The 72,089-nt window shown below is 33.7% G+C and overlaps 4 protein-coding genes and 1 pseudogene across 4 annotated transcripts; 3 read left to right on the top strand and 2 right to left on the bottom strand.

Moving 5' to 3' along the window:
* The first annotated feature begins 1,157 nt into the window (after positions 1–1,157).
* LOC139842307 (probable hexosyltransferase MUCI70) lies at positions 1,158–36,363 on the top strand (annotated as a pseudogene).
* Positions 36,364–40,183: 3,820 nt separating this feature from the next.
* Positions 40,184–42,363, bottom strand: LOC139844533 (xyloglucan endotransglucosylase protein 2-like). Its single transcript, XM_071834752.1, has 4 exons — positions 42,337–42,363; positions 41,840–42,168; positions 40,746–40,939; positions 40,184–40,652 (listed from the first exon to the last, which is right to left on the bottom strand). Exons 2-4 carry the CDS (start codon positions 42,143–42,145, stop codon positions 40,253–40,255), a joined length of 900 nt encoding a protein of 299 aa, XP_071690853.1. The 5' UTR covers positions 42,146–42,168; positions 42,337–42,363; the 3' UTR covers positions 40,184–40,252.
* Positions 42,364–48,880: 6,517 nt separating this feature from the next.
* On the top strand, positions 48,881–49,906 carry LOC139842308 (uncharacterized). The gene has a single exon (XM_071832460.1). The coding sequence runs from the start codon at positions 48,881–48,883 to the stop codon at positions 49,904–49,906; it is 1,026 nt and encodes a 341-aa protein (XP_071688561.1).
* Positions 49,907–52,218: 2,312 nt separating this feature from the next.
* On the bottom strand, positions 52,219–53,394 carry LOC139844534 (small ribosomal subunit protein eS27y-like). The gene is made up of 4 exons (XM_071834753.1): positions 53,353–53,394; positions 53,061–53,162; positions 52,912–52,940; positions 52,219–52,516 (listed from the first exon to the last, which is right to left on the bottom strand). Exons 1-4 carry the CDS (start codon positions 53,353–53,355, stop codon positions 52,390–52,392), a joined length of 261 nt encoding a protein of 86 aa, XP_071690854.1. The 5' UTR covers positions 53,356–53,394; the 3' UTR covers positions 52,219–52,389.
* Positions 53,395–55,134: 1,740 nt separating this feature from the next.
* Positions 55,135–56,754, top strand: LOC139844565 (uncharacterized protein At4g14100-like). Its single transcript, XM_071834790.1, has 2 exons — positions 55,135–55,471; positions 55,674–56,754. The coding sequence occupies exons 1-2, from the start codon at positions 55,222–55,224 to the stop codon at positions 55,859–55,861; spliced, it is 438 nt and encodes a 145-aa protein (XP_071690891.1). The 5' UTR covers positions 55,135–55,221; the 3' UTR covers positions 55,862–56,754.
* Positions 56,755–72,089: the final 15,335 nt, after the last annotated feature.

Below are 72,089 nucleotides of genomic sequence, written 5' to 3' on the forward strand. Positions count from 1 at the left end.
TTTTCTCTACCCGTTGTAACAATTTTTTTTTTCTTTTTTCTTTTTTGGTTTCCTTTATATTTTTCTCCACCCGCAGAGATGCACCTATATTGTTAATTTAAAATAACATTTAAATCTTTGACGGGTTATGCCTTTTAGTTCGACTCGAGTTGCGCTTCAACGACATCATCGTTAAACTAAACGTAATAAAATACATTAAAAACCGAACCCCCGGCGCGAAGCGAGGGTAAACAACTAGTTAAAGAAGAAATGAGAAAATGACAGTTCTGCTATCATGTGCACAGCATATGGGAAAACTTAACAGAATGTTTAACGTTCGTTAGTAAAATGGACTTCTAGTGAAACATCTGTATACCACAACGATTTCCCGTATCAAAAGAATTGTTTTGGACTCCAATTATATTTTTTAACATACCAGAGGGACCCATGTTGTACTTTTGTCATAATATGGATGAGAAAAGTAGTTGCTAAAAGAAGTACGGAGTAGTTTACAATTTGAACAGTGTTTTACGGAAAAGGCGCTTTCATCTACTAACTACATCTTGCTTCCACATACGACCGACATTGAACGACAATTCTCCCATTTTCCTCTCGATTATTCCACTCGTCTAATTTAAATCTCTAATTCCCTTTCCCTTTATTATTATTAAAACCACAAATCGACTCGCAAAAACCAAAATTAGGGCTCTGAAACAAGATCCGGTCCATTTTCTGTACGGAATAACTCCTCTATAACTTTATTTTGGTATATTGTATATTATATTATATAAATATAAATAAATTCTGTATCTGGTTACTTCGTAGTTAAGTTATTATGATTAATTCGATGTATGATATGGCTATAAATGTTTTGAATTAGAAGACTAATGATAATTAACTCGTAGATTGTTACTTTTATGTAAATTATGTTTCTATTTGAATGTGTATATATAATATAATATAATGTAATGTGTATATACAATGTAATGTTAAGTGATGTATGGTTTCTCAATAGATCTAATGAATATGTAAAAATTGATAATGTTATTTCTAGCATGTAAGCTTAGGTGAATCACTTTGCTATTTGAATGTGTCTGTTTATTTTGTAGTTAGTGTAATGTTATTTGATGCATGATATGTTTAAAGATGTGTTGAATTTGAAGAATAATGGTGATGCATTGCAGATGAACCGGCAGTAGGTTAGGTTTAGGGGATCCTGAAATGTTACCGGAGAGGAGGGGAGGTGTGGTTGGTTCAGATATGAGTAAAGTTTCCGATCATAATATCGAGTATGGATTACGGACTGTTCGTCGAAGCAGGAGGTCAGGGCGGAGGAGATTGCTGTTTTGGTTGTTATCATTTGCTACATTGTTCTCGATATGTATTGCCACTTTCGGATTTAAGATGTTCTTCCATGGTAATTCGTTGTACGTTGCTTATAGTTTTTAATGTAGGAATAAGCATGAAGGTGTGTGATTGTTTACTTCTTCACTTAACAGGAATATCTATTTTCTTTACATATAACAGACGAGAACTAGCATCTGAGCATAGTGGAAAAGTTCTATACAGCACTTAGAAAATGTAACCACATAGCAGTCCACTGGGTAGGTAAATCCTTTGAAAGCACAAATCAATAGACCTGCTAACCATATTAAGGATTGTTTGCTTAACATTAATGAACCGAACCATTAAAAGGTGCAGTCACTTATTGATTTAGACTTCTTGCTTCACCTTTCAAATGATTCTTAATAATGGTTAAAGTTTCTCTCAACGAACCAGACTGCTACCTAATTATTTGAGAATTTCAATTGAAGGAAATTTATCCATTTAGTTATCAAACACATCTTTATCAGGATAATTGGTGCTTATGAAAGGGTGTGAAACCTGGCAAGTGGTAATAGTCACCATCTTCATGCCATCAAGTGGGTAGTATAAGGGAAATGTGATACTATTCTTAACATTTGTTGAAGTTAATTGGTATTCTGCGCTTAGAAATTCCTTTCTTTATACTATATCTATGTTTTAGGCTTGTTGGACGCCAACATCATGGAACTTTTGATATAATGTAGGCATTATTAGCCACACGTCTACAGAAGTTAAATATCCCTTCATTAGATTTCCAGTTGTGTTACATGGCCAATTATATTGCTTTGTCATATATGTTGGATCTTGCAGTCTCGGTATTACTAAAATATACTGGCATGTAGATTGCATATACCTATTCTTATATTCTTGTACATTCTCTGCAGTGGTAGAAGAGCCTCAACGTAATTCTTTACCGACAAATGCAAAAAATGTATCAGTAGAATCAGAGGCTGCTGAGCAAACAAAAAAGAAGCCTCGTAGACCACGTAAGAGTTTTTATGTTGTATACTATACTGTTGTTAAAATGACCATAAGTTTGTTACAAGCAATTTCAATTTTATTGCTACTAGGAGAATTTTACTGGACACCTCATAATTCATTATGAAATTAAAGCATTTAGCATGATCAATTTTTTTTGCATTCATTCATTGGATTAGGATTCTATTAACTGGTGAATGTGGTCCAAAATAATGTTTAGAGAATAAGTATGTTAGTCACTCACTAGAACATTTTAGGATAATTTAGTTCCTGACATCACTCAAGGTAGCATGTATATTTAAGAAACTTCCTGTGTGATATCAACTTTTAACTACAGTTTTGTGTTTTTCGATTTGTGGATTTTTATGCAGATTGGACGGATTGGGTATTGCAATTATAGGATGCACCGTAAAGTGTAATCTCGGTACTTGCATGATGTATGTTGCTTTTACCAGACACAACTACCGGTAGTTTGCCTTTACTTTTGGACGACATTATATCTCTCGTTTAGTGTGGCCGTGTTATCTATAGTATCTATTAAATTCCTAACTTGATGATGTCATAAAAAAACAATTTTCAAGGTTAAAAATAATTCAAAAATAAAAAGAAAAATTCTAAGACATTCATGATGATGTCATTATTAATAAAAATATAAATATTTAATTATTAAGCAAACTTTATTATTATTATTATTATTGTTATTATTATTATTATATTATTATTATTATTATTATTATTATTATTATTATTATTATTATTATTATTATTATTATTAATTTTATTAAAAATATAAATATTGTGTTCTTAAGTAAGTATAGGTTCGTTTTACGGAATTCATTATGTTACATATGTATGTTAAGATAGTTCATTTATTCTGTCCAAGTTAAGTACATCAATATGTTTGTAGTTTATCTTAAAAAAAATTCGGATGCATATGTTCCACATAAATAGGGACTTGGAGACGAAATTGAGTGCGGAGCAATACAGAAGCAATAGAGACGAATTGAGAGTTGTTTGTTTTTTTTAAAGAAATAGTGATGCTTCTGCAGGGTTGTAAAAAACGGGCCAGACGGCCGTCTAGACGGATTTTTGAATGATCCGTTCCGTTTGTACCTGAAACCTTTGAACAACGGAAATCAACCAAAAAACGGTTAAACGACGGTCAAACACGGGTTAAAACGGGTTTTTGCTTTTTCCCCAATTTTTCACGTTTTGTTTTTTTTTTTTTTCAAAATTAAAACTGGCGGTACGGTATTACATAGGGTTTCTTTTCCTTTTATCACGACCTTAGTACTCGACTCTTCACAAAACTTAGGGTTTTTTCTCTACACCGATTTAGCACGACGACTTGGGGTTTATCTTCTACACCAATTTAGCAGCAACAAAACAAGTGATATTAACAACTAATTCTTCTCAATTTCATTTTATTTCACTATTTCTCACTTACAAAGGTATGATTTCTTCTCGATTTTTACTTTATCTCACTTACAAGTTTCTTAGTCGGAATTCGTGATTCCACAGGTCATTAAATAAAATGACTATAACCTTTACATTCACTTAATACCTAAAACATTTTATTAAACTGTTTCGTGTAAACAAACCCGTGATTTCACGGGTCATTTCACTAGTCAACATATATTTTTCTTCTCTTCTTCATATTGTTGCATTTAGAATATTAATATTTATGTGTTTGTTCCATATAACAGTTTCATTAAGTTCTTATTTTGTTCCATAATATTTCATATTATAGGTTTTAACCCTTGCAAAGTAGAATTAAGGGACCCGGATGGTACACTTGTTGAGCCCACAACTTTTTCAAATTTTGTTAACTTTTCACTTCACTATGTTGAGAGGGAAAACGTACCTTTAAGTGAAAATTCAGTTACTCCCAGATTTGGAGGTCATCAGTCACTCGAAGAAAGAGAACAATCCTTTTGTGCAGTTGATCAAACAATTCACTGTGGATTTGTAGAAGGATCCGAAGGGTCTCCAAGTACCGGGTTCGATTTGGAGAACAAAGACAGGATGTACATGAATACTTGTACTGTTGTTGTATCATCCTGTATTTTTGGAAGCTCAGACTTTTTGCGCAGGCCAACTAGCAAAATGGTAAATGATTTTGGTCATTTTGGGTCCTTGTGTTCAGGAAATCTATCAATTTTTATATCTTTTATTATTAGCTTTAACAGAATAACGATTGGTGCTTGTAACTAGGGCTTCTTGATCCCCACACAAATCCATTGAAATTGAAATTATCCTTAATGATGTCATTTTCCTAGAGTCCGAGACAGCAGTATCCACCCTTAATAATGCAAGTGGGTCATGTATTGCTTTATCTCTTAAAATAGGTCAAAAGTGTTACAGTTTTAGTTGTAAAGGGAAGGGGTCAAATGGGGTGAAGGTCATTCGAAGTGTATACAAATGCATATAACTATCTAAATTGCCTAATTGGAAAGTGTAGATTGTTATTGTGATAATATAGTTCTATAATCATATCAATACATTAATTATTAATAAAATTTAAGAAGTTTTTACGGGTTTACCTACCCAACAAGAATTAAACATTTTGTTTTCTTTTCTTTCACAAATTTGTTTTACCTGTTACCCAACCTATGCATTTTGGTTCCCTTACATAGAGTCCATTATTTTAGGATTCGTAGTTGTATACAGTTACTGTGATTATATGGTGCTTCCTTGTTTATCATACCATCTTGACTAGTGGATGATCACAAATTTTTTATGTAATGTTGCATATCAGTGAATACTCAAAGAAGAATGTTTGTTTCGTTATGTTTGTTGACAAGGAGACCCTCGTAAAACTATCAACTGAAGGAAGTGTTCCCGATGAGAGAGGGTTTATTGGGTTGTGGAGAATAGTTGTTGTAAGCAACTTACCATATGACGACATGCGAAAAACGGGAAAAGTCCCAAAAATTTTATCACATCTGTCTCTTCCCATCAGCTAGGTATAATTCTCAAACTATGAACTTACCTTCATATATTCTGTACGTCTCTGTTACATTCTACAGACGTGGTGATATGGGTGGGTTGGGTGTTTGATTCGCTTCGTTCATAAGTAAATGGGTCAAGAAAGCCACCCCTAATTTCTACTACTGGTGAAGTCCTTACATGTTTAATCCCACTTCATGAGCGCATGTTTTATGCTTTCAGATATTCCATTTGGCTCGATAGCAAATTAAGGCTTCATACAGACCCGATGCTGCTCATTGAATATTTTCTATGGAGAAAAAAATCAGAATACGCGATTTCCAATCATTATACTCGTCACTGTGTTTGGGACGAAGTACAACAAAATAAACGTTTAAATAAGTACAATCACTCAGCAATCGATCAACAGTTTCTGTTTTACCAATCTGATGGTCTTCCTAATTTTGATCCTTCAGATCCTAATAGGCCACTTCCAAGTTGTGCGTACCACTGGTATTTTATTTTCTACAATGTAGGCGGCCTTTTAAAAGCTTGATCTAACACACTAATTCTCCTTATTTTCTGCATCTGTTATTGCAGATGTTGATGTTATGCGAGGGGTATATGAAATAGTATTAATTTTACAAGGAAAATACTATTAAATACGATACAATTTTACACAATTTATTTATTTATTTATAGAGTGGATATACCTAAATCTTGCTACAACACTTATAGGCAGTGTACCTAATCGTACAGTAGTGTAGTTTTTAGCAAGTCCGGTTCGTTCCACAAGGATCTCGCCAAGTTTAACGCTATATTTTTAAAACTATATTTGTAAATAAATATATATATTACAATTATTATTATAAAAGGGGGTTTTTACCGTTTAATGACCGGTTTGTCGATTTTAAAACTTTAGTCGCAGTTAAAACCTAATGTAAAATATTAAAAATAAATATAACTTAAATTTAAAGCGTAAAGTAAATAACGATAATGAAATTGCGATAAATAAAAGTGCGATAAAATAGAATTACAATAATTAAAGAGTGTGATAATTAAAAGTGCAATTAAATACAATGACAGTAAATAAAAGTGCGATAATTAAAAATGCAATTAAATATGAAAATAAAGGAATTATGCTTATTTAAACTTCCGTAATCATGATGTTTGACGTGTTGATTTTAATTTATTTCCATGGGTTAATTGTCCTTTGTCCTGGATTATTTAATATGTCCGTCTGGTTTTTGTCCATAACAGTCCATCAGTCATAAATATAAAGTGCGAGTGTCCTCGTCAAATTATCCTTATATCCGAAGTCAAATATTCCAACTAATTGGGGACTTAAACTGTAATAAGGTCTTAATACTTTGTTTAATAATTACACCAGGATATCGACTGCGTGTAACTCAAGGTTTTAATACTTTGTTAACAATTATGCCAAGTGTCCTTGTACATAATTCACCCCTGTTTTAATAAGTCTATTAACTATTAATCCATTCCCGTGTCCGGTTAAATGAACGATTATTCGTACATATAAATATCCCGCCCATCGTGTCCGATCGAGTGTATATGGTTATTTATAGGTACGTCCAATTGTAAATCTTTATATTAAATTAACAAACTATCATTTAATTAAACAAATATAAAGCCCATTAATAGCCCATAGTCTAATTTTCACAAGTGTCGTTCTTTTGTCCAAAGCTCAATTATGGTACAAAGCCCAATTACCCCGTTTTAATATTTTAGCCCAACATCATGATTACTTCGATCTAAATAAGCATAATAATAACTTAGCTACGAGACATTAATGAAAATAATATAAGCATAACTTATAGTGGGTATTAATAGCGTAGTGATACACAGACAGAGTTCCGACTTACAAAACCTTAAAACATTCGACTAACCCAACTTTATTATTATCACTAACTTAAAATTAAAATTACAAATTGAGATTACGACTTGGATTGATAATTGATACATATATTATGTATATAGAGTAAAAAATAGAAAAAGGTGTAAAAAATTCGATCAGAATGCGCGACTTTTATAGCCCCACAATTCACTGTAGACCTCCGCGAGTGCGGATATTTTGTTCACAAAAGTTCCGCGAGTGCGGAGGTATGGAATACATCTCTTGATTTAAACGTGGGCTGCTGTATTTTTTAATATATATATATATATATATATATATATATATATATATATATATATATATATATATATATATAATTTATATAATTATATATATATTATATTATATTCTTGTGCATAGTTGACTTGTAATTTTTGGTCCGTTGCGTCGCGCACTGAAAGTTGGTTCATGTCTCGGTTCCGGATTTTCGAACGTCCTTGCGTACTATTTAATATTTTGTACTTTGCGTTTTGCGTCTTGCGTCTTGTACTCTTGTAATTTTGAGACGTTTCTCATCAATAATTCGAACCACTTTGATTGTACTTTGTACTTTTTAGCTTTTTGGTCGTTTGCGTCTTCAAATCGTCGAATCTGTCTTTTATATTCACCTTTTATTATTTAAACGAATATCACTTGTAAATAGAACAACCTCAACTAAAAGCTTGTCTTTCTTGAGAGATAATGCTATGAAATATATGTTCGTTTTTAGCATTATCAAATATTCCCACACTTGAGCGTTGCTTGTCCTCAAGCAATATAGTCTTGAAATAAAAATACTAGAATCACTTCTTTATTCTTCACACTTTGTACATCTGTGAATTTGATTTGGCGGTATGAACAATGGTAGTAGCTATGTGGTTTACAGTCCCACATGACTTATGAAAATTTAGATCCTTAAGGAAATTGGATCTTTATGAAAACATTTGATCTTTTGAAAATTCAATCCAGCTTTTACCCTAGATAAGTTTTCCGGAATAACCCTTCACCGGTGTTGCAAAATATTTTTGTGGGTTTGGTGGGTTTTAGATTTGAAAATTTTAGCTCAAAACTTACGGTTTTGTGTCACCCACTTGCTAACCTTGTATTGGGAAAGCAACACGTCTAGTATACTTACTCCGTATACCCCCTTTCGGTAAACTACCGTCCGGTTGTAAAGGAAAGCGTTGAACAAGCAACTGTTAAGGCAATGTCCCCTGACATGCTTTTAATTATGGTCTATAACGTGTCGGATGCAATTACTATCCTTTGTAGGAGCAATAGTAAAGCTCACCCTATAGTTTTTCGGTCTGGCACAAGGTCCTGACTTTGACCATATTATGCAACCACCGTTCTTACGGTTGACACCCGATTTGGTTCAGGTGACCTAATGAATTCCAGGTGAATTCCTAGGATTTTACGTTCAATGGTAATGAACGCATTGAAAATGGGTTTTTCAGAAAACAAATCGGTTTGTAATTTTGATTAAAATATTTTCTCGTTCAAGCTCGAGTTTAGATATCATCGAATTCCATGAGTTTGTAATTCTCAATCTTTAAGGTCAATCTCAAGGATTGAGTAATATCAGTCTTAAAAGCTGATTTTTGATCTTTTAAGGAGATTATCCTTTCTGGGGATCTGATTCATTAGTCTTATCAAGCTAATTTGCACGGTGCCCTCCCCATTTTACGAGACAAATCATCTCATGGTTAGGATAAGTCTGACCACTTGGCGACCCTGTTTGATGCTGAGGTCCGTGGATTTCCAGCTGATTTTCGAGATGACTTTTCTAGATTTTTCGTCAACCTACAGCTGGTCTGGACGACAACTTCCTGACCTAAATCAAGAAGCGCGTGTCTTTTTCGGAAGACTTTACTTCCTTTTAATGATGGAATTGATTCATCGTGTAGATCCATCTTTCTTTCAAATATATTACAGTTTTCCGGGTAAAACGGTTAATTTTGTCCAAAACAAAAGTATCTTTGTACAAAATATGTGATATATGTTTTAAAGAACTTGGTAAATTTTTCCCACACTTGGCTTTTATTTTCCTTTCTTTGCCTTTTTATTGTCCTCTATTCCATTTTAAATGAATTCTAACATTTTAGGCTGTTTCTCAATTTATGTCCTTTCTGAGGTAACAATAATTTCGGTGTTAACACCTAGTTTTATCGTTCATAAATATGTATAAACATGATTTTGAGTTCATTTAATTAAAAATTTTGAAAAATTTTATTAGAATTGGGTAGTCAGTATATAAGACTAGAGCTTTTCTTTATTATTAGAGAGCACTAGATTCTAATACAACTACTGCGTTACTAGCATTTTAATGGTAACCAAGTGTTTAAATTAAAAATTTTAAAAATCCGAAAGAATTTAACCTCTTCCCACACTTAAGATCTTGCAATGTCCTCATTTGCAAAAATCAGTAACAATTTAAATTATTGAGGGTGATTAGCGTAGAAAAATGATTAAATTTTACCAAAGTTTCCAAATATATTGGCGTTTGTTTGTTGAATGATAAATGGTGCACATCATTTGTTCATTCCGTCTTGTTGTTACATCACATTTGTTTTTCGTTTTGTCATCATAATTAGTAGCTTTTGCTGAACTTAATGTCAGTATTTGAAAATGCGTTGTTTTACCCTGTTGTGTACAATTGACAATATACATACATACAAATATAAACATGCATGGTAATTTGAAATGGGACTTAAAATCCCACTTTCAAACAAATATGAAATATTAGTACCAAATTAAAAAAAATATTAAACAATACATTAATGTATCACAATATCATATGTTTAAACATAAATAAATAAAAATAATAAGAAGATAAAAATCATAGAAATCACCAACAGGAACTATATCAATCTGGATAGGGGTTCCAGTTCATGTCGTCGTCCGGGTTCCATGCTTGGTGATAGGTGTACTGGCAGGCCTGGTTAGGGTCGTAGAGAGTATATGGTGGTCTCATCTCGGGCTGGTGTGGAGGATAGTAAGCGGGTCGGGTCGGAACGTAGTGATCCTGAGGTGACAGCCGGCTCATAATCTGACGCTGATGATAGTCCCATCTATCATGCTGTCGTTGCCTGGAATGCTCGTAATCATTCCGGGCTTGCCACTGCTCCATCCGACAAAATCTCTCCGCATTTGTCATATCTACCTCATCTATATGCTGGTAGACATCAGTCATAGCCTCCCGAATGACATTGCTAATGTCATCTGCTTCCTCCATTTCCTCGTCTGAACCTCTCTCTACCTGAGGATGACTACCTTCATAGGGTACCGCCTGATTGCGTCTACTCTTTAATACCTTAGCACCCGCATAAACCTTCAATCCTAAAAGCTCGACCTGTTCCCTACATTCCAAAAGTGGACCCCCTTGGTTCCTATTAAGTACTCTCCAATGAGAGTAACAAAAATACCTCCTCCTATAATCCCCCCTTCCTGTATTCCTTCCACCATTTTTGACAAATAAAAACCAACACAGTAGGGGATATTAACAAAGCTTCTTGGGTCTCGAATACACTTTAGGTAAAATAAATCATGTAAGGTCATTTTCTCCTTGTTGTGACCTCTCTGTGTAATCGAGTTAGCCAAAAATCTATGAATTATACGAAGCTCGGCTTTGTTAATATGTAAATAGGAGTGTTTTCCTCCCAGTGTAAAAACATTATATTTTGACATACGCCTCCAGACGGCGTTCGCGTCAAAATTCCTATCTACCCTTTCACCACGATAAATCAAATTCATACAATCGGGTAGTAGCAATTCACTAAGAGTGTAAATCTGTAATGCCCTGGCCATGTCCAGCATGGACATCCTGTACATCCTACGGCCAAGTATAAACCTAAGAAAACTTCTATCATCTAATCTATCTACATCTACATTTAACGCTATAGTACTCATCAGCTCAACACACCATTCCTTATATACAGGTCTACGAATGGTGAATAGACGTTCCCAATCGGGAAAAGAAGAACTGCCAACCTTTGGATCAGATGGAGTCTAACTTGGTTAGCTAGTTGGACCCTTTCCAAAGGATCCCAATCGATTACTCTTGGTACCTCTACATTTTTTGGTAGTAGTTTGAATTTGTTACTTTGATATGATGGGTAATCCCTCCAGCTTCTATCGAATCTCAGATTAGGATGCAACGTGTGTTCAGGAATCGTTGGGTATTCTACTGGTGGATGCATTGGAAATACTGTGAAGGCATCAACAAATTGTAGCGGATCATAATAAGGTACGTGTTGATCAGGCTGTTGTTGTGGTTCCTGTTGTGGTTCTTGTTCAGGTTCATATTGCATTTCTGGTTCAGGTTCTGGTTGTGGTTGTCTAGATGATGATGAAGCACCATCAGTATCTGTAAATCTCTGCAAAACACATTAAACACAAAATTTGTGCATCCAAATATGCATTAGTGTTAGCAAAATGACAACTTGAAACAATTAAATTAACATGTTCAATCAAAATTAAACTTATACATATTTTCACAATTTTTACAATTCTACACTTTTTCAAATAAGCATATATGAAAATGTATACAAAGTTCATAAGCATTTAACTCAAATAACATGTTAAAACATCCATTACTAACAATTAAACAAGTCTCAAATGGCAATTATATCAAATTAATCAAGTTCATGAATTTTGGACTTAAAAAGTCCACTTTAATCTTCAAAAATCATGTTTAGGATCAAAGTTTGGATCATTTAGCTACCTAAACATGTAACACTACTTAATTTAGCAATAATTCATGACAAAAATCGGCCATAATCTGTTTATATCAAAAAGTCCCAAATTGCTCAAGAACACAAACCCTAGATTCCTAAAAATTTTAAAATTTTTGACTTCAAATCATGTTAAATAGCATCAATCTAGGTTATACATGCATAAAATACCAACAATTTAACTCTAATTACACTAGAAATTAACAAAATCAAATTAGGAAAAATATAGCTCAAGAACACTAAAAATCAAATTTAAAGAGGTTTTAGGGATGTAATTGTTACCTTTCTTGATAAACTTCTGAACAATTTCATGTTTAGAGCGGATTGTAGCAAGAAATTTGATGAATTTTGGTGTTAAAATGGTGATTTTAGGAAATAAAATGTGTATGTGTTCGTGTATGTTGTGTGTGTTTAGTGTGAAGACAGACTGCTCGCTGGACTTTTTCTATCTGACCTGAATTCCAGCTCCATGCGATCGCATGGACTAGAAGGCCAAATCCCATGCGATCGCATGGGGTTCGGGTACAGTAACTTTTGCCTTTTTTTCTTTTTTTTTTTTTTTATAAAAACCTTATAACTTTTGAAACATAATTTAATTAAATTTTAAAAATTTTGTTTTCCTTGTTATTTAGGACGAGGTAGTTTAGGATAGTTGTCCTAGTCCGTCCCTCGACAAAATTTTAAAATTTGTCATTTTTAAGCGTGGTTTTAAAAGCAAAGATTTTTGGGTTTTTTTTTTTTAATGTTTTTGGCATACTTTAATTCAATAAGATTAAAAATAATGATAATAAAAGTTCTCGTCCCTCCCTTGGGTAGAGCAATTTCGGTTCAACGACCTAGTTTTCAACTCACGACGAATTTTAAAAATCATATTTTTAACTTAGCGAAATAAAGTAAATTTTTGTTTTTAAATTCACACTAAACTTAAATTTAAAATGCATAAAATTAAAAATTCACACCAAATTTATATTATATTTTTATTTTTATACATACAAACTTATATTAAAAATATTAATTTTTTCAAATATTTATAAATTTAAATATATTAATTGTAAAAGGTTTACAATATTAATTTAATATTAATTTTAAAAATAAAGTAAAAATAAAATTAAAAATATTTTTTTTCTTTTATCCCACTTTAATCAATCAAATATTATCAAAAATATACGCTCCTCTTTTCGGTAAAGTAATTTCGGTTTCATAACCTAGTTTAACTCATGACGAATTTTTGAAATATTTTGGGTTGAATGATTAAAGATATTTATACCTTAAGAATAAACGGTAAATTTCGCAGTGATGTAATAAATTTTTGCATAATATCAATAATTTCGGTCGCAAAACCTAATTTTATTGAATACCAATTTAATACTTTATAGCGAACGATTTAGCGTTTATTATCAAAAGGTTAAAATAAATAAAAATAAACATAAAAACTGTACATACTTACCTGTGAAATAGAATTCTTAGTGACCTGCTTTAGCCCACTCATAAGATAGTCGGACTAATTGGTTTTCCATAGCTACATAGGCGTAACCTCGAGCATTTAATGTTTTTTCTTCGAAACATATGAACGGTCCATCTCTGCATAAAGTAACGAATTCGGTATTGGAATATGTCTGATTCGTCGAACATTTTCCTTCGTGTGACCATTTTCCACATTTGTGACATCTTTCAAGGTGTCGAGCTCTTCTTTTCGCTGCGAATTTTGATTTTCCTTTACCAAAATGTAACTTATTATTTTCGTTCCTGGATTCTTTTCTTACTCCGTCCAATTTACCTCTGATTAATGATACCAATTCACTTGGAAGGGTGTCATTATTACGTTTAGTGATCAAAGCGTGTAGCATTAGACCATGGTTTAATTCACAGGAAGTCTTCATCTCGTAAAACCTAAAATAAAAATAAAAATTTAGAATGGGGGGAGAAGACTAGTTCTTTAGGGTCTGCTAGGGAAAGACCATTCGGATTCCATTCTCGAGAACTACACGAAAACAGAAAATCTAACTCTAACAGAAATACATATTATCCTTTAAAGACTTGATTCTCCCCACACTTAGTTAGCTGTGGTGTCGAAATTGTGATTAACTTCGTTGTCAACTTCCATCGGACTATCTATGTAATGTTTAACTCTGTGACCATTAACTTTAAATTCAATCCCATTTGAATTTATTAACTCTATTGTTCCATATGGGAAAACTCTTTTGACTATGAATGGTCCAGACCATCTTGATTTCAATTTTCCAGAAAATAGCTTGAATCGTGAATTGAAAAGAAGAACTCTGTCTCCTTCTTTAAATTCTTTTGAACTTCTGATTCTTTTATCATGCCATTTCTTCGTTCTTTCTTTATAGATTAACGAATTTTCATATACTTCATGCCTTAATTCTTCTAATTCGTTTAATTGACTTAACCGTAGACGTCCGGCTTCATGTAAATCAAGATTACATGTCTTCAAAGCCCAAAATGCTTTGTGTTCAATTTCTACTGGAAGATGACATGCTTTTCCGTAAACGAGTTTAAAAGGTGTGGTACCAATTGGAGTTTTGTAGGCTGTTCTAAAAGCCCAGAGTGCATCCTCCAATTTAATGGACCATTCCTTCGGATTTGATCCTACGGTTTTCTCTAGAATACGTTTTAAAGCTCGGTTGGTATTTTCAACTTGTCCACTTGTTTGTGGATGATATGCAGTGGAGATTTTATGAGTTACTCCATATGTTTTGAGAACTTTCTCAAGTTGATTATTACAGAAATGAGTACCCCGATCACTTATTAAAGCTTTCGGTGTTCCAAACCTTGCAAAAAGACGTTTTAAAAAGTTGACTACAACTCGTGCATCGTTAGTTGGGAGTGCTTGTGCTTCCGCCCATTTAGATACATAATCAAAGGGAACGAGAATGTAGAGATTATTATGAGATTTTAGAAATGGACCCATAAAGTCAATACCTCAAATGTCAAATACTTCACATACTTGAATGACATTTTATGGCATTTCATCACGTTGACTTATTTTTTCGGCCCTTTGACAAGCATCACAGGATTTGCAAAGGAGGTGTGCGTCTCTGAAAATTGTAGGCCAATAGAATCCAGCATCGTAAACTTTTCTTGCTGTGTGTTGAGGCCCATAATGCCCTCCTGTTGGTCCTGTGTGAAAATGGTTTAAGATTTGACTAGCTTCATCTCCGAATACACATCGGCGTATTATTCCATCGGGACAACTTTTAAACAAATGTGGATCTTCCCAGAAATAGTGTTTTATATTACTAAAGAATTTCTTTCGTTTTTGGTACGATAATCCTTTTTCAAGGAATCCACATACTAAGTAGTTTGCATAGTCTGCAAACCATGGAATTTCATTATAATCTATCTTCAATAGATATTCATCAGGAAAGTTGTCTTGTATGGCCGATTCATTTAGAACTTCTAATTCAGGATTTTCAAGACGAGAAAGATGATCAGCGGCGAGATTTTTTGCTCCCTTTTTATCTCGGATTTCAATATCAAACTCTTGTAAGAGTAAGATCCAACGGATTAATCTTGGTTTGGCATCTTGTTTCGAAAATAGGTATCTAAGAGCAGAATGGTCGGTATAGACCACCGTTTTAGCTAGAACGAGATATGAACGAAATTTGTCAAAAGCAAAGACAATAGCAAGGAGTTCTTTTTCAGTAGTTGTGTAATTCGTTTGTGTTCCTTGTAACGTCTTACTAGCATAATATATAGGTTGAAATCGTTTTTCAATCATTTGTCCTAAAACGGCTCCCATTGCAAAATCACTTGCATCACACATAAGTTCGAATGGTAGATTCCAATTTGGAGTTATCATGATCGGCGCATTAGTGAGTTTTTCTTCAAGAATATTAAAAGATTTGATACATTCATCTGAAAAGATGAATGGAGCATCCTTTTCTAGGAGTTTATTCATAGGAGTGGCAATTTTAGAAAAATCTTTTATGAAACGTCGGTAAAAACCGGCATGCCCTAGAAAACTCCTAACTCCTCTAACATTGGTGGGATGTGGAAGTTTAGCAATTACATCTACTTTAGCTCTATCCACTTCAATTCCTTCCTTTGAAATTTTATGAGCAAGAACGATGCCTTCTTTAACCATGAAATGGCATTTCTCCCAATTAAGTACTAGATTTGATTATTCGCATCTAATAAGCATTCGTTCAAGATTAACTAGACATGATTCAAAAGTATCACCGAAGACTGAAAAGTCATCCATGAAAACTTCCATGCATTCTTCTATCATATCGTGAAAAATCGCCATCATGCACCTTTGAAAGGTTGCAGGGGCGTTGCTGTAGTGACCCGAACTTTTCGATGTTTATATATATTAAATGAAATTGTTATTTACATGATTAAGTGTTTCTAATATGTTAAGCAATCAAATTTGTTAAGACTTGATTAATTGAAATAGGTTTCATATAGACAATTGACCACCCAAGTTGACCGGTGATTCACGAACGTTAAAACTTGTAAAAACTATATGATGACATATATATAGATATATATATATATATATAGTTAACATGATAGTATGATAAGTAAACATATCATTAAGTATATTAACAATGAACTACATATGTAAAAGCAAGACTACTAACTTAATGATTTAGAAACGAGACATATATGTAACGATTATCGTTGTAACAACATTTAATGTATATATATCATATTAAGAGATATTCATACATCATATTATCATGATAATATAATAATTTAAAATCTCATTTGATATTATAAACATTGAGTTAACAACATTTAACAAGATCGTTAACCTAAAGGTTTCAAAACAACACTTACATGTAACGACTAACGATGACTTAACGACTCAGTTAAAATGTATATACATGTAGTGTTTTAATATGTATTCATACACTTTTGAAAGACTTCAAGACACTTATCAAAATACTTCTACTTAACAAAAATGCTTACAATTACATCCTCGTTCAGTTTCATCAACAATTCTACTCGTATGCACCCGTATCCGTACTCGTACAATACACAGCTTTTAGATGTATGTACTATTGGTATATACACTCCAATGATCAGCTCTTAGCAGCCCATGTGAGTCACCTAACACATGTGGGAACCATCATTTGGCAACTAGCATGAAATATCTCATAAAATTACAAAAATATGAGTAATCATTCATGACTTATTTACATGAAAACAAAATTACATATCCTTTATATCTAATCCATACACCAACGACTAAAAACACCTAAAAACACTTTCATTCTTCAATTTTCTTCATCTAATTGATCTCTCTCAAGTTCTATCTTCAAGTTCTAAGTGTTCTTCATAAATTCCAAAAGTTCTAGTTTCATAAAATCAAGAATACTTCCAAGATTGCAAGTTTACTTCCAAGTTTTCTAAATCCATTCCAAGTAATCATCCACGATCAAGAAACCTTTATTACTTACAGTAGGTTATATTTCTAATACAAGGTAATAATCATATTCAAACTTTAATTCAATTTCTATAACTATAACAATCTTATTTCGAGTGGAAATCTTACTTGAAATTGTTTTCGTGTCATGATTCTGCTTCAAGAACTTTCAAGCCATCCAAGGATCCTTTGAAGCTAGATCTATTTCTCTCATTTCCAGTAGGTTTATCCAAGGAACTTGAGGTAGTAATGATGTTTATAATATCATTCGATTCATACATATAAAGCTATCTTATTCGAAGGTTTAAACTTGTAATCACTAGAACATAGTTTAGTTAATTCTAAACTTGTTCGCAAATAAAAGTTAATCCTTCTAACTTGACTTTTAAAATCAACTAAACACTTTTTCTATATCTATATGATATGCTAACTTAATGATTTAAAACCTGGAAACACGAAAAACACCGTAAAACCAGATTTACGCCGTCGTAGTAACACCGCGGGCTGTTTTGGGTTAGTTAATTAAAAACTATGATAAACTTTGATTTAAAAGTTGTTATTCTGGGAAAATGATTTTTATTATGAACATGAAACTATATCCAAAAATTATGGTTAAACTCAAAGTGGAAGTATGTTTTCTAAAATGGTCATCTAGACGTCGTTCTTTCGACTGAAATGACTACCTTTACAAAAACGACTTGTAACTTATTTTTCCGACTATAAACCTATACTTTTTCTGTTTAGATTCATAAAATAGAGTTCAATATGAAACCAGAGCAATTTGATTCACTCAAAACGGATTTAAAATGAAGAAGTTATGGGTAAAACAAGATTGGATAATTTTTCTCATTTTAGCTACGTGAATATTGGTAACAAATCTATTCCAACCATAACTTAATCAACTTGTATTGTATATTATGTAATCTTGAGATACCATAGACACGTATACAATGTTTTGACCTATCATGTCGACACATCTATATATATTTCGGAACAACCATAGACACTCTATATGTGAATGTTGGAGTTAGCTATACAGGGTTGAGGTTGATTCTAAAATATATATAGTTTGAGTTGTGATCAATACTGAGATACGTATACACTGGGTCATGGATTGATTCAAGATAATATTTATCGATTTATTTCTGTACATCTAACTGTAGACAACTAGTTGTAGGTTACTAACGAGGACATCTGACTTAATAAACTTAAAACATCAAAATATATTAAAAGTGTTGTAAATATATTTTGAACATACTTTGATATATATGTATATATTGTTATAGGTTCGTGAATCAACCAGTGGCCAAGTCTTACTTCCCGACGAAGTAAAAATCTGTGAAAGTGAGTTATAGTCCCACTTTTAAAATCTAATATTTTTGGGATGAGAATACATGCAGGTTTTATAAATGATGTACAAAATAGACACAAGTACGTGAAACTACATTCTATGGTTGAATTATTGAAATCGAATATGCCCCTTTTTATTAAGTCTGGTAATCTAAGAATTAGGGAACAGACACCCTAATTGACGCGAATCCTAAAGATAGATCTATTGGGCCTAACAAACCCTATCCAAAGTACCGGATGCTTTAGTACTTCGAAATTTATATCATATCCGAAGGGTGTCCCGGAATGATGGGGATATTCTTATATATGCATCTTGTTAATGTCGGTTACCAGGTGTTCACCATATGAATGATTTTTATCTCTATGTATGGGATGTGTATTGAAATATGAAATCTTGTGGTCTATTGTTACGATTTGATATATATAGGTTAAACCTATAACTCACCAACATTTTTGTTGACGTTTAAAGCATGTTTATTCTCAGGTGAATACTAAGAGCTTCCGCTGTTGCATACTAAAATAAGGACAAGATTTGGAGTCCATGTTTGTATGATATTGTGTAAAAACTGCATTCAAGAAACTGATTTCGATGTAACATATTTGTATTGTAAACCATTATGTAATGGTCGTGTGTAAACAGGATATTTTAGATTATCATTATTTGATAATCTACGTAAAGCTTTTTAAACCTTTATTTATGAAATAAAGGTTATGGTTTGTTTTAAAAATGAATGCAGTCTTTGAAAAACGTCTCATATAGAGGTCAAAACCTCGCAACGAAATCAATTAATATGGAACGTTTTTAATCAATAAGAACGGGACATTTCAGTTGGTATCAGAGCGTTGGTCTTAGAGAACCAGAAAATTTGCATTAGTGTGTCTTATCGAGTTTGTTAGGATGCATTAGTGAGTCTGGACTTCGACCGTGTTTTCTTTAAAAATGATTGCTTAACATTTTTGTTGGAAAACTATATATTATTAACATGTATATATTATGTGATATATTAATCTCTTAACATGTTTGATATTGTGTGATAGATGTCTACCTCTAGCATAAATCCCATTGACTCACCTAATAATAACGAAGAGTCGAATATATATTGGACTGATTCACAAGTTCCCGAAGAAGAACCGGAAGAAGAATCAGAACCGGAAGAAGAATCAGAACCGGAAGAGGAGGAACCGGAGGAGGAAATAGAACCGGTGGGGGAAATAATAAAATGGTTAAGTAAAACAAAATCCTCAACCAACCGACCAAGGTTAATTATGGTCAATGGTGTTTTCGTCAAGGAAGAAAAATATTGGGAGGATTACCAATTCTCCGATGAATCGGATTCCGACGAGAATTCCGATGATGTTATAGAAATTACCCCAACTGAATTTAAAAAGGCAAAAGAAAATAATAAGGGAAAGGGCATAAAAATAGAGAAATCTAATTCCAATCTCGATGAACTTTATATGTATCGTCAACCCCCGAAGCCCTTAAGTTGTAACAATGACCCGGGAACCTCTAAACCACCAGGTTTTTCTAAACCGTTGTGGAAAACGACAGCTCGTATTAGGAGAACATCATATATCCCTAGAAACTTGGCAAAACGAACCAAAACCGAAGAAGAAGAAACGAGCGAGTCGGAATAAGATAGTTGTATTCGTGTGGTGTAATATATGTAATATAGTGTGCTTATGCTTTATGATATATGTAAAAATTGCTTGTATTAATAAGTAATTTTTTTTTATGAATCTAACTCTTGTCTATTTTACAGTATAAAAACATAAAATGGATAGACAACCCAATATTTTAAGAGACCTACCCGGAGACATGATTGATGAAATCTTGTCTAGAGTCGGTCAGAATTCCTCGGCACAACTATTTAAGGCGAGATCAGTTTGTAAGACATTCGAAGAACGTTCCAAGAATTCCTTGGTTTATAAAAGGCTTTCATTCGAAAGATGGGGGATATCACATTGGGAAATCCATAACTTATGATGTGTTTACTTTGACGCATATATTGCGGGGAACCCAAATGCTATTTTACGCAACGGGTTAAGAAATTATTTTGACTCAATATATCCGAATATAGGACTTCGTGATTTAGAAAAAGCGGCTAACATGCAACATAAAGAAACATGTTATGCTTACGGCTTAGTAATGTTCGCTTCTCACCAAAGTGAGAACAAGAACATCGGGCTACAACTATTAAACAAAATGTTCCCACAAGTGACGGAGTCGGTAATTGGGGTAAGAAATGAGGTTTTTAGGTTATTACGAGACTGTTGGTCATTACGTAACCCTCGTCCCTTTGACGACGTTACAACACGCTGTCTTATCAACGGCCATAACGGTTATGTTCCACAAGACCAAGGATGGGAAGTAGTCCTAGTAAAACCAGAATGCATGACTTGTTTCTGGACGTATGAATTACGTGTCTTTATTGCCTTTGCTGAACGACTTGTGTACTAGCTAGAATTATCTTCACAACTATCTTGTATCAAAGTTATTGTGTGCTATATTTCATGCTTTATGTAAAATAAGCGGTATTGTAAGTTTGTAAAATATTGTATAAAAGTTTGAACGCGAAATATTATTATAATCAGTTTTTCATATAGAATTGTAGTAGTTGAATTGTATATTAGCTACTAAGTATGAACTTAACGGGTAGGTACTACCCGAATTTAAACTTATAAAACGCTAATATGAAGAAAAAGCTTTTATAAATGAGTTCATATTATGCTACGAAATACTATTAACTACTCTTAATATTCTGTATGATTAACTTGTTCCATTTGACTATTTTGAAGGAAATGGCACCGACTACTCGACACACCGTGAATATGAATGAAGAGGAATTCCGTACTTTTCTAGCTTCAAACATAGCCGCAGTACAGGCTGCGCTACATACCAACAATAACCTTGGATCTAGCAGTACAGGAAATCGTGTAGGATGCACCTACAAAGAATTCACTGCCTGCAAACCTTTGGAATTTGATGGAACCGAAGGACCGATCGGATTGAAACGGTGGACCGAGAAGGTCAAATCGGTGTTTGCCATAAGTAAGTGTACTGAAGAGGACAAAGTGAAGTACGCTACGCATACCTTCACAGGTTTTGCGTAAACATGGTGGAATACCTATCTAGAGCAAGTGGGACAAGATGATGCTTACGCACTACCGTGGTCAGCATTCAAGCACTAGATAAACGAGAAGTACCGTCCCAGAATCGAGGTCAATAAGCTCAAGACAGAACTTAGAGGGTTACGAACCCAAGGATTTGATATTACCACGTACGAAAGACGATTCACAGAATTATGCCTATTGTGTCCGGGAGCGTTCGAAGATGAGGAAGAGAAGATCGACGCGTTTGTGAAAGGATTACCGGAAAGAATCCAAGAAGATATAAGTTCACACGAGCCTGCCTCCATACAACAGGCATGTAGAATGGCGCACAAACTAGTGAACCAGATTGAGGAAAGAATTAAATAACAGACGGCTGAAGAGGCCAATGTGAAGTAAGTCAAAAGAAAGTGGGAGGAAAACGGTGATAAGAATCACCAATACAACAACAACAGCAATTACAATAATAATCGCAACAATTATCCCAACAATCGCAACATCAATCGCAACTACAGCAAACGGCCCAACAACAACAACAACAACAGCAACTACAACAATCATCCCAACAACAATAACAACCGCAACAACAACAACAATCAGAAGCAGCTATGCCAAAGGTGTGAAAAGTATCACTCGGGGTTCTGCACCAAATTTTGCAACAAGTGTAAAAGAAATGGTCATAGCGCGGCAAAGTGTGAGGTCTACGGACCAGGGGTTAACAGAACGAAAGGAACAAATGGTGTCGGAACGAGTAATGGCGGAGCAAGTAGTGTCGGAGCAAGTTATGCCAATGTAGTTTGTTATAAATGTGGAAAATCGGGCCACATTATTAGAAATTGCCCAAACCAAGAGAACACGAATGGACAAGGCCGCGGAAGAGTTTTCAATATTAATGCGGCAGAGGCACATACCCGGAGCTTGTTACGGGTACGTTTCTTATTGACAATAAATCTGCTTACGTTTTATTTGATTCGGGTGCGGATAGAAGCTATATGAGTAGAGATTTTTGTGCTAAATTAAGTTTTTCATTGACGCCGTTGGATAGTAAATTTTTACTCGAATTAGCAAACGGTAAATTAATTTCAGCAGATAATATATGCCGGAATCGAGAAATTAAACTGGGTAGCGAAATATTTAAGATTTATTTGATACCAGTAGAGTTAGGGAGTTTTGATGTAATAGTTGGCATGGACTGGCTGAAGAAGGTGAAATCAGATATCGTATGTTATAAAAATGCAATTCGCATTGTACGAGAAGAAGGAGAACCCTTAATGGTGTACGGAGAAAAGGGCAACACGAAGCTACATCTTATTAGTAATTTGAAGGCACAAAAACTAATAAGAAAAGGTTGCTATGCTGTTCTAGCACACGTCGAGAAAGTACAAACTGAAGAAAAGAGCATCAATGATGTTCCCGTCGCAAAAGAATTTCCCGATGTATTTCCGAAAGAATTACCGGGATTACCCCCACATCGATCCGTTGAATTTCAAATAGATCTTGTACCAGGAGCTGCACCAATAGCTTGTGCTCCTTACAGACTCGCACCCAGCGAGATGAAAGAATTGCAATGCCAATTACAAGAACTTTTAGAGCGTGGTTTCATTCGACCAAGCACATCACCGTGGGGAGCTCCTGTTTTGTTTGTCAAGAAGAAAGATGGTACATTTAGGTTGTGTATTGACTACAGAGAGTTGAACAAACTTACCATCAAAAACCGTTATCCACTGCCGAGAATTGATGCCTTATTTGATCAACTACAAGGCTCGTCTGTTTATTCAAAGATTGACTTACGTTCTGGGTATCATCAAATGCGGGTGAAAGAAGATGATATTCCAAAGACTGCTTTCAGAACACGTTACAGTCATTACGAGTTTATGGTCATGCCATTTGGTTTAACTAATGCACCAGCTGTGTTCATGGACCTTATGAACCGAGTGTGTGGGCCATATCTTGACAAGTTTGTCATTGTTTTCATCGATGACATACTTATTTACTCAAAGAATGATCAAGAGCACGAAGAACATTTGAGAAAAGTGCTAGAATTATTGAGGAAAGAAAAACTGTACGCTAAGTTTTCAAAGTGTGCATTTTGGTTGGAAGAAGTTCAATTCCTCGGTCACATAGTGAACAAAGAAGGTATCCAGGTGGACCTGGCAAAGATCGAAACCGTTGAAAAGTGGGAAACCCCAAAAACTCCGAAGCATATACGTCAATTTTTAGGATTGGCTGGTTACTACAGAAGATTCATCCAAGATTTCTCCAAAATAGCAAAACCCTTGACTGCATTAACACATAAAGGGAAGAAATTTGAATGGAAGGATGAACAAGAGAAGGCGTTTCAATTATTAAAGAAAAAGCTAACTACGGCACCTATATTGTCATTGCCTGAAGGGAATGATGATTTTGTGATTTATTGTGACGCATCAAAGCAAGGTTTCGGTTGTGTATTAATGCAACGGACGAAGGTGATTGCTTATGCGTCTAGACAATTGAAGATTCACGACCAAAATTATACGACGCATGATTTGGAATTAGGAGCGGTTGTTTTTGCATTAAAGACTTGGAGGCACTACTTATATGGGGTCAAAAGTATCATATATACCGACCACAAAAGTCTTCAACACATATTTAATCAGAAACAACTGAATATGAGGCAGCGTAGGTGGATTGAATTGTTGAATGATTACGACTTTGAGATTCGTTACCACCCGGGGAAGGCAAATGTGGTAGCCGACGCCTTGAGCAGAAAGGACAGAGAACCCATTCGAGTAAAATCTATGAATATAATGATTCACACTAACCTTACTACTCAAATAAAGGAGGCGCAACAAGGAGTTTTAAAAGAGGGAAATTTAAAGGATGAAATACCCAAAGGATCGGAGAAGCATCTTAATATTCGGGAAGACGGAACCCGATATAGGGCTGAAAGAATTTGGGTACCAAAATTTGGAGATATGAGAGAAATGGTACTTAGAGAAGCTCATAAAACCAGATACTCAATACATCCTGGAACGGGGAAGATGTACAAAGATCTTAAGAAACATTTTTGGTGGCCAGGTATGAAAGCCGATATTGGTAAATATGTAGGAGAATGTTTGACGTGTTCTAAGGTCAAAGCTGAACATCAGAAACCATCAGGTCTACTACAACAACCTGAAATCCCGGAATGGAAATGGGAAAACATTACCATGGATTTCATTACTAAATTGCCAAGGACTGCAAGTGGTTATGATACTATTTGGTAATAGTTGATCGTCTCACCAAGTCAGCACACTTCCTGCCAATAAGAGAAGATGACAAGATGGAGAAGTTAGCACGACTGTATTTGAAGGAAGTCATCTCCAGACATTGAATACCAATCTCTATTATCTCTGATATGGATGGCAGATTTATTTCAAGATTCTGGCAGACATTACAACAAGCATTGAGAACTCGTCTAGACATGAGTACTGCCTATCATCCAAAAACTGATGGGCAGAGCGAAAGGACGATACAAATGCTTGAAGACATGCTACGAGCTTGTGTTATTGATTTCGAAAACAGTTGGGATCGACATCTACCGTTAGCAGAATTTTCCTACAACAACAGCTACCATTCAAGCATTGAGATGGCGCCGTTTGAAGCACTTTATGGTAGAAAGTGCAGGTCTCCGATTTGTTGGAGTGAAGTGGGGGATAGACAGATTACGGGTCCGGAGATAATACAAGAAACTACCGAGAAGATCATCCAAATTCAACAACGGTTGAAAACCGCCCAAAGTCGACAAAAGAGCTACGCCGACATTAAAAGAAAAGATATAGAATTTGAAATTGGAGAGATGGTCATGCTTAAGGTTGCACCTTGGAAAGGCGTTGTTCGATTTGGTAAACGAGGTAAATTAAATCCAAGGTATATTGGACCATTCAAAATTATTGATCGTGTCGGACTAGTAGCTTACCGACTTGAGTTACCTCAACAACTCGCGGCTGTACATAACACTTTCCACGTCTCAAATTTGAAGAAATGTTTTGCTAAAGAAGATCTCACTATTCCATTAGACGAAATCCAAATCAACGAAAAACTTCAATTCATCGAAGAACCCGTCGAAATAATGGATCGTGAGGTTAAAAGACTTAAACAAAACAAGATACCAATTGTTAAGGTTCGATGGAATGCTCGTAGAGGACCCGAGTTCACCTGGGAACGAGAAGATCAGATGAAGAAGAAATACCCGCACGTATTTCCAGAAGATACGTCAACACCTCCAACTGCTAAAAATTTCGGGACGAAATTTATTTAACGGGTAGGTACTGTAGTGACCCGAACTTTTCGATGTTTATATATGTTAAATGAAATTGTTATTTACATGATTAAGTGTTTCCAACATGTTAAGCAATCAAATTTGTTAAGACTTGATTAATTGAAATTGGTTTCATATAGACAATTGACCACCCAAGTTGACCGGTGAATCACGAACGTTAAAACTTGTAAAAACTATATGATGACATATACATGGATATATATATATATATATATATATATATATATATATATATATATATATATATATATATATATATATATATATATATATAGTTAACATGATATTATGATAAGTAAACATATCATTAAGTATATTAACAATGAACTACATATGTAAAAGCAAGACTACTAACTTAATGATTTTGAAACGAGACATATATGTAACGATTATCATTGTAACGACATTTAATGTATATATATCATATTAAGAGATATTCATACATCATATTATCATGATAATATAATAATTTAAAATCTCATTTGATATTATAAACATTGGGTTAACAACATTTAACAAGATCGTTAACCTAAAGGTTTCAAAACAACACTTACATGTAACGACTAACGATGACTTAACGACTCAGTTAAAATGTATATACATGTAGTGTTTTAATATGTATTCATACACTTTTGAAAGACTTCAAGACACTTATCAAAATACCTCTACTTAACAAAAATGCTTACAATTACATCCTCGTTCAGTTTCATCAACAATTCTACTCGTATGCACCCGTATTCGTACTCGTACAATACACAGCTTTTAGATGTATGTACTATTGGTATATACACTCCAATTATCAGCTCTTAGCAGCCCATGTGAGTCACCTAACACATGTGGGAACCATCATTTGGTAACTAGCATGAAATATCTCATAAAATTACAAAAATATGAGTAATCATTCATGACTTATTTACATGAAAACAAAATTACATATCCTTTATATCTAATCCATACACCAACGACCAAAAACACCTACAAACACTTTCATTCTTCAATTTTATTCATCTAATTGATCTCTCTCAAGTTCTATCTTCAAGTTCTAAGTGTTCTTCATAAATTCCAAAAGTTCTAGTTTCATAAAATCAAGAATACTTCCAAGATTGCAAGTTTACTTCCAAGTTTTCTAAATCCATTCCAAGTAATCATCCAAGATCAAGAAACCTTTGTTACTTACAGTAGGTTATCTTTTTAATACAAGGTAATAATCATATTCAAACTTTAATTCAATTTCTATAACTATAACAATCTTATTTCGAGTGGAAATCTTACTTGAAATTGTTTTCGTGTCATGATTCTGCTTCAAGAACTTTCAAGCCATCCAAGGATCCTTTGAAGCTAGATCTATTTCTCTCATTTCCAGTAGGTTTATCCAAGGAACTTGAGGTAGTAATGATGTTCATAACATCATGCGATTCATACATAAAAAGCTATCTTATTCGAAGGTTTAAACTTGTAATCACTAGAACATAGTTTAGTTAATTCTAAACTTGTTCGCAAATAAAAGTTAATCCTTCTAAATTGACTTTTAAAATCAACTAAACACATGTTCTATATCTATATGATATACTAACTTAATGATTTAAAACCTGGAAACACGAAAAACACCGTAAAACCGGATTTACGCCGTCGTAGTAACACCGCGGGCTGTTTTGGGTTAGTTAATTAAAAACTATGATAAACTTTGATTTAAAAGTTGTTATTCTGGGAAAATTATTTTTATTATGAACATGAAACTATATCCAAAAATTATGGTTAAACTCAAAGTGGAAGTATGTTTTCTAAAATGGTCATCTAGACGTCGTTCTTTCGACTGAAATGACTACCTTTACAAAAACGACTTGTAACTTATTTTTCCGACTATAAACCTATACTTTTTCTGTTTAGATTCATAAAATAGAGTTCAATATGAAACCATAGCAATTTGATTCACTCAAAACGGATTTAAAATGAAGAAGTTATGGGTAAAACAAGATTGGATAATTTTTCTCATTTTAGCTACGTGAATAATGGTAACAAATCTATTCCAACCATAACTTAATCAACTTGTATTGTATATTATGTAATCTTGAGATACCATAGACACGTATACAATGTTTTGACCTATCATGTCGACACATCTATATATATTTCGGAACAACCATAGACACTCTATATGTGAATGTTGGAGTTAGCTATACAGGGTTGAGGTTGATTCCAAAATATATATAGTTTGAGTTGTGATCAATATTGAGATACGTATAAACTGGGTCGTGGATTGATTCAAGATAATATTTATCGATTTATTTCGGTACATTTAACTGTAGACAACTAGTTGTAGGTTACTAACGAGGACATCTGACTTAATAAACTTAAAACATCAAAATATATTAAAAGTGTTGTAAATATATTTTGAACATACTTTGATATATATGTATATATTGTTATAGGTTCGTGAATCAACCAGTGGCCAAGTCTTACTTTCCGACGAAGTAAAAATCTGTGAAAGTGAGTTATAGTCCCACTTTTAAAATCTAATATTTTTGGGATGAGAATACATGCAGGTTTTATAAATGATTTACAAAATAGACACAAGTACGTGAAACTACATTCTATGGTTGAATTATCGAAATCGAATATGTCCCTTTTTATTAAGTCTGGTAATCTAAGAATTAGGGAACAGACACCCTAATTGACGCGAATCCTAAAGATAGATCTATTGGGCCTAACAAACCCCATCCAAAGTACCGGATGCTTTAGTACTTCGAAATTTATATCATATCCGAAGGGTGTCCCGGAATGATGGGGATATTCTTATATATGCATCTTGTTAATGTCGGTTACCAGGTGTTCACCATATGAATGATTTTTATCTCTATGTATGGGATGTGTATTGAAATATGAAATCTTGTGGTCTATTGTTACGATTTGATATATATAGGTTAAACCTATAACTCACCAACATTTTTGTTGACGTTTAAAGCATGTTTATTCTCAGGTGAATACTAAGAGCTTCCGCTGTTGCATACTAAAATAAGGACAAGATTTGGAGTCCATGTTTGTATGATATTGTGTAAAAACTGCATTCAAGAAACTGATTTCGATGTAACATATTTGTATTATAAACCATTATGTAATGGTCGTGTGTAAACAGGATATTTTAGATTATCATTATTTGATAATCTACGTAAAGCTTTTTAAACCTTTATTTATGAAATAAAGGTTATAATTTGTTTTAAAAATGAATCCAGTCTTTGAAAAACGTCTCATATAGAGGTCAAAACCTCGCAACGAAATCAATTAATATGGAACGTTTTTAATCAAAAAGAACGGGACATTTCAGTTGCAAAGTCCAAATGGCATGCGTTTGTAAGCAAATGTACCATAAGGGCATGTGAACGTGGTTTTCTCTTGGTCCTCGGGTGCTATTGAAATTTGAAAATATCCGGAAAAACCATCAAGAAAACAATAGTAACTATTTCCGGCTAATCTTTCCAACATTTGATTAATAAAAGGTAATGGAAAGTGATCTTTTCTGGTGGCGTCATTTAATTTTCTATAATCAATACAAACACGCCATCCTGTTACAGTCCTAGTAGGAATAAGCTCATTTTTTTCATTTGTGATGACAGTCATGCCACCCTTCTTAGGTACGCATTGAACTGGGCTTACCCATGGACTATCAGAGATTTGATAAATTAAACATGCATCAAGCAGTTTAATAATTTCTTTCTTAACAACATCTTGCATATTAGGATTTAGTCTTCGTTGGCGTTGCACATACATTTTATGACCTTCTTCCATAAGGATTTTATGTGTGCAATACGAAGGACTTATTCCTTTAATATCATGAATTTTCCATGCAATAGCTGGTTTATGAGCTTTTAGCACAGAAATGAGTTTAGATTTTTCATTTTCAGTAAGAGAAGACGATATTATTACAGGTAATTCAGACTCACCATGTAAATAAGCATATTCCAAATGGTTTGGAAGTGGCTTTAACTCTAATGTCGGTGGTTCTTCTATCGATGATTTGTATCGATATCTGTCTTCTTCTTTTAGCATTTGAATTTCTTCTGTTGTTGGTTCATATCCATTAGCCATAAGTGTAGCTAACATTTCAGTTTCATTAATTGGTTCAGTACCTTCTCCTATAGAACATTCTCCTATTCCTTGTAATTCTAGAAATTCTTCTAACAATTCTGCATGTGAATCTATAGTTTGAATATAATAACATGTATCATCTGCAGATTACGGTTGTTGTATGGCTCTATCAACTGAAAAGGTAACACTCTCGTCCTCTATACTTAGGGTCAGTTTCTTACCGAACACGTCTATTATTGCTTTAGCCGTGTTTAAGAATGGTCTTCCTAATATGAGAGGAACTCGAGAATCTTCTTCCATGTCCAGAATAACAAAATCTACTGGAAATACTAAAGTACCAACTTTAACTAGCATGTTTTCCATTATCCCTCTAGGATATTTTACTGATCGATCGGCTAGTTGTATGCTTATTCATGTTGGTTTCAATTCTCCAAGATCTAGTTTAGCGTATAGTGAATACGGCATTAAATTTATACTAGCACCTAAATCTGCCAATGCTTCTATTGAACTAAGACTACCCAGAAAACATGGAATTGTGAAACTTCCTGGATCAGAGAGTTTTTCTGGTATCTTATTCAACAGCACCGCTGAACAATTAGCATTCATAGTAACGGCCGAGAGTTCTTCCATTTTCTTTCTATTTGTGATTAGATCTTTCAGAAATTTAGCATATCTAGGCATTCCTGAAATCACATCAATGAAAGGAAGATTGACATTTATTTATTTAAACATATCCAAGAATTTAGATTGCTCGGCTTCAAGTCTCTCTTTTCTCATTTTACTCAGGTAAGGAAGTGGTGGTTGGTATGGTTTAACATAAGGTTTAGCCTTAACTGTGTTATCTTTATTAACCTTTTCAACTACCGGTTTTTTTTCTTATCTTGATCAGATTGTGGTTCTTATGGAGTAGGAATAGCTTCATCAGAAATTACAGGTATTTCAGGTGGTTTAAGTGTAATACCACTTCTTGTGGTAATGGCTTTAGCTGTTTCATTCCGGGGGTTAGCATTTGTATCAGTTGGTAAACTTCCCGGTTTTCTTTCACCTATTAACCTTGCTAGGTTGCTCACTTCTTGTTCCAAATTTTGAATAGAAGCTTGTTGATTTCTAAATGCTTGAGCATTTTGTTCATTGGTTTATTTCTGAGATGTGAAAAACTGAGTTCGAGATTCAACTAGCTTTGACATCATGTCTTCTAAATTTGGCTTTTTATCATCGGTTTGTGGTGGTTTATTTTGAAAATTAGGTCTTTGCTGATTGTAAGTATTGTTGGATACTTGTTAATTGCTAGGACCTTGTTGGTTGTTGTATGGAACATTTCAGTTATAATTCTGATTTTGATTGTAGATTGGTCTTGGCGGTTGATAATTATTCTGATAATTATTTCCAGGCCTTTGGTTTATGTATGAAACATTATCTCTTTGTTCCATTGTTAGTTCAATACTGAGACAATCTTTTGTCAAATGTGGTCCTCCACACTGCTCACAACTAATTCGTATTGAGTGAATATCTTTAGTCATCTTTTCCATTCGTCTCTCGACAGCATCTATCTTTGCAGAAATGGAATCTAAGTCATGGCTAGAATCGGCTCTAGCTGCTTTAGATGATCTAACGATATCTTTTTCTTGGTGCCACTCATGTGAGTGGGAAGCAGTGTTATCAATAATTTTGTAAGCGTCAGTTGCTGTTTTCTTCATAATGGAACCATCAGCTGCTATATCGATGTCTTTTCTTGTAGTGATGTCGCATTCTTGGTAGAATATTTGTACTATTTGACAAGTGTCTAAACCATGTTGCGGACATCCTCTTAATAACTTTCCAAATCTTGTCCAAGCTTCATATAGAGTTTCATTTGGCTTTTGTGTGAACGTAACAATTTCTCCTTGAAGTCTCACGGCTTTAGATGCCGGAAAGAATTGTTTAAGAAAATTTTCAACTAAAACATCCCATGTATCAATCGCCCCTTCAGGTAACGATTCTAACCAATCTTTGGTTTCTCCCTTTAAAGTCCAGGGAAATAACATGAGATATATCTGTTCATCCTCCACTTCTCTTATTTTAAATAGAGTGCAGATCCTATTAAAGGTACGAAGATGTTCGTTTGGATCTTTCTTCGGTGCACCACTAAATTGGCATTGATTAGTCACCATGTGTAGAATTTGTCCTTTGATTTCATAATCTGGTGCATTAATGTCAGGTTGAGTAATTGCGTGACCTTGGCCAGTGCGTTTAGCTCTCATTCGGTCTTCCATACTTAGAGGTTCCAGATTCTCCATGATTGAATTTGTTGAATCTGAATCACTAGAGGATTCTGATTTAATGGTTGGTTCCTCTACAATCTTCGTTTGAATGATTGGTGGTTCCGGAGGAAAGATTAATGGTTCAGGATCTCGAAATCGTCCCTGAATATTCTCCGGATTCTCAATTGTGAGGTCGGGTTCAAAAAATGGATTATCGGAAATTTGAATTGGAGTACTTGGTCGACTGGATGATGATTCTAAAGAAAAATCAACGGCGACAATTTTTGCTAGATGTCTTGATCGAGTTACAGGTGGTGAACGTACAAAAGGTGGTGAACGTTTTGCTCGGTGCATTCACTGAATATCCTATTAGTTATAAAAATAAGAAAAATTATATAAGTTATCAAATTAATAGACTTTTCTGATTTTGCCCACGTTTCGAATAGCCAAAAGATGCAGCAGAGGGGCAGGATTCGTTTGGTCTCAATATAATTGAGTACTGTTTGGCTCCAATAACCCGGTCCACGTACAAATCCAACTATTACTACGAACCAGAAAATGGATGTCTATCAATTTAACCGCTTAAAATAATTTTTCGTTGAAATTTAAAGAAATTTAGAGAAGAAATAGAAAATTCTATGTCCTAAAAACTAGAGTGTCGAGAAATAAGAAAGAAAAAAAACGCGTCGAAAAACGTCGAAAAATAAAAGGTCGAAAAGTAATAGGCGTCGAAAAATAAAAATAAGAAAGTAGCGCGTCAAAACTTAAAAAGAAACTAAAAACTAAGAATTAAAAGTTGCGTCTAAAAATATTAAAGCTTAAAAGGAATACTATATCCAAAACGGCAATAACTTAAAAAGTACTAAAATATAAAAAAGGCGTCGCAAAATTCTAAAGCACCTAAATCTTAGTCTAAAGAAAAGGCACTTAAGGGATTTTACGGCAAAGCCTAAAAATCTAGAAATAAAAATAACTATGGCAAAAACTATGACTTAAAACTAAATACGAGCGAAAAATAAATATTACGCTAAAACAAATAAAAAGATACAAAATATAAAAATAAACTTAAAGTTGTAAAAAGTACAATTTTTATAAAAATATTATTTTTAAATTAATATTTTATAAAAGTATTAATTTTATAAGTAATAAAACTAATTAAAACCTAAAAATACAAATTTAATTAACTAAAACTAATTAATATTTTAATTAAATCCTAATTAATAATAATAATAAATTAAACAACCCTAATTTCGTAATTAATGCTGCAGTATTTGACCTGTCAGAAACCTCCGCGAGTGCGGATGCCAACTGGCAAAAAGTACCGCGAGTGCGGATACCTCAGGTTCAGATCAGATGCAGTTCGAATTTTGCAGGCTTAGTTTGTTTTATTAAATTTTTTTTTTTTACTTTTTATTTTAGTTTTCTGTTTTATAAAATATTTATATAAAATAAATAAAAACTTATAATTTGAAAAATAGAAATAGAATTACTTTATAATTTTATATATTTTAAACAAATTCTTAAAAATATATAGACATTTTTTTATATTTTTGTATTTTTAATATTTAAAACGTATTTTTACAAAAATAAACTAAAACTTAATAAATTTTTTTTATATATATATAGCGTTGCGATTTCGGCGTTTAATTGTCCCCGGCAGCGGCGCCAAAAACTTGATGTTATGCGAGGGGTATATGAAATAGTATTAATTTTACAAGGAAAATACTATTAAATACGATACAATTTTACACAAGTTATTTATTTATTTATAGAGTGGATATACCTAAACCTTGCTACAACACTTATAGGCAGTGTACCTAATCGTACAGTAGTGTAGTTTTTAGTAAGTCCGGTTCATTCCACAGGGATCTCGCAAAGTTTAACGCTATATTTTTAAAACTATATTTGTAAATAAATATATATATTACAATTATTATTATAAAAGGGGGTTTTTACCGTTTAATGACCGGTTTGTCGATTTTAAAACTTTAGTCGCAGTTAAAACCTAATGTAAAATATTAAAAATAAATATAACTTAAATTTAAAGCGTAAAGTAAATAACGATAATGAAATTGCGATAAATAAAAGTGCGATAAAATAAAATTACAATAATTAAAGAGTATGATAATTAATAGTGCAATTAAATACAATGACAGTAAATAAAAGTGCGATAATTAAAAATGCAATTAAATATGAAAATAAAGGAATTATGCTTATTTAAACTTCCGTAATCATGATGTTTGACGTGTTGATTTTAATTTATTCCCATGGGTTAATTGTCCTTTGTCCTGGATTATTTAATATGTCCGTCTGGTTTTTGTCCATAACAGTCCATCAGTCATAAATATAAAGTGCGAGTGTCCTCGTCAAATTATCCTTATATCCGAAGTCAAATATTCCAACTAATTGGGGACTTAAACTGTAACAAGGTCTTAATACTTTGTTTAATAATTACACCAGGATATCGACTGCGTGTAACCCAAGGTTTTAATACTTTGTTAACAATTACGCCAAGCGTCCTTGTACATAATTCACCCCTGTTTTAATAAGTCTATTAACTATTAATCCATTCTCGTGTCCGGTTAAATGAACGATTATTCGTACATATAAATATCCCGCCCACCGTGTTCGATCGAGTGTATATGGTTATTTATAGGTACGTCCAATTGTAAATCTTTATATTAAATTAACAAACTATCATTTAATTAAACAAATATAAAGCCCATTAATAGCTCATAGTCTAATTTTCACAAGTGTCGTTCTTTTGTCCAAACCCCAATTATGGTACAAAGCCCAATTACCCCGTTTTAATATTTTAGCCCAACATCATGATTACTTCGATTTAAATAAGCATAATAATAACTTAGCTACGAGACATTAATGAAAATAATAAAAACATAACTTACAGTGGGTATTAATAGCGTAGTGGTACACGGACAGAGTTCCGACTTACAAAACCTTAAAACATTCGACTAACCCAACCTTATTATTATCACTAACTTAAAATTAAAATTACAAATTGAGATTACGACTTGGATTGATAATTGATACATATATTATGTATATAGAGTAAAAAATAGAAAAAGGTGTAAAAAATTCGATCAGAATGCGCGACTTTTATAGCCCCACAATTCACTGTAGACCTCCGCGAGTGCGGATATTTTGTTCACAAAAGTTCCGCGAGTGCGGAGGTATGGAATACAGCTCATCTCTGGATTTAAACGTGGGCTGCTGTATTTTTTAATATATATATATATATATATATATATATATATATATATATATATAATTATATATATATTATATTATATTCTTGTGCATAGTTGACTTGTAATTTTTGGTCCGTTGCGTCGCGCACTAAAAGTTGGTTCATGTCTCGGTTCCGAATTTTCGAACGTCCTTGCGTACTATTTAATATCTTGTACTTTGCGTTTTGCGTCTTGTACTCTTGTAATTTTGAGACGTTTCTCATCAATAATTTGAACCACTTTGATTGTACTTTGTACTTTTTAGCTTTTTGATCGTTTGCGTCTTCAAATCGTCGAATCTGTCTTTTGTTTTCACCTTTTATTATTTAAACGAATATCACTTGTAAATAGAACAACCTCAGCTAAAAGCTTGTCTTTCTTGAGAGATAATGCTATGAAATATATGTTCATTTTTAGCATTATCAGATGTACCTGAAGGTTCATTTATTGTTAGAGCACATACACCAATGTCGAATTTATTTGCGTGTCTGTGGTTTAATGAAGTTGATAGGTTTACTTCACGCGACCAATTAAGCTTTGGATATACTTTCTTGAAATTGAAGAGAACAAATCCAGATAAACCATTGGTGCTACATATGTTTAAGGTAATCATTTCTCGTCACTATAACTCCAACTTTAAGATACGTTTTGACATGTACACAGTTTCCTTGACTTTGTTTATATTAAAATTGACTATCATATTAGGACTGTGAGCGCAGAGCCATCACAAAGCTATTTCATCATAGGAATTCTGACTGATGGCCATTTTCATCAGTGTTTGTTGCCCGATTCTCCTTGGTTTGTCTTCTCTTTGTTTCTTCTACAATTGTTTTCGGGGAGATCTAGAGGTGTTTAATGGGCGGGTCGGGCGGGCTGGGCAATGGCCAAAGATATGAGTTAGGTTGGGTTGACCCGAAAGACATTATGTCTGCAAATTTTGTTTTTGTTTTGATTTGTAAATAGTCTGTCCAATATATGATTAAAAAGATTATATATTAATATAATACAATCTGTTTCTTCAAATAAAATGATTTAGTATGTGTTAATAATATAATAAATACACTTGGTCTTCTTTCAACCCGTTTGACCCATTTGACATTAACTTTTTAATTTGTTTTGTTTACTTGACCCGTTAGAGATTAAACATTGCCGGAATTGATTATGGACTGAAGTCATTTCTTTACTATCTTGCAGTTAGAAAAAAGCTGGTTATTTGTGAGCTATATCTGTTGGGAAATTACGGTCTCACTAATTCCCACCACCCAGCCCAACAATAATAGTAAAGAAATAAGAACAATACACAACACAAGATTTAACGTGGAAACTCCAAAACAGGAGAAAAACCACCGGCCCCCAAAGAGAGAAAATACACTATATCACAAATTGTTACAATGATATAGACAACTCTCTTAAGCCAACTACACTCTCCAAAATATTTAACTAATACAACTTTCAAACAAGGGTAAGAAAGAAAGAAATAATCAAATACTTAAAGTGTATTGATTGGTGCAATTTGGAATGAAGACTTAGCCCCTCTTATATAACCAAGTCACTCACCCCTCACATCTTCCTCCCACCAATGTGGGATAAACATATCTTCTACTAGCCAAAATAAACCAACAAATCTCCACCTTTTGGATAGAAGAAGATAACCATGCTTCCACATTGCAAGGATAACCGATGTAGACGCTTCCTCGACGACAACTTCAAGATCCTCATCTTCATGCCATTGACATTATCTCCCAAGAGACAAAACTTGCATCTTCATCGAACATTGTCTAAACCGACAATCATTGTCATCACAGACAATCATAACTCTTAACAAGAATTATCATACTCCACCATAAAGAGTATAGCACTTAGAATATCACATTCCAAGCATTTCACCTCGGCACATGTTGTTAAACAACCAGCTGAAACTTTATGGTGCAACTTCCTGATTGGCTTTCCCTGGAAGTTTCATCAGCTACAACATCAGTTTCCACCACACAACCTGCATCAACGCCAAACCAATGCCCATGTGTAATTGTGGAACCGCTAACGAACATCCCTTTCCACGGTGGCGCGGACACACCATGAGGATGACGTGACTTCAGAGGAATTCGTCACTCTCCGTAACAACGGAGACAATGTTAGCGTCTTTGGAGCCATTTGCCGGATTAGCTCCACCGGGACAATTAACCCTTACATGTCCAGTCTTCCCGCACTTCCAGCATGTCAGATTCTTTCTAGAGTTTCTCTTCTGCCTATCCGAACACAACACTATCGTATCTCCTGATGACGAGACCCCGTTACCTTCCAGTCTTTTCTCCTCGGATAGGAGCTTGCTAGTAACGTCTTCAAACTTCAGAGTTTTCTTCCCATACATCAAAATAGGTTTCATGTGTTCATAAGACGATGATAAAGATAATATCAACCTCAAAGCTTTATCTTCATCATCCGTTTTAACTCCAATAGCCTCCAGTTCTGAAACAATACCGTTAAGAATACTTAGATGATCTGAAATCTTTGAACCCCCATCCATACGCAGAGTATGAAATTGTTCTTTAAGACACAACCGATTTGAGATTCCCTTGCCCTGGTACAACTGCTCTAGTTTAACCCAAAGCTCCTTTGCCGTTGATAACCCGTGCACATTTGCAAGCACGTTCTTTGCAAGACACAAACGAATCGCACTTGCTGCCCTCAAATCCATATCATCCCATTCTTCTTCATCGAACTTACTGCTAGAATCACTGCTAGGAACAAGGGTGGGTTTACCCTTCAAAGCCTTGTGTAAACCGGACTGAATCAACACATCCTTGACTTGAACCTGCCATAAGCCAAAATTGATCATCCCATCAAATTTCTCTACATCAAACCTCATTGGACTGAACTTCGACATCGTATCCGTATCCTATAGACAACAACTTTCTCTGATTTTGCTCACGTTTCGAATAGCCAAAAGATGTAGCAGGTAGTCAGGACCCTTTAAATCGGAAATCCACAACTCGCCACTAACAAATCCAACTATTACTACGAATCAGAAAAAATATTGTCTAACCAGATACCCTATACGATCAATAGAATTCGTTTCTGATGTGGACGATCCACTCCCGTGGCAACCACAGAGCATACTCCGACTCCTATAACCGAGACCCTCGTCAAACCTGACGCTCTGATACCAGTTGTTGGGAAATTACGGTCTCACTAATTCCCACCACCCAGCCCAACAATAATAGTAAAGAAATAAGAACAATACACAACACAAGATTTAACGTGGAAACTCCAAAACAGGAGAAAAACCACCGGCCCCCAAAGAGAGAAAATACACTATATCACAAATTGTTACAATGATATAGACGACTCTCTTAAGCCAACTACACTCTCCAAAATATTTAACTAATACAACTTTCAAACAAGGGTAAGAAAGAAAGAAATAATCAAATACTTAAAGTGTATTGATTGGTGCAATTTGGAATGAAGACTTAGCCCCTCTTATATAACCAAGTCACTCACCCCTCACATCTTCCTCCCACCAATGTGGGATAAACATATAGTATTTGATTGGTGCAATTTGGAATGAAGACTTAGCCCCTCTTATATAACCAAGTCACTCACCCCTCACATCTTCCTCCCACCAATGTGGGATAAACATATCTTCTACTAGCCAAAATAAACCAACAATATCTTGAATCTTACAGATCATAAACGACCTTATTGAAGTCACTAGAGTTTCAAAAGCATGGTGATATATTTCACTCGTATCTGCAAAAGATACCTTAGTTAATGAAAACACAATCAATTTAGGCTCCATTTCTTGATGTAGGTCTACTGACCCATGGATCCTTGCGTTAGTTTAAAGGATTTGTGCTATAGTTTGTCGTGGTATGTGGATAATAAATCAGGTTTCTTGTGTAGTAGATGAGGGCCATTATGAAGCGCAAGCTGAAGATGGAAGTATAGATGATGAGTATTTTTTAAGAGCCACAAACACATATCATTAGGAATTTTGTAATTGTAGTATTATGTTGATGAATACACAATGATATTGATATATAACTACACCAAGGTTATAGGATATGGTTGCTGATGAACTATTCATGTGGTACAATATGTATTATTTGCTTTCGGATTCATGAATGCGAATAATGCGATGTATAATCTCTAGTTCAAGTATTTTAATTCCATGTGGTACACTTCTCTAGTTCAAGATGAAATTCTGTTAATCAATGATGTTGCTTTCTTCTATTAGCATCCATTTCATTACATTGAGGTACATTTTTTCTTGATTACATGTGGTTTAAGATGTTTAGGATTTACAAATCTTGAATTTAATTCTATGAAATTGTTAGCTTCAAAATTTGAATGATATACGAGTTGTTTGGATAATGAAATATTGAATGTTCAGATGATATTATATAAACTTTTTGTGCTGTTAATAATGTGAAAGCAGATACCATCTAAACATAAATCAATACATTAACATACTAAAAGAGAATAGTACATGAACATCTTCTGTAATCATACAATGAATAGCTTTACCTAACTAAATTTGAAATGATTAAATTTGATATGATGGTTTGAATCCGTTGATCGTTATAACATAACATTACATAACATATGATTGACATAATTCTTTATCTTGAATCCCTATAGATGCATATGATTAGGCATCACGGTCTCTTCTGCATTCAATAGGCATTTTAGGGAAGCGCTTACGATCAGTACAATAATTGTATATTGTGTATCTCCTACGAACCCACTTAAGACTACGCCATTGGTGGTCATCAAGGTCTCGATACTGCTTTTGGTCCCACCATCGTTTGCCTTGAGTCGCACAATACTTGGCGTTCACAGAAGATTCACAACCATCAATATGAAAGTTCCTGTAATTAGCAACAAAAGGCGCTTTCGACCAATCAGTTTTCTCCAATCCACCCCGCGTTGCCCAATCATCCGCGTTCCATAAACTCGAGTATATCTTCATGGGTTGATTAAATGGGAACCTAACTCCCAAATGCTTACTGTTCTTGAACACCCTTATAGGAATGTCATCAACAAAGAACCTGGAAAATATTGTCAATAGTAAATTTACAAGTTTAATCCCTATACTATTGCTTAATTTGCAAGTTAGTTGAAAAGTTTAAAACAAAACTTACACTATTTGGTACATATTCCACAAGACCGAGTATGAATGGAACTCTTTCGTAGGATCAAACCATAAGTAAATACGTTGCTCACGATCACCTTTACCCCCGGTAAATACGTTTGTTTGTAGAATGTACGGTTGCCCTGTCCTGTTTCCTAAGAACTCGAAGTCTATCTCATCATGCTGCTCGTTTTGTGAAGTTAACTACATTACAAACCATATTCCTGTTAGTATAATTGCATCTTAAAAGTTACTTACACATGTAAACAATAGTTGTAAGGTTTTTCCTATTCGAAATACCCTAGAGAGCGAGTATTCTGACCCGCATACTCTAACGTACTTGGTCTATCTGGATTACTCCCTGGCCAGGGGCGGACCTATAAGGGGTCACTGGGGTCGGCCGCCGATGATCCAATTTTTTTTTTGTGTGTATTTATATGTTAGAGTTCGTATCATATGTCAAAATTCGACGTTCGCCCCTGTTTTTCTTTTCTTTTCTTTTTTTTTTTTTTTGTTTTTTCTTCAAATTTTCAACATTTTGCACCCGTCGAAAGAATTTTCTGGATCCGTCACCGTCTGTGGCCGGTTCCAACCCTTCCCTGACCACACCAAGATTCGAACATGAGACATCCTATAAAGATGTCAGGGCCTCAACCCCGCGCTATCTTGAAATGGTTAACATAAACATGTAAACAAGTAAGGTTTTTCTTTTCAGCCTACTCTGAGGGGAGAAGGGGAGTATTTTTACTTGTATGTACACGGTCTATTCAAATTGGAAGCTGATACGTACACCACTTACTTTTTGCCATACACCACCAAAATTTAATTTTGGACCATTTTACCCTTTCTCATAAGTAATTTAGGGAAAAGGGCCTTGAGTTAGAAAGGGTAAAATAGTCAAAGATTGTAGTTTGGTGTTGTATGGCAAAAAAACAAGTGGTGTACGGATCAACTCCCATTCAAATTACCCCTTTACCTTTTTCGACTCTTTAACTTGACCCCTAAATATGTGATGTGAAGTTTGAACCCGAGACTTTACGTACGTAAAAACACCGTCTACATATGTATGTATATACACAAGCAAACATAGAAGTATATACTTACATAAAAGGCGGTGACAGTGCCAGCAGAATCTCCGGCAACCATTTTTATTTGCATTTCAAAGTGACCGAAAAGATAGGAGCCCTTAGATTGAAAGCCGGTCCCAGTGTACTTGTCAAGTGAGAGCTGAATATTCGAGCCACCGTTAAAATACTTAATGTGGTCAAGGGCCCACGTAGGCATATAGTTCTTCCCGAATGGAACAGCGACCGCCTTTTTAGGGGCGGCTCCGGTTACACCACTGATAACTAGTGCAACCACCATCACATATGCGTACGCCCACACTCCTTCCCATCTTTTTTGGTCCATTTTGGGCACCCGGCCTATTATAACTACCATAGTTAGTAAATTAAAAACAACTTTAATATTTTAATTTCACTACATGATCGTGTAGTGATACTACTAATAAGATCAGTGAAATTGGATCCTAAATTACCCTATATAAACTTATAATTATAATTAGTATACGGAGGAATAAGTTAGGATAAATATACCATTACCTCAAATGTGAATATGCTCCTCTAGGCTCTAGATTACTTGTGCCAAATACAAAGACAATATAAGACTAGAATGTCTTGTTAAATACTCACCACAACAAGGCCCCCTTTTAAAGCTAGGTCCTACCTAGCCAGTACCCAACCAATATTTCGAATAGTAATTGAATTGAATTGAATTATATATATGGTCACTTTGCGGGTTTTTTGTTCGTTCACGCTTGTTTATGTTGTCACCCATGTGAGCTAGTTTGATAATTATTTTAGTAAACATATCCTTCTACGTGAGAGCATATTACAGAAATCAAATATTGACAGCATAAGACCATTTGTAATGGGTCCAAGTGACCCCGTCACTTGCTGATGTGGACTAAAAGTAACGTCATTTTTGACTGTAACAAGGCATCACTTTGTGGTGTCACTTTGGCGTTTGTTAGAAATAAACAACAAAAGTGACTGTGTCACTTGTTTGTTTTTAATTTTTTTATTAATTTAAAAATATTATTTTTATCCTCTTTTAATATTTAACCCAATTATATTATAACACATCATCACAATACTTTTAACTAACATTAAAAAGAAACACCACCACTACTTTACCAAAAAAAGAAACACGTCCTAGTCATTCAAAAAGTGCAAAAAGACAAGTGACACCATAAGTAACACCAGTCACCGTTCTAAACTACTCGGTTGTACTCCGTATTTGTTTATTAGACAGAAAAAAAAGAAAGAAAAAGATTGACACGTGGCTTTATGTGGGATCGTCCAACGCATGAATACCTAAGATTTTGGGTAGATGCCATAGGTTCCTAATTTCTTGATACGTACACCTGCACCTGCGTTTTACGAAGAGATCACGTGATAGTAAAAAGGGTCAATTATTCGCGCCTGCATCAATTTGTAACGATGTATGACTAATGCCTATTGCTACTTTTTGACGATGGATTCACAGTACAGCAACTTCCTATTTTATACGGTTGTATTATCAACCTTCTAACAACTTTACGTACATCCCAAAAATCCAGCCCAGATACCCTTCTCTTCCATCACAGATAATTTTTTTTTAAAAAGCAAGTAAAACGTTAAAGAAGTTAAGAAACTATAAAAATGTACAAACGAAATACAGTATACACAAAATCAGAGAAACCACGACTAGGTACCAGAGGACTGTGATTTGAAATTCGGTACTAAATAATAATTTGTTTGTTTATATCAATCATTTAATTTAATTAATAAAAATTAATTTTATTATTTATATATAAATAAATTGAAAACAAATTATATTACTCTCGCGTCTCAAATAAAATATTCACCATATAAATGGACACATTTTAAAACATATACAGTTATCACATTGTTAGTCAATCTATTTTCTTCTATTTTTACTTAAATCATTTTTGATTGATTAACCGTGAAATTGTGAAAATGAAAACTTTTTTGACGATAGAAAAATGAAAATATAAAAATATTAAATATGAATTGGTTTTGTTATCAAGACCCTCACAGACGTTATTAACATGATTTAAATAATTGTACATTCATATAAACGTCACTACTAATTCGTAAGTAACCACTATGTATTTAACGAAATTTCTAAAGGTCGTCGTTAACCAAATCCAAATATTGAACGAATATAATTCTCACTATAAAGTTTCTATTGGTCAACGATATAGGTTAACATTGCTAACGACTACCACAAACAGTTATCAGCACGGTATCTTTACATTCATATTGTTATGAACGTGCTAGTACCATTATTTTCATTTTCGTTTTATATGTTATGTTTGACTTGACATTATTAATTAACTATTCAAATGCAAAGTCTCTAAACTTTAAACGGGTGGTCTAAGTGTAGGATTAATGTGCAAGGTACAACATATAACTATATGGCCAACTTCATTTGAGTCTTCGGGGTCACACACATATACACCGAGACGTCAAATAATATATATATATATATATATATATATATATATATATATATATATATATATATATATATATATATATATATATATATATATATATATATATATATTACTCAAGTAACAAAATAGTAAATCGAAATTAATTCATTTACTATTCATATGAATACTAAATGAAACGAAATTAATTAATTTACTATTCACATGAAAGTGACATAGAAATTATTAATTATAAGTTACATAACATACCCCTAAAGTATTTGAGAAATACGACTTTTTAAAATCAAATCAAACGAAATATGAGATTATGGGAATCTAAATATAGATAGAAACAAAATAACTTTGTACGCGTTTTGTTTCACGGACTTCACAATTCAATGTTTACTTTTACACATATATTATAAATATAAGCATTGATTGGTTTTTGAAAGAGTAAGTCAGACAAAAAGAAAAGGAAACACATACATCGCAAATCAAATGAACCCTTTTTATCTCATCCTTGACTCTTTAATTAGTGAAATTAATTAGCATGAAGAGATGCTTAAGTGTTCTTGCAAACAAGAGTTATACGGAGTATTATATATTGTTTTATTATAATAATTTGATTATTATAATAAGTTACTTGGGTTTGGACTAGCATCCATTGACGGTCATTTGAAGTGTAGTGTGGACTATCCTAAGAGACGGTCATATTTTTGATCGTAGGTTTTTCTCCTTCAATCAGTTTCTTCAAGAAAGGTATATCGTTTACTCACTTTGTGAATTACATATTTTGACAATTATTAGTGGTGTAACTGGATCTCATTGGGATAAATTAATCGTGTGCATGTTTCATTAAATATATGAATATTTAATCTTGTAAATGTTTTATGAAATAATAAAAGATTATTATTTTAACTATCCGCTGCGTTAATCTGATTTAAAAGTACACACGATTTTTCAACACTAAGACCATTTGTAACGGTGATAGACGTTTCTTACTCGTGTTTCTTGTTTTTTGCATTTTTTTAGTGACTAGGACATGTTTTTTTTATTGGGTGGATTAGTGTGGTGTTGGTTAGAAGTATTATGATGATGTGTTAAAATATAATTGGGTTAATTATTAAAAGGGAGTAAAAATAATATTTTTAAAATAATAAAAAGAGAGAAAAACAAGAAACGTGTGTTTCTTCCCTCGTTTCATTCGAACGCAAACATGACGCACCGATACCTTGATTTGCGGTGTTTCTTCGGCGACACGAAATGGTCTAATAATTGGATGCTTAAGCATCTTCAAATATGACGCAGGTTCAAATTCCTAAATACACTTTGAAACTTTGTCATCCACAAAAAAGAAAACATAAATAAATAAATAAATAAATAAATAAAACAAAAAATAATGTGTCTCCTACAATTTGACACAAAACTATCACTAACGACCATTACCCTTTTAAAGTTACGAATACTACCACTCTCTCTTGCTTAAAATCTTTGTACCCTATGCTTAGGCTATTGTACACTCAATTAAACACCACTATCACTCCTAAAGCTCCCATTACAATTTTTTTATGCAAGTTGGTATCATGGAATAATACTTTCATGTATTTGTAGTGTACTTAATTACTTAATTTAGAATAGAAGAAATGAACTGCCGCTTGAAGGACAAACAACGAATGGGTACAATAGCAAGCAAACTCACATGACCTTATTTAAAGCTCATTTAGTTTTATGATTATATAAATATAAATAAATTAGATTATAAACATGAATGAATGTATAGATTGCTTTGTCGTTGCAAGATGATTTTTAACAATAGGTTAACAAACCCATCAACTTTTACATTTCTACTCGATCCGTTGGAGTGGAATAGACCCCACTATGTTAGGAAACTAGCAAACGATTTAATAACTCAAAAGCAACCTTGAGTAATATAAACAAAAGCAACGAGGGTGGCAAATCAGACTCGTCAACATATAATTCTATCAATCAAGAGGAATTATACGATTTTGGAAGAAAGCTAGGAATGAAATGGCAGAAAAAGCCTACTGCCAGTAAGCCTACTGCTCAGTAAGCTATCTGTACTTTTATTTTTCGTCCTTAACTATTTTTTGGATGAAGATGATTTCTTATAATCTTAGAGGGTTTGGGAGTGGAAAAGACAGTAAATTTGGTGAAACTAAAAAATTAATTTTAAAAGAAAGACCAAATTTTCTCGCGTTACAAGAAACGAAATTGCATCAGGTCAATCGCCTTTGGGTACAATCTCTTTGGGGAAATGCCGATTTTGAATTTATTCAACAGCAAATGATAGGCAAATCGGGTGGGCAACTTTTGGTTTGGGATTCTAATTACTTCGAGGCTATTGATGTTATTAGGATAGATCATGTTATTGGGATTAAGGGTAAATTGAAGAACAATGGTTTGGCTCTTAATGTATTAAATATTTACGGGCCGCATGATGATGTTACAAAGAAAAGGTTATGGGAGTCGTTGGGGAATATGTTAGATGATGATGATGCTTGGGTGCTTTGTGGCGATTTTAACGAAGTGAGAGACTTATCGGAAAGATTTAATTGTGAATTCGTGGTAAGTAGAGCACGTTGGTTCAATGAGTTTATTGCATCTAATAAACTTATGGATATCCCTTTAGGGGGTAGAATTTTCACACGTGTGAGTGACGATGGGGTTAAATTTAGTAAGTTGGATCGTTTTCTCGTCTCGAAAAAGTGTTATCTTACATGGGACACCCTTTCTTCTGTAGCATTAGAAAGAACAAAATCCGATCATTGTCCCATACTACTCAAAGACGAAGAGAAAAATTTCGGGCCTAAACCTTTTAAAGTTTTTGATGTATGGTTCGAAGATGAGAACGTTGAGACTTTGATAAAAGAGGCCTGGTCAGAAACTGTTTATAGTGGAAACAGGTTAGACTCAAAATTCATGGTCAAATTGAAAGTTGTTAAGTCCAAATTAAAATCGTGGAGCCATGAAAAATTCGAGAAGATCGACAAGGAAATTGAACAACATAAATCATTAGCTATGTTGTATGAACTTAAAGCCGAAACAACAGCCCTGAATGAAACAGAATTAGAAAATTGGAAAATTGAGAGAAAACAGTGGATGGACAAAGACAAAATAAAAACAGATATGATGAGGCAGAAAGCCCGAGTCCGTTGGGCGCTCGATGGTGACGAAAACACGAATTTTTTTCATTCAATCATCCGAAATAAAAATAACAAGTGCAATATCAGGGGTCTCAATATAAATGGTAATTGGAACGAAAATCCAAACGACATAAAAAACGAGGCTTATGAACATTTCCTAAGGTTATTTGAAGAACCAGATACAACGAGACCTTCATTGGAGGATCTCGTATATCCCTCTATTTCTTCAGAAGAAGCCGATACATTGGAAAAACCATTTTTGGAAGACGAAATTCGTGATGCGATACTAGATTGTGGAAGTACAAAGGCGCCGGGGCCCGACGGGTTCAATATGAAATTATTCAAAAAGTATTGGGATGTAATAAAGGTTGACTTAATTGAAGCCATCACTTGGTTTTGGGATAGAGGAGAAATTTCTAAAGGTTGCAATGCGTCTTTTGTCACGCTTATCCCAAAAAAGTCAAATCCGGAGGGTCTTGGCGATTTCCGTCCAATAAGCTTGATCGGAAGTTACTACAAAATCGTTGCCAAAATCCTCTCAAACCGTCTTAGGAAAATACTACCTTCTCTTGTGGGATTAGAACAAAGTGCTTTCCTAAAGGGCCGTTTTATTTTAGATGGTGCATTAATAGCCAATGAAACAATAGATTATCTAAAGTTAAAACGTAAAAGCGGTCTCATTTTCAAAGTAGATTTTGAGAAGGCGTTTGATAGCCTTAATTGGCAATTCCTTTTTGAGGTTATGAAGTGTATGGGGTTTGGCAAAAAGTGGATCGAATGGATAGGTGCTTGTCTCAAATCGGCTTCTATTTCTATACTTATCAACGACTCTCCCACTAATGAGTTCTCACTCGGAAGGGGAGTAAGACAAGGAGACCCTTTATCACCGTTTCTTTTCATCATCGCGGCGGAGGGTTTAAACATACTTTCTAAGGCGGCAATTGAGAAAGAACTTTTCAAGGGTGTAGAAGTCGGGGTGGATAAAGTGCTCGTTTCACATTTACAATATGCCGATGATACGATTTTTTTCGGGGAGTGGAGTAGACTAAACGCTCATAACCTAAGATATATTCTTAAATGCTTTGAACTCTCTTCGGGACTAAAAGTCAATTTCCAAAAAAGTTGTCTATACGGGGTAGGGGTTGATTATACGGAAGCTTGTAGAATGGCTAGATTTTTCGGGTGTCAAGTAGGCAAATTCCCTTTTATCTACCTTGGATTGCCAATAGGTGCGAAAATGAATAAATTAAAAGATTGGCAACCGGTAATAGATAAATTCAGGTCACGCCTTTCGAGTTAGAAAATGTGTTCGATGTCTTTCGGAGGAAGATTGGTACTAATTAAGTCGGTTCTCACTAGTCTACCGTTGTACTACTTTTCGTTATTTCGTGCTCCGCCAAGAGTCTTAAAATTACTTGAGAGTGTAAGGAGAATGTTCTTTTGGGGGGTCTCTGGTTCGGGTCATAAAATTGCGTGGGTAAAATGGGAAAATGTTTTAAATACTTTCGGGAACGGGGGGGGCTAAATATTGGGTCTTTAAAAGCTAAAAATCTCGCGCTATTGGGAAAATGGCGGTGGAGGTTTAAAACCGAAACCAATGCTTTTTGGGTCAAAATCATACGTAGTATTTATGGGTCAGACGGCGGTTTATTGGTTGAGGGTGATTCGCTTCACTCTTCGCCAATAGGTCTCTGGAATAACATAATTGCTAGTGGTGTTGCTATGAACGAGTTACAGGTACCCTTCACGCACTCATTTATCAAGACAATTGGGGATGGTGACTCTACATCTTTCTGGCAAGAACACTGGATCGGATCAGACAAGCTATGCAAGCTGTTTCCGCGGCTTTACAGATTGGAGCTGAATCAATTCGCAACAGTAAAAGACCGCTGCAGCAGAATCAACAATGAGCTGATCGTAAACTGGAATTGGTCCCGAAATCCTTCTGGAAGGACCTGTGACGAACTGCATAACCTAACCAATCTTCTGATCGCGTTCGAGTGTAACAGCAACAATTCGGATTCCTGGAAATGGGCGTTTGCTTCGAATGAAACCTTTACAGTTAAACAACTCTCGTGCCTACTAGACGAACATTTACTTGGTCAGTATTCTACGAATCAAAAAACTTTTCGTAATAACCTTGTTCCAAAAAAGGTTGAAATTTTTATTTGGAGAGCTCTCAAAGGAAGATTACCCGTCAAAGTTGAACTTGATAAAAGGGGCATCGATCTTCATTCGGTGAGATGCCCACTTTGTGATGATAATTTAGAATCGGTCGAACATGCGCTTATTTCTTGTAAATGTGTGGAAGATATTTGGTCCCGAGTTTATAAATGGTGGAATGCTGGATCCTTTGTACCTTCAAACATTATGAACGTCTTAGGAGATGACAAACCATCTACATCTACTAAATTTGGCGGAAATTTGTGGCAAGCTACTAGATGGATAAGTGCGTATCTTATTTGGAAAAATCGAAACAATTTGGACCGCTCCGATGGCTCTAAATGAGATACAAACTAAATCTTTCGAATGGCTTTCTACAAGATCGAAAAGGAAATGCTCGGATTGGCTAATGTGGATCTCGAATCCAAGTCATTACCTATAAGTTTCGTGATTGTAACATCTGTTAGCTCGTGTTTTATGTACTTTGTGCCTAGTGGGGTTTTTTTTTTTTTTTTTTTTTTTTTTTTTTTTGTATATATTGAAGTTGCATACTTGCAACTACTTGTACCATTAGTATTATTTTCGTGTGTTCCTTGAAGGTCCAGACATGTTGGGATCCCTATTCGCGTTGTATTCACTCATTCGTGTTTAATAAGATTGTTGCTTTTCAAATAAAAAATAAACTAGACTCCTATAGGTCCAGTCTACCTTTAATACCAATAAGCTAAAGTTGTACTGAAATATACATATTTCTTTTTCGAATTGATATAGTCGAAGGACGAACATGACCACATTTGTTTAATTAACCTAATACGTACAACCCTTTTTTATGTTAGCACGTTCATCTGCAGTCCGACCAACTCAAATGTTTTTAGTAAACAAGGAATGCGAAACACTAGTAGATTATACTATGGGTGTTTGACATAACGATTGCGAGTAGATTAATTCATTATTACGTTTTCAAATCGCAAATAATTAACTAATAGTGTTTGGCAAATTCAACTTTAAAATCAATTATTGCGATTTGAGAGACTTAAAACATGAAAATGAAAAAGCAAGTTACCCCTATGCAGCGAAATGATATATGTGATTTTTTAAATTATCCGATTCTTTCCTTTTCTACATATTTTTCTTCCTATTTGTTTGTTAATTAATCAAATAATCTGATTTAGTTACACTTGCAAAACTGTGCATATTATTGTATTTCCAAACAACATAATGAAATCCAAAAATCATCAATATAACCCGTTTTGCTACTGCCGATTATTTGTATGATTATTTAAAACGCATGATTAATTTTCAAAACGCAAATCCAAACACCCCTAAAATGTTTCACATGCATGTTTGGATTATACTAGGCAATTGAGACCCATGATCTCAAATTTGGGTCAAGTTTTCGAGTAATTTAGGGTCAAGTTTTGGAGTAATTAGGCCAAGTTTTCGGGTCAATTGGGTCTTAAGAAAAATTAAGTCCAACAATGTAAACAAAAACTTAAAAAAAAGTTCCAATGGGTTCTCGTTCAACCTATTAGGTCCTATACAAAATATAAAAAAACAAATATAATGACTATCAAATCCTAAAACTCAATAAATAGAAATGTCTAATGAATCTCATGAATAGGTAAAATGGATCGACTATGACAAGTGTCATATATGAAAGCATTCATGGTTAATTGGTTATATCATTTATTATCTACATATTTATATATGAAATAATTAAATTCGGAGTATATAATAATAACTAAAATAATATAATAAATGTAAAAAATCAAATGTAAAAGTATATGACCCGTTTGACCCATTGACCCATGATCTGTTTCATTTCATTACACAACCAAACCTAACCTGACCCAATTGGACTCGTTTAAAATTTTTACCCGTTTGACCCATGACCCATTTTAACCAAACTCGTTTTGACCCGTTACCCAAACCGACCCAACCTAACCCGTTGGCAGGTATAATTTATATTTATGGATATCAAACTTCAAAAATAATCGCACCAAACAAATAAACTTCTTAATAAACTTTAAAAGCCATCTTTTTGCAGCATAAAAAACACTCAATCCCACAACTGTAAATACGGAGAGAGAGAGAGAGAGAGAGATAAATAATCATTCATCTGCCCTAAGTAGAGCTAATAGCACAAGTTCAATCCAAAAACTCAAATAACTAGAGACGGAAAAAAGAAGCTAAAGTAAAACCTCAGCTACAGGATTCAAAATCATTCATCAGACATCAGACACAATGTTAATAGCAAACAATTTTTAAAATGGATGTCTGATTATTCAAGACAGAGGTGACTAATTCGAAAGGGGATTCGCTAGAATATAACAGAGGATTTCTTCAATAAATTGATCACCGTATTTCAGATAAAAACAATAAAATGCCCATATAACAAAAGTCACAACTCACCCACAAACCAAATGATGTTGGTAAAACTAACAGACTGCAACTAAGTATAACAACCAGACAATGGCCGAGTAAAAAAAGCATCTTGCAGTTAGTTAGAAACATGCGTTTAAAACTTGGAGAAGACAAACGAATATAGCAGATAAAACCACAAGAATTGAGAATTCATAACAGCTAGGGTACTACGGCAGCAAGAAATCGTAGCAATCTCAAATTTGAAATCACAAGTAAGATGAAAAAAAAAAAGATAACTAGCAACATCACAAATTTTTCCAGCATCATCGTTTACAGAGAACAAAAGTAATGATTAAAACTAAAAACTGAATAATATCCATGGATAAAGAGAACACCAAAAACATTACTTTCTTTTGCAAGCCATAAAAACTTTACCTTCTTCTACAAGAACAAAAGTAAAACGATCAGTCACCCTTACGACGGAAAGAGCATCCTTCAGTGAGCCTAGCACGACCACCTGTCGGCTGGCATAAAACCGTCTGACAGTTTCCACACACCACTACTGTTTGTGAATGGCTGAACACAGTTGTTCTGTAAAACCAAAATAAATATAAATATAAAAAAAAATATCCCAGCAGTAGTAACCAATAGGCTTTGCTATAATTCATCGTGAAACATATGTTATACATCTATTAACGAACTCGTAATTTACTTAAATATCAGAAATTAATAATAATAATAATAATAATAATATCTTAAAAATGATAAGTAAACAGAGTATTAGATTAAATTTATGGGTACTGATTTTCAAATGATACTAATATTTTATAAAATTCTGGTTTAATAAAATACAGCTTAAAGTTACACAGGGTACACATTAGCAACATCCATAACAAATTAACAAATTTTAAGCAGATAGTAACACATATTATACTGTAATTATAATAAATACTAGTATATGATAAAAAAAAATAGATACTACTTACATGTTGAAACAGCCTTGGCACTTGACATCCTGCACCAACATCAAGTATCGTTATCATCTTATTTAATTAACATAAAATTAATTTTATTTTTGATTTACAATTGGCTAGTTATGTAAGCTTAAATGTAAAATAAATAGTAAAAATGATACCATGAAGAAGGAATTGGGAGACTGAACAAGGCGCTTGAGCTTATGTTTCCTCTTTTCCAAATCAGCTGGTGGATTCAACAAATCAACATCGTTTGGTAGAGTCTGCGTTATTTATGTTAAATTATACATTAATATTAATAAATAATAACAATTTTAATCTATCTATACAATTAAAATCTATCATCAAAAATTTATAAATTATGAAAAAAGAAAGTGATTTCGATTGATAGAATCATAACATCATAACATAAACATAGAAGAGAAGCGATTTAATTAAAATCAAAGAGCTCACCATCTTGTTGTTTTCTAGAAATCGCAGCCGCTTTAGGAAAACCCTAACTGAATGATATGATTCAGTAGAAATGATGTACCTTTTATATGTCCATGTAAGGCCAGAATTAAAACTTGGGCCTGAAGTAATTGATATGGACTTATGCATTTTTTATCGGCCCATATTCTCTTTTGTTATGTTGGCCCACACTATTTAAACTGATATGGGCTTAAGTATTACTCCTTTAATATTAATTATTATTTTATTATTTTTTTTTTTATTATTATTATTATTATTTTTTTAATTATTATTATTATTTTATTATTATTATTATTATTATTATTTTATTTTATTATTATTATTATTATTATTATTATTATTATTATTATTATTATTATTTTATTGTTGTTACATACTATTTGTGGTGCTATTTTTGACCGTTTCTTCATAAAGAAAACGACATCCCACATTGAATTTACAAATTAGCCCCATTTGTGGTGCTATTTTTGGCCGTTTCTTCATAAAGAAAACGACATCCCACATTGAATTTACAAATTAGCCCCATTTGTGGTGCTATTTTTGGCCGTTTCTTCATAAAGAAAACGACATCCCACATTGAATTTACAAATTAGCCCCCTCAACTATCATTCAAGCTGAACTTTTTCAAGGGTATAAACCGTCAATTCATTATTTTATTATAAAACTTTAACCAAACTTCACCAAATTTTTTACCGGGCAGTATCTTCCCGCTCGCCGAGCGTTAAATTTTTCCTACGCCACCGTTCAACTCGGAATAATTTTACGAATACAACGCAACTGACTATACGTGAACGGTCATCTTTTTAAAAAGCACTAAACACACCGAGATCTAAAATAGGGCTTAACACATGAGTCGTTTTCGCCTCTGTAAATAGATAACGCTACGTTAACTATGAATGTGCAACCTGGAAGGTCCCGCCGCAACGCGCGGGCCGGTCCGAATCTCGTTAATCCTATATACTAATTGTCATGGGATCGGTCGTTTTTGCCATTTTTAGTTTCCCAAACGACAATCAACAAAAACTTACAAAACCTCCCCCTAAACTATGGTTCAATATACAACTTTTTCAGGGGTATAACATGTAAAATTTTTATTTTATTAAAAAAATTTAAACAAACTCTATCCACATTTTTAACAGACCGTATCTTCTTGCTCGTCGCGAGTTAAATTTTTAACGGACAGTATCCTATATACTAATTGTCATGGGAATTTTGGTTGTTTTTGCCATTTTTAGTTTTTCAAACGACAATCAACAAAAACTTACAAAACCTCCCCCTAAACTATGGTTTGCAACTTTTTCAGGTGTATAACATATAAAAATGTTATTTTATTAAAAAACTTTAAACAAACTCCACCCACATTTTTAACGGGCCGTATCTTCCCGCTCGTCGCAAGTTAAATTTTTTCCGACACCACCGTTCAACGCGAAATAATTTTACGAACACAACGCAACTAACTATACGCGAAACGGACATTTTTTAAAAAATGTTAAACAATTCTGGCTATCTTTCATACATATATATATACACATATACTCCATAAAACAATTCCATAAAACAACACAAATTAACTACATCATATCGATGGTTTCGTCATCCTTCTTTACTCGACGATTTTTCTGGCGTTAAAAACGTGTAAGCTTTTAGGTACATTATGTACTGCCACGTGTATCTAAATACACCCGCACCAACGCACTTTTAATTCTGTAAATATGAATATAAACTCGGCACATCGCGTGGAAATATCTTACTAGTTTACTCCATTAACAAATTAAAAAACGTTGGATAAATTAACACATTCAGCCTCTCACCGGAGAATTATCCATCCGTTGTCATCGGCTGCCGGCGACAATGACGAAAGCTACACCTTCCGTCAATCTGTTAATAATAACGTTTATATTTTTCGGCATTGTCGGAATGACTAAAGGAATTGAGCCGGTGCCGACGACATGGCCGGATCAATTTCATTCTGTTGGAGTATTAAACAATAGCGGCATAGTTCAATTAAACGATTTATGGTACGATTGGACTAACGGTCGTAACTTTAACATTATTCAGCTTCAGCTCGGAAACCTACTTTACGACCTTGAATGGAACAACGGTACTTGGTTTTACTACGATTGGACAATTTATCTTTTTTTTTTTACTCGTTACTCTAGTTAAGTTTAACTTGATTTTTAAGTTGCCAAACACTATTTAGTTTTAAAAACCTAATAATTAATTAAATAATCACTATCAAAAGGCAAATAAAACCCCTTAAATCAGTTACCATATGGAATTGATGATTCTGTTTGAGGATGCAGGAATGGAAGCACATGTGATGACATTTGAAGTAGGTGCAGTGCTTGAGGATGAAAAATGGCAAGTTCCTTGTTACTGTTTTAAGGAGACGAATAGTGTTACAAAGATGAATGGTCATCAAGTTGATGGTGTTATAATATGCATAGAGGTTTGGTTGATTTTGATAGTCGTATGTAGCGTTATATCCTGAAGTTCACTCACTTTATTGTGTACATTTGTTTGGTTCCACTTAACTGATACAGAGTAGTAGTAGTAATAAAATGGTTGCAATTCTTTATGGTCCTGTGGGTGCTTGTGAAGACTGCTATGGTCCTGTATTGTGTACTAAGGAGTATTATGTAATAATAGTCTACGCGTTAATGATTAAGAAAAATAATATCGAAAAGCTCACCGGAGTGGTGCTCCTTTTTCCGCGCTGAAGGTCCTTTTAACGTCGAATTTTTACAACAACTCACCAACATTGAAGGTAGGATTCTTTAATCTTATCAGTAACCACTCCCTCTTATGAGTCACTGTTTTAGTCCATTCGTATTTTTCTTTCTTCGGGCTTGGGTTCAAAGTTGTATGTCCCGGAGCCTGGCTACTCAACTGAGGCGTTAATTGGGAAAGTCAAAAAGGGACGTTGCACGCAATTTGTCTAAGGGCATTACCGCAAGAGGTTTGGCAATCAAGTGAAGATTTCTTAGACTAGTACCAGCGGGAAACTTACTTTCAAGAGAGGTGTTTTCGCCTTGGTAATTCCCTCACGACCTCTGCTAACTGAGTTTTTTCGATTGAGTGTCGGTACTTTTTGAGTATCTGTAGGCGTGCACTCGCTATATGGCTGGAAAAAGTGGACGGAAGCTCCTCTCCTTTTGTTAGGTCATAGGTTGGTCCAAAGAACGAGAGTCTCGATTTCTCGTTATTATAGGTCTTTATTCCATGCCTTTGTAATTGATCAAAAGGATTCCTCATTCATAAGTAAGCTCTTCTCAGCGGCATATTTTGACTCTGATCGTTGCTTCCTTCATTCTGTTTCGGTTGAACCAGTAGGTTCCCAACCTTCAAAATATAGATTGAAAGCTAGATGGAGACTAAGGTATAATGCCCTGTACTACGCGTAGCGTCATTGTCTTCAAGTAGTTCTGTCCAATGACCTGCGTCGACCTTGACTTAACTAAGTGTAACCATTGCGCGATAGTTAGGAACTTAATTCTGCAGATCTAGTCCCAAATATGACTGTTAATATATGTTCGAAGGGACCTCATCTCTTTGTATGGATAGGTAAAAAAGGTGCCTACTTGCACCCTGGTTACACTTATAATATATGTTCTTATTCATTAGTCGTGTCCATGGTAATGATTACTTATATCGTTTAAGATGCTAGTTATGTTCCAAAATTATATTAGAGTATCACAGTATTTATATTGATTATTGAAGTATCTTGTAGTTGCTTGATTTATCTTCAATTATATTTTGAAGCTCTCGTGGTGTGGTGGTAACCTGTTGTGATTTTAAATGGTAGATAACAACTTTATGGCCTAAATCTAAGGTTGCAAATCTCGCAACTGGACTCGGTCGGAACTTTTTAGGAATACGCGGATTCTGGTCAAGTTTAACTTTGACCAATTTTCTGAGTAATCGTCAGTTTTGGTTAAGTTTGACTGAGTTTGACCGAGTTTGATCGAGTTTGATTACTCGACTAGGAGCTCTCCAAAAAGCGAGTACTCAGAAAGTAATTTTGAGTTCTACAACTCTTCCTAATTAGCTAATGACCTTTGAAAGTAACTAGAAAAAAATTCGACCGCGCGTTGCTGCGGTTGTATTCAATGCGCTGTCGAATTTGTATATACGTTGTTTGGTACCTAATATATCTAGTAGGTTGGGTTGTTTGTTAGACGTGTATGTATATGTATGAAATATAGCCCGAAATATTTAGTGTTTTTTTGAACGATGTCCATTTCGCGTATAGCTAGTTGTGTTGTGTTCGCAAAATTATTTCGAGTTGAGCGGTGGTATCGGAAAAATTTAAATTGCACCGGGTGAGAATATAGGGCCCATTATTTAGTATTTTTTTAACGATGTCCGTTCCGAGTATAGTTAGTCGCGTGGTGTTCGTCAGTTTTTTTCGAGTTGAACGGTGGTCTCCGAAAAATTTAACTCGCACCGAGTGAGAAGATAGGACCCGTTAAAAATTTGGGTGGAAGTAGTTTTTTTTTATTTTAATAAAATTATATATTTACACTTTTTACCCATAAAAAGTGTAAATTTGGAAGGCCGTTATGTAAATTGAGCCGAAGTTGAGAGACCGGTTGTAGTGTGGACGCAAAGCGAAAACTACAGTTCAATAAAGCTGAAACTACGAAATTTTGGGGGACTTTTAGCATATAGGAAAAATGTTACAATAAAGCGTACAAGTGTATTGAGTTGTGCATTTCACAAATTTACTTTGGTCCTCTGTTTATTTACTAGTTTTATGAGCCCGTGCGTTTTGTACAAATTAATACTTTGTATTCGATAACATTAATATTATATGTTATCAAATATATAATATTATTACAATGAAAAAATCATCTCTTACTAATAATATTTGTATCGAAAACATTAATATTGAATACTAACGTTAACCCGTGCATGGCACGTCGGTTTTATAATTTAGTGTTCAATAACGTTGGTATTGATATTTATCAAATGTATAATACAACTACAATGAAAAACCCATTTATTACTAATAACATTTGTATCGAAAACATTAGTATTTAATATTAACGCATAGATTATGAGTTCGTCCGTTGGAATCATTTTAACTTTAATTGACAAATAATCGATGAAACACCAAATATGAGCCCCTAAAAGTTGTTTTAAAACCGATCATTAAGAATAATATTTTATGTACATCCATAATTGTATATGTTTTTAGTACAAACTAATTCTATTATGTCAAAATCTCAAACGAAGCAGGGCAGACATACATCTAAATATCTAAAAGGATTATCTAATAACCATTTTAACTTTAATGGACAAACATGAGCCCGTACGTTTATATAATATTCTACAAATTTATATTAAAGTAATTTTAATTTCAATTGACAAACATGAGTCATTTGTTTATATTTATGACTATTTATATATATAAATATTATCAATATTTATATTAAATAAATATATGTTTTTTTATTGGAGTACGTATCAGAAAGTTATTTTTGTTGATTATCATTATCTTTTAATTATTTTTAATTAACGTTAATAATTTTTATAATAATTTCCGATTTCATATGGTTTTGGTTTCCAATTCTAGCTGGTCTCCTACATTCTTCCTAATAAGTTGATTATTACGTAGTATAAAATATATTTGTTACTTAATTTAGATAGGATTAATTATTTTAGGAAGTTAATATATGGTTTATTTTAGGAAGTTATTAAATGACACATAAAATAATTTAGTTCAATTTAATAGAAAAATTGACACGTGTGTAAATTTAATTCAGATTAAATGAGAAATTGACACGTAGGATTATTGACACGTGTTTTATAATAATGTATAGATGTATAGATACTTTATAGTCCAAGAATTACTCAGTGCTATTCATTTTGATACACCCTACTTCTTTCTGAGTAAGGAGTTAACGTGACATTGGGATTACAATCTATCTTTGAGTGATTTGTACACGATTAATTTTTTCCATACACTGAGTCATCAGTGATGTACATTAATAATTTTTTCCGTATACCACCAAATATATATTTTGATGTTATACGTTATAATGGCTTAAAGTATCACTACAACAAATGAGCCCTTTCCAGACGACATTTTGCGACGACATGTCGTCTGGAAAGCCCTATCCCGACGACATGTCGTCGCTTATGTGTCGTCGCTTATGTGTCGTCCCTAAAGCCCCGTCGCGAAAAGGTTTTCCCGACGCCTATTTTACGTCTATCCCGACGACGGTGGGACCCACTTTGACTGACACAGTCAAAGATCAAGTGGCTCCTTTCGCGACGACTTTTTGCGACGACATGTCGTCAGACATGAAAAAGTCAATTGTTGACTGATTTTGGCATTTTTGTTAAAATCACCTTTCGCGACGACCCTTTTGCGACGACATGTCGTCTGGAAAGCCTGTATTAATTTTTTTTTACAGCAGCTTCAAAAAAGCTGCTGTCCAGCCGAATTCGTCACACAAAATACAATTTCTGCCCAGATGTTCAAAACAAAAAACATACCATAATATAATAAATATAAATAAATGTAAATGATAAACATTTAAAATAAAATCACAAATTGCTTGCGATTACCACGATGGCTATTCATTACACACATAATTTACATCATCATCATCGTGTTTAGAAGTTACAAAATACGATAGCGGTAGAATTAGCAAAAGCTATACACAAAAACTATACTCAAAAACTATAAGGTTGTTATAATTGAGTGTCTTTAACTACATAGCAAAAAATATACACTCAACCGGTTGTAAGTTGCTAGCAGCTATAGCTAACCTCGCTTCCTCTTTGTTCATGCACCTCCTTTGGCGGAATCCTGGGAAAGTGGTCAAAGTACAATATGTATGTTCAATAATATAACATAAGCATAAAATATATTGTTGTACAAAACGAAAACATAACCAAAATTAATGATTTCATAAGATAAGGAAATTGTTACAAATGAAATAAGGATGAACTCATTACCATATCCGCCTCCTATGCTCGAATGTCTTTTTATCAGTTAACAAAGCTACACAATGAGGCACAAAAATAGAAACTACTAATCTTACACAACGAATGAATATGAAGAAATCACACAATCAGCTGTAAAAAAATTGATTAACAACTTTGTGCTTCTCAACGTTATCAGTTAAACGCTTTAAAGGGCTGCAATTGTTTTATCATAAATATAAAACAAGATGTTTCAGTTTGAAGTAAAAACTTACTTTGAATGGTAGCAGGCCGAAGATAGTCTTCTTTATTGTCATCTTTATCATAAAAATAAAATCTATCCATTAAACCAATAAACAAAATGAATCTTAAAATCTGAAACAGCAATCTTCAACAAAAAAAAAAAGGTGGACAATATATCATAAGTAAAATCTTTGTAAAATATCAAAATTACCTTTTCTTTCAATAGCATGCTTTTGTTCTGTTTTTATGCCATAAACATCTTAACCAAATATTTCAATCTTTCTAGTTCATAAACCTGCACATTTGAACATACCCACTTATAATGTTCTAACAGTGAAGAGATTACATATGTGAACAACAGTTATGAAACAACTATAAATGATAAACACAAACACTCATAAATCTGCAAAATCTAACAATTCTCTAACTTTAATCTTTAATAAATTAACTAAACACAATTCCTAACTTTAATCTATAACAAATTAACTAAATAAAGACCTAACTTCATAGATGTAACAATTAAACACATCCCCTAACTTTAATCTTTAATAAATTTACTAAACATAAATCCTAACTTCATAAATCATCACAAAACCGCAAGAAACAAGTTAAAGCATATGGATTAAAGCCTCAATTGCAAAAAAAATTCGGATTGAGCAACAATATCTCAAAAAGAAAAATAATAAAGAAAAGAAAACGATAGAAAAATCATACCTTGGAGCGGATTAGAGGAGAAATTGGTGGTGGAAAGCTAAAAAATTGAAGAAACCTTCGAATTTTGATGAAAATCGCCGAAGTGTTAGAGGATTTGTGGGTTTTTGTTTGTGTAAAGTGAAGGAGCAGAGGGCAGTAAAGGGGATTTGATTCCAGTACTTTTCCCGACGACCCTTTCCCGACGACAAGTCGTCTGGATCGGAAATTTAATTAATTAAATTTCGTTGACCGAGCATCTGGAGGGAAATGAAAATTACCTGGAGGGAAACGAAAATTTATCATATATTTCGTCGTACAATTTCCCGTTACATCGTTGTTGTCGTTAAATTTCGTCGACATTTCGTCGTTATATTAAACCGTCACATATCATCATTATATCGGGATTACGTATAGGGTTTAGGGATCACTGCTAAATTACACCATCACTTTCCACTGTTACATTACACCATTAATTACACTCCACTATTACATCGAGCTTACGGTTTAGAGATCACTATTACATTCTACCGGTATATCGTGTTTAGGGTTTAGAGATCACCCTTACATTACACCGTAACATTATATCATTATATTACACTCCTACATTAATACTCTATCATTACATTACATAGGCTTTAAGGTTAAGGTTCATTGTTACATTACACCATCACATATCACCATCACATTACAACGTGGAGATTCTACTATTACATTACACCGTAATTTCCTACCATTGCATTACACCTTCACTTTCTACCATTACATTACACCGTTACATTCTACTATTATATTACACCATCACATTCCACTACTACATTCCACCATTATACTACACCATAACTTCTACCGTTACATTACACCGTAACATTCTACCATTACATTACACAATCACATTACACCATTACATTACACAGTCACATTCTACCGTTACATTACACAGTCACATTCTACCATTACATTACACCGTTACATTCTACCATTATATTGCACAGTTACATTACACTGTTAGTTTAATAACCATTACATTACGCATTACACCGTAATATTATACCATTATATTACACCGTTACATTACACCGTTAATTTAATAACCATTACATTACATCGTAATATTATACCATTATATTACACTCCTACATTAATACTCTATCATTACATTATCTTACATTGGGTTTAAGGATAGGGTTGACTTTTACATTACACAATCACATACCACCATTACATTACAACGTGGACATTCTTCCATTACATTACACCGTAACTTTCTACCATTGCATTACACCTTCACTTTCTACCACTACATTACACCGCTACATTCCACTTTTATATTACACCGACACATTCATGACTACTACATTCCACCGTTATACTACACCTTCACATTCTATCATTACATTACACCGTTACATTCCACTGTTATATTACACCGTCATATTCCACTACTACATTCCACCGTTATACTACACCATAACTTCTACCGTTACATTACACCGTAACATTCTACCATTACATTACACATTCACATTGTACCATTACATTACACATTCACATTCTACCATTACATTACATCGTTACATTCTATCATTACATTACACCGTTAATTTAAGAACCATTACATTACACATTATACCGTAATATTATACCATTATATTACACTCCTACATTAATACTCTATCATTACATTACATTGGGTTTAAGATTAGGGTTCATTGTTACATTACACCATCACATACCACCATTACATTACAATGTGAACATTCTACCATTACATTACACCGCAACTTCCTACCATTGCATTACACCTTCATTTTCTACCATTACATTACACCGTTACATTCTACTGTTATATTGCACTGTCACATTGTACCATTACATTACACTGTCATATTGTACCATTACATTACAGCGTTACTGATGTTCAGCGGGGTGTATATAAAATAGTTATTAATTTTAGCAGGAAATACTATTAAATACGATACAATTTTACACAAGATATTTATTTATTTAGAGAATGGATATACTTAAACCTTGCTACAACACTTATAGGCAGTGTACCTAATCGTACAGTAGTGTAGTTTTTAGTAAGTCCGGTTCGTTCCACAGGGAAATCTTTAAACAAAGCTTAACGCTATATTAGTTTACTTTTATAAAAATACAAATATATATATAAGTAATATTATTATTATAAAGGGGGGTTTTTACCGTTTAATGACCGGTTTGTCGATTTTAAAACTTTAGTCGCAGTTAAAACCAAATGTAAAATATTAAAAATAAATACAAGACTTAAATTAAAGCGTAAAGTAAATAACGATAATGAAATTGCGAATAATAAAAGTGCGATAAAATAAACTTGCGATAATTAAAGAGTACGATAATTAAAAGTGCAATTTAAATAAAATAACAATAAAAATGCGATAATTAGAAGTGCAATTAAATATAAAATAAAGAAAATTAAATATGAAATAAAAGAATTATGCTTATTTAAACTTCCGTAATCATGATGTTTGACGTGTTGATTTTAGTTTTATGCCCATGGTTAATTGTCCTTTGTCCTGGATTATTTAATATGTCCATCTGGTTTTTGTCCATAACAGTCCATCAGTCATAAATATAAAGTGCGAGTGTCCTCGTCAAATTATCCTTATACCCGAAGTTAAATATTCCAACTAATTGAGGACTTAAACTGTAACAAGATTTTAATACTTTGTTTAATAATTACACCAGGATGTCGACTGAGTGTAACCCAAGGTTTTAATATTTTGTTATCAATTATACCAAGTGTCCTTTTACATAATTTCACCCCTGTTTTAATTATTCTAGTGGCTATTAATCCATTCCCGTGTCCGGTTAAATGAACGATTATTCGTACATATAAATACCCCGCTCATCGTGTCCGATCGAGTGTATATGGTAATTTATAGGGACGCCCAATTGTAAATCTTTATATTAACATTAACAAACTATCATTTAGTTAAACAAATATAAAGCCCATTAATAGCCCATAGTCTAATTTCCACAAGTGTCGTTCTTTTGTCCAAACCCCAATTATGGTACAAAGCCCAATTACCCAATTTTAGTAATTAACCCAACATCATGATTACTTCGGATTAAATAAGCATAATAATAACTTAGCTACGAGACATTAATGTAAAAAGGTTGAACATAACTTACAATGATTAAAAATAGCGTAGCGTTACACGGACAGAATTTCGACTTACACCCTTAAAATATTCGCTAACATACCCTTATTATTAGAATTATAATTAAAATTAAAATATAAATTATAAATATATATATATATATATATATATATATATTTTACGTATATATGAGAGAAGAGAAGGATAGATGGATTATTTATTTGGTTCACCAAAGCTCGATTTTTATAGGCATGTGGGCTGGAACTGGGGCTCATGCGATCGCATGGCCAGCTGGGGAGGCTCATATTTGGTTGTTTTCTTCTGCCGACGGTTTTATAAATAATATAATATATTAAATAATTATAAGAATTATTTAAATATTATATTATATTTATGTGCATAGTTGACTTGTAATTTTTAGTCCATTACGTCGAGCGTTGAGAGTTGACTCCGGTCCCGGTTCCGGATTTTCGAACGTCCTTGCGTACAATTTTATATTTTGTACTTTGCGTTTAGAATCTTGTACTCTTGTAATTTCGAGACGTTTCTTATCAATAATTGGAACCTCTTTGATTATCTTTTGTACTTTTGAGCTTTTTGGTCTTTTGCGTCTTCAATTCGTCGAATCTGTCTTTTGTCTTCACCTTTTATTATTTAAACGAATATCACTTGTAAATAGAATAATTGCAACTAAAAGCTTGTCTTTCTTGAGGAATAATGCTATGAAATATATGTTCGTTTTTAGCATTATCAAATATTCCCACACTTGAGCGTTGCTTGTCCTCAAGCAATATCGTCTTGAAATACTAGAATCACTTCTTTATTCTTCACACTTTGTACATCAGTGATTTCTATACGGCGGTATAAACAATGATAGTAACGATAGAACCATGGTTAAAGGTGGGTGTGTCATCCACAGTTGCCTCGGGTTTAGGTCAACGACACTTGCAATCAAATAGCCGATTTACTTTCGATTTCCAAAGCAAAGTGCACATTTGAAAGGCGGTTTACAGTCCCACATGACTATGAAAATGTAGATCCTTAAGGAAATTGGATCTTTATGAAAATATTTGATCTTTTGAAAATTCAATCTAGCTTTTACCCTAGATAAGTTTTCCGGAATAACCCTTCACCGGTGTTTGCAAAATATTTTTGTGGTTTTGGTGGGTTTCAGATTTAATAATTTTAGCTCAAAATTTGCGGTTTTGTGTCACCCACTTGCTAACCTTGTATTTGGAAAGCAACACGTCCAGTTTACTTGTCCCGTATATTACCTTTCGATAAACTACCGTCCGGTTGTAAAGGAAAGCGTTGAACAAGCAACTGTTAAGGCAATGTCCCCTGACATGCTTTTAATTATGGTCTATAACGTGTCAGATGCAATTACTATCCTTGGTAGGAGCAATAGTAAAGGCTCACCCTTATGATTTTTCGGTCTGGCACAAGGTCCTGTCTTCGACCATTATGCAACCACCGTTCTTACGGTTAACACCCGATTTAGTTCAGGTGACCTAATGAATTCCAGGTGAATTTCTAGGATTTTACGTTCAATGGTAATGAACGCATTAAGAATAGGGTTTTCAGAAAACAAATCGGTTTGTAATTTTGATCAAAATATTTTCTCGTTCAAGCTCGAGTTTAGATATCATTGAATTCCATGAGTTTGTAATTCTCAATCTTTAAGGTCAATCTCTAGGATTGAGTAATATCAGTCTTAAAAGCTGATTTTTAATCTTTAAGGAGATTATCCTTTCTGGGGATCTGATTCATTAGTCTTATCCAGCTAATTTGCATGGTGCCCCCCCATTGTACGAGATAAATCCTTCTCATGGTTAGGATAAATCTGACCACTTGGCGACCCTGTTTGATGCTGAGGTCCGTGGATTTCCTGCTGATTTTAGAGATGACTTTTCTAGATTTTTCGTCAACCTACAGCTGGTCTGGACGACAACTTCTTGACCTAAATCAAGAAGCGCGTGTCTTTTTCGGAAGACTTTACTTCCTTTTAATGATGGAATTGATTCATCGTGTAGATCCATCTCTTCTTTTCTTTCATCGGGTAAAATGGTTTAGTTTAGTCCAGAGCAAAAGTATTTTCAGTTATTTGTTACAGATATATGTGACATATGTTTAAGATAACTTGGTAAATTTTCCCACACTTGGCTTTTATTTTCCTTTTTATCGTCCTCTATTCCATTTTAAATGAATTTCAACATTTTGGTTTGTTTCTCAATTTATGTCCTTTCCGAGGTAACAATAATTTCGGTATTAAAACCTAGTTTTATCGTTCATAAATATGTATAAACATGATTTTGAGTTCATTTAATTGAAAATTTTAAAAAATTTTACTAGAATTGGGTAGTCAGTATATAAGACTAGGGCTGTTCTTTATTATCAGAGAGCACTAGATTCTAATACAACTACTACGTTATTAGTATTTTTAATGGTAACCAAGTGTATAAAGATAAAAATTTTAAAAATCCGAAATAATTTAACCCCTTCCCACACTTAAGATCTTGCAATGCCCTCATTTGCAAGAAATCAGTACAATTTAAATTATTGAGGGTGATTAGCATAGAAATGATTAAATTTTACCAAAGTTTCTAAATATATTGGCGTTTGTTTGCTGAATGATAAATGGTGCATAGCATTTGTTCATTTCGTCTGTTGTTACATCACATTTATTTGTCATCTTGTCGTCAAAATTAGTAGCTTTTGCTGAACTTAATGCCAGTCATTGAAAATGCGCTGTTTTACCCTGTTTTGAACAATCGACAATATACATACATACAAGTATAATCATGCATGGCAATTTGAAATGAGACTTAATATCCCACTTTCAAATTCTAAATATGAAATATTAGTACACAATAATAATAAAAATTACACAAATATATCCAATAACATAAGTTTAAACATGAAAAAGTCAAAAGATAAAAACATAAAAATCATAAAAATAACCAAATGGAACTAAATCAGTCTGGATAGGGGTTCCAGTTCATCTCATCGGGTGGGTTCCATTGTTGGTTATAGGTGTTCTGATAGGCTTGGTCATAGTCATACCGGTTAAAGGGTGGTCGGATATCGGGGCTATGTGGCGGAAAATGAGCAGGTCGAGTAGGTACATAGTTATTTGGTACCTGATATGATAGCTGGCTCATGATTTGGTGCTGATGAACTAACCAGCTATCGTGTTGGCGTCGCCTATAATCCTCGTATACTCGCTCGGAGTTCCACTGCTCATACATACTATGTCTTGCCGCGTTCGTCATTGCTTCCTCATCTATACGAACGTGGACGTCAAGAATAGCATCTCGAAAGACATCCCTAATGTCTTCCGCCTCCTCCATTTCCTCGTCTGAGCCTCTCTCTACCTGAGGATGAGATCCCTCATAGGGTACTGCCTGGTTACGTCTACTTTTCAATACCTTAGCACCCACATAAACTTTCAATCCTAAGGGCTCAACCTGTTCTCTACAAATCTGTAATGGACCCCCTTGGTTCCTATCAACACCTAAATACTCTTCAATGAGAGTAACAAAAATACCTCCTCCTATTATACTCCCGTCCTGCAATCCCTCTACCATTTTAGATAAATAAAAAGCAACACAGTAAGGGATATTGACAAAGCTTCTAGGATCCCGAATACACTTTAGGTAGAATAAATCATATAAGGTAATTTTTTCTTTATTATGACCTCTTTGTGTAATCGAGTTAGCCAAAAATCTATGAATAATACGAAGCTCGGCTCTGTCAATATGTGTATAGGAGTGTCCTCCTGCTCGTGTAAAAACATCAAAATGTGACATACGCCTCCAAATGGCGTCAGCGTCAAAGTTACTATCTACCCGTTCACCATAATGAATCAGGTTTGTACAATCGGGTAATAGCAACTCACCAGGAGTATATATCTGTAAGGCCCTGGCCATGTCCAGCATGGACATTCTGTACATCCTACCGCCAAGGATAAACCTAAGAAATCTTCTATCATCTATCCTAACTATATTTGTATCAAGTGATACAGTACTGATTAACTCAACACACCATTCCTTATATACAGGTCTACGAATGGTGAAAAGAAGTTCCCAATCTGTAAAAGAAGAACTGCCATACCTTTGAACTAAAAGCTGTCTAACACGGTCAGCTAGATGGACCGTTTCCAAAGGGGCCCAATCAATTACCCTTGGCACCTCTACATTTTTTGTTACCAATTTGAATTTGTTCCTTTGATATGTCTCGTAATCTCTCCATCTTCTATCAAATCTCAGATTAGGATGTAGAGTGTGCTCAGGAATCGTTGGGAATTCTACTGGCGGCCTCATTGGGAATACTATGAATTCATCAACAAACTGTACTGGATCATAATAAGGTATGTGCTGATCAGGCTGTTGTTGTTCCTGTTGTGGTTCTTGTTCGTGTTGCATTTCTGGCTGTGGTTCTTGTGCTGGTGCTGGTCGTCTAGATGATGATGCTCCTGAACCTCCAGTATCGGCTCTCTGTAAAACACATTAAACACAAAAATTGTGCACCCAAATATGCATTAGTGTTAGTAAAATAACAACTTAAAACAATCACTATAACATGTTAAATCAAAATTAAACTTATACACATTTTCACAATTTTTCACAATTCTACACTTTTCAAATAAGCACATATGAAAATGTATACAAAATTCATAAGCATTTAACTCAAATAACATGTCAAAATATTCATTACTAATAATTAAACAAGTCTCAAATGTCAAATATATCAAATAAATCAAGTTCATGAATTTTGGACTTAAAAAGTCCACTTTAATCTCCAAAAATCATGTTTAGGATCATTGTTTGGATCATTTAACTATCTAAACATGTTACACTACTCAATTTAGCAATAATTCATGACAAAAATCGGCCATAACCTGTTTATATCAAAAAGCCCCAAATTGCTCAAGAACACAAACCCTAGATTTCTAAAAATTTTGAAGTTTTTGACTTCAAATCATGTTAAATAGCATCAATCTAGGTTATACATGCATAAAATACTAACAATTTAACACTAATTACACTAGAAATTAACAAAATTGCATTAGGTAAAAAATTGGTAATTATCACAAAAACTAGGAATTTATAGAGTTTAGGAGTGTAATTTTTACCAATTTGCTGAAGAATGAGAATCTAGGCATGATTAGAGCAAGAAAAATGACGAATTACGGTGGAAAAATGGCGAAAATTGGTGAATTTTTGGGTGAGTTTCGGGTGTATGTGTGTGTGTTGTGGTGAAGAACAGACTCGCTGAGAGTTTTTGATCTGGCCAGTTTTCCAGCCTCATGCGATCGCATGAGGTTGGTGTGTAAACCCCATGCGATCGCATGGGGTGCCGGCTACAGTGTTTTCAGCTTTTTTTTTTTTTTTTTTTAAAAAAAAAAAAAAAACCTTATGCTTTATAAAACTTATAATTAATTAAATTTTTAAAAATTTTGTTTTCCTTTAGGAGCGAGGGCGTTTCGGATCGTTGTCCTAGTCTGTCCCTCGACAAAATTTTAAAATTTGTCAAATCAAAGCGCGGTTTTTAAAAGTAAAGATTTTTGGGTTTTTTAATGTTTTTGGCATACTTTAATTTTATAAGATTAAAAATAATGATAATAAAAGTTCTCGTCCCTCCCTCGGGTAAAGCAATTTCGGTTCAAAGACCTAGTCTTCAACTTACGACGAATTTTAAAAATCATATTTTTAACTTAATGAGACAAAGTAAATTTTTGTTTTTAAATTCACACAACTTAAATATAAAATTAAAAATTCACACCAAACTTAAAATTTGAAATGCATAAAATTAAAAATTCATATTTTAAAAATTAAAAATTCACACCAAACTTAATTTTAAAAATTCACATTATAAATTCACACCAAACTTATATTAATTTTTCAAATATTTACATTTTTAAAAATATTGTTTTTACAAAGTTTACAATATTAATAAAGGGTTCAAATATTAATTTTAAAAATATGGTAAAAATAAAATTAAAAATCTTTTTGTCTTTTTATCCCACTTTAATCAATCAAATATTATCAAAAATATGCGCCCCTCTTTTCGGTAAAGTAATTTCGGTTCCAAGACCTAATTTAACTCATGACGAATTTTTGAAATATTTTGGGTTGATTGATTAAAGATATTTATACCTTAAGAATAAACGTTAAATTTCGCAGTGATGTAATAAATTTTTGAATGATATCAATAATTTCGGTCGCCAAACCTAATTTTATTCAATACCAATTTAATACTTTTTAGCGAACAAATTAGCGTTTATTATCAAAAGGTTAAAAATAAAAATAAAAATAAAAATAAAAACTGTACAGACATACCTGTGAAATAGATTTCTTAGTTATATGATCTATCCCATTCATAAGATAGTCAGTTTAATTGGTTTTCCATGGCTACATAGGCGTAACCTCGAGCATTCAGTGTCTTTTCTTCTAAACATATGAACGGTCCGTCTCTGCATAAAGTAACAAATTCGGTATTTGAATAGGTTTGATTATTTGAACATTTACCTCCATGTGACCATTTTCCGCATTTGTGACATCTTTCTAGGTGTCGTGCTCTTCTTTTTGCTGCGGATTTTGATTTTCCTTTACCAAATTGTAACTTATTATCTTCGCATCTGGATTCTTTCTAACTCCGTCCATTCTTTCTCTGATTACTGATACTATTTCACTCGGTAGTATGTCATTATTACGTTTAGTGATCAAAGCGTGTAGCATTAGACCATGGTTTAGTTCACAGGCAGTCTTCATTTTGTAAAAACCTAAAAAAAAATAAAAATTCAGAATGGGGGGAGAAGACTAGTTCTTTAGGGTCTGCTAGGGAAAGACCATTCGGGTTCCATTTTCGAGATTTACACGAAAACCGACAATCTAACTCTAACAGAAATACATATTATCCTTTAAAGACTTGATTCTCCCCACACTTAGTTAGCTGTGGTGTTGAAATTGTGATTAACTTCGTTGTCGACTTCCATCGGACCATGTATGTAATGTTTAACTCTGTGACCATTAACTTTAAATTCAATCCCATTTGAATTTATTAATTCTATCGTTCCGTATGGGAAAACTCTTTTGACTATGAATGGTCCAGACCATCTTGATTTCAATTTTCCAGGAAATAGCTTGAATCGTGAATTGAAAAGAAGAACTCTGTCTCCTTCTTTAAATTCTTTTGAACTTCTGATTCTTTTATCATGCCATTTCTTCGTTCTTTCTTTATAGATTAACGAATTTTCGTATGCTTCATGTCTTAATTCTTCTAATTCGTTTAGTTGACTTAATCGTAGACGTCCGGCTTCATGTGAATCAAGATTACATGACTTCAAAGCCCAAAATGCTTTGTGTTCAATTTCTACTGGAAGATGACATGCTTTTCCATAAACAAGTCTAAAAGGTGTGGTTCCAATTGGAGTTTTGTAGGCTGTTCTAAAAGCCCAGAGTGCATCCTCCAATTTAATGGACCATTCCTTTGGATTTGATCCTACGGTTTTCTCTAGAATACGTTTTAAAGCTCGGTTGGTATTTTCAACTTGTCCACTTGTTTGTGGATGATATGCGGTGGAGATTTTATGAGTTACTCCATATCTTTTAAGAACTTTCTCAAGTTGATTATTACAGAAATGAGTACCCCGATCACTTATTAAAGCTTTCGGTGTTCCAAACCTTGCAAAAAGACGTTTTAAAA

Source organism: Rutidosis leptorrhynchoides, chromosome 4, assembly GCF_046630445.1.
Source record: "Rutidosis leptorrhynchoides isolate AG116_Rl617_1_P2 chromosome 4, CSIRO_AGI_Rlap_v1, whole genome shotgun sequence".
NCBI classification, from domain to species: Eukaryota; Viridiplantae; Streptophyta; class Magnoliopsida; order Asterales; family Asteraceae; genus Rutidosis; species Rutidosis leptorrhynchoides.

Bases quoted from the DNA above. Each gene is read 5' to 3' on its own strand.
- LOC139844534 (XM_071834753.1), bottom strand. The intron at 52,941-53,060 runs GTATCATTTTTA...ATGTTGGTGCAG, and splicing joins CTCCCAATTCCTTCTTCATG to GATGTCAAGTGCCAAGGCTG. The intron at 52,517-52,911 runs GTAAGTAGTATC...TTGGTTTTACAG, and splicing joins TGCCAAGGCTGTTTCAACAT to AACAACTGTGTTCAGCCATT.
- LOC139842308 (XM_071832460.1), top strand. From the start codon at position 48,881: ATGGGAAAATGTTTTAAATACTTTCGGGAACGGGGGGGGCTAAATATT.
- LOC139844565 (XM_071834790.1), top strand. From the start codon at position 55,222: ATGACGAAAGCTACACCTTCCGTCAATCTGTTAATAATAACGTTTATA. The intron at 55,472-55,673 runs GTACTTGGTTTT...TTGAGGATGCAG, and splicing joins CGACCTTGAATGGAACAACG to GAATGGAAGCACATGTGATG.
- LOC139844533 (XM_071834752.1), bottom strand. From the start codon at position 42,145: ATGGACCAAAAAAGATGGGAAGGAGTGTGGGCGTACGCATATGTGATG. The intron at 40,940-41,839 runs GTAAGTATATAC...TTTGTAATGTAG, and splicing joins GCACTGTCACCGCCTTTTAT to TTAACTTCACAAAACGAGCA. The intron at 40,653-40,745 runs GTAAGTTTTGTT...AATATTTTCCAG, and splicing joins TGGAATATGTACCAAATAGT to GTTCTTTGTTGATGACATTC.